A 71,710-nucleotide genomic window follows, 5' to 3' on the forward strand; every position below is an offset into this window, starting at 1 on the left:
AAAAAAAAAAAAAAAAGCGTTGTGGCTTTTGTATTTGTGTTGTTGCTTTTTTATTCGTGTTGTGGCTTTTGTATTTGTGTTGTGGCTTTTGTATTTGTGTTGTGGCTTTTGCATTTGTGTTGTGGCTTTTGTATTTGTGTTGTGGCTTTTGTATTTGTGTTGTGGCTTTTGTATTTGTGTTGTGGCTTTTGTATTTGTGTTGTGGCTTTTGTATTCATGTTGTGGCTTTTTTATTCGTGTTGTGGCTTTTGTATTGGTGTTGTGGCTTTTGTATTTGTGTTGTGGCTTTTGTATTCGTGTTGTGGCTTCTGTATTTGTCCTGACACCTCTGGGCCACCGTACGACACTGATGACGGTGTGCGCCAGTGGAGCTGTGACGGTGTGATGCACTGAGACCTGCGGTCACTTCACCACTGATTCCCGGGGAGGATGTTTGTCTTAACGTCACTATCGGTTCATGAAGTAACTGTTAAAGGTACAATGTGTAGTATTTATGGGTTTATATAACCCAAAATCCACTTTTTTATACAGTCATTCCGAGATACTTTTTGTTTTCGAGAAGAAAGTCAGCTCACTGTCAAAGTGCATCAGGGCAAATGGATCATTTCCTGAATTTCAAAAATTCATGAAAATTATTCCTTAAGAGATTTGTTAAAAACCAGCCTTAACCTCTTCTTCCCTGACCCTCTTTTTTGAGTCGCTGCTCTAAAATGACTAGTAAGTAAATCTCTGCAGTCACAAACTCTATGTGGATTATCTTGGTGTCAAAATACAGATTACACTTGTGAGATTCCACCAGAGGTGCAGAGGTGGAAAAAGTACTAAAAATATTGTACTCAAGTAAAAGTACCAATACTTTGATGAAATATTACTCAAGTAGAATTAAAAGTGGTCATCTGAAAATGTACTCAAGTAGTCACTTTTGGCGTGCACTCTATGTTCACGCTCCAGTGCTGATGCTAATCACATCATCATTGGTCTGGTTCTGCTGTATATTTTCCCACCTGTAGGTCTTCATTGTGCTGAATTTTTATTTTTACTCAGTAACGGATATGATTTATAAAGTAACTAAGTACAATACTTGAGTCAATACGTACTCAAGTAAAATACAAAATCCTGATTAAATTGTACTTAGAAAAATACAAAATACACAAAAAAAGTATTCAGTACAGTAACTACTGTATTTTGTTACTTTCCACCGGAGGGCAGTTTTCAAAGTTCTTCTGATTTATGTTGTTCAGTTTTAACTATTTAGCACATTTTAATGAATTTTCTTCTATTTATTTATTTTTACTCGGTTTCAACAATTTGGCAGCTTTAAATCAAATTTTCCTCTCTTTATTTCAAGTATTTTTTTTTTTAAATCAGTTTAAACAATTCAGCAACTTTTTATCAATCATTCCACTACCTGTAATGTCACTTTTGGCCACCGGAGGGGCAGTTTTTTGCAGTTTCAACAATTTAGCAACTTTTCATCAAATTTTTCCTCTCTTTATTTCAAGTATTTATTTATTTAAAATCAGTTTAAACAATTTAGCAACTTTTAACCACATTTCCTCTCTTTATTTCAAGTATTTATTTATTTATTTAAAATCAGTTTAAACAATTTAGCAACTTTTTTTTATCAATCTTTCCTCTACCTGTAATGTCACTTTTGGCCACTGGAGGGCAGTTTTTTGCAGTTTCAACAATTTAGCAGCTTTTAATCACATTTTTCCTCTCTTTATTTCAAGTATTTATTTATTTAAAATCAGTTTAAACAATTTAGCAACTTTTAACCACATTTTCCTCTCTTTATTTCAAGTATTTATTTATTTAAAATCAGTTTAAACAATTTAGCAACTTTTTTATCAATCTTTCCTCCACCTGTAATGTCACTTTTGGCCACTGGAGGGCAGTTTTTTGGAGTTTCAACAATTTAGCAACTTTTAACCACATTTTCCTCTTTATTTCAAGTATTTATTTATTTAAAATCAGTTTAAACAGTTTAGCAACTTTTTTTTATCAATCTTTCCTCTACCTGTAATGTCACTTTTGGCCACTGGAGGGCAGTTTTTTGCAGTTTCAACAATTTAGCAGCTTTTAATCACATTTTTCTCTCTTTATTTCAAGTATTTATTTATTTAAAATCAGTTTAAACAATTTAGCAACGTTTTATAAATTTTTCCTCTACCTGTAATGTCACTTTTGTCCGCTGGAGGGCAGTTTTTTGCAGTTTCAAATATTTAGCAGCTTTTAAGCAGTCTTTCCTCTACTTGTAATGTGACTTTTGTCAATAAAAGCTGAGCACATGTTTATGACTAATAAACATACATACAATATGGCTAATTGAGTTACTTTTCTATCATTTGCGAACCTGACTGTTCTCCTCGGACCTTTGCCTTGATGTGCAATCACAAATTTTCCCTTTCTCTTACAAAACAGCCTCAAAGATCTATAAACATCAGCAAACATTTAATGAAACGGCCGACACTGGATTGAACTGAACATCTCTTGATAAAATGAAGTGCACTAAACAGCAGATGGTGGTGAAAAGGTGAGGTTGTATCCTAGAACGGAATAGATCATCCGTGCATAGCTAACACTACTATGCGTACAAACTCCAGTAGACGATGTTGAAGAGCAGGTAAGCCAGGGGAAACATGACTCTGGAGTAAGAGTCGATCATGTAACTGTTGCTCATGATGAAACTGAGGTTGTGTCTTAAAGGATGTCTGCGACGTAGCCTGGTGCCCTCTGAGTTTTGCGACTGGGCGTTCCTCTCGGTGTTGGCGCTGCTGGAGACCTCTGGGAAAGGAGCCAGGTCAATGTCGTTGTCGTGGAAACAGCCGTCGAAGGCCATGGCCTGGGTGTTATTAAAGGAGGCTGGAATCTGCAGAGGGAGAAGAGGTGGTGACAGACAGACAGTCAGGCTCTCGGCTCAGTGGTGGATATCAAGTCATTTTTTCCATCACGTCAATGACCTTTGCCCCTCGGAGCCTTTTCATCTCCTCCACCGTGGTGAAGTAGTTGACCGCGGCGTACTCGATGACCGACAGGAAGACAAACAGGAAGCTCGCCCATAAGTAGATGTCCACAGCTTTGACGTAGGACACCTGAGGCATGGAGGCGGAGACGCCGGTGATGATGGTGGTCATCGTCAGAACCGTGGTGATACCTGAAACATCACAGGGAAAAGAAAAGCTCACTCCAAATGTAAAATCCACAATCTAATCTTTATACTTTTATACTTCTGTGTGTTTGGACGGGTGAACCTTTCCCTCTGTGATTTACTGAGCCTTCATGGTGCTGTAAGCAGGTTTCTTTTATGTTTCTGATGTGCTGTTGTATTTAGTTAACTGAAATGAGAGTAGTAATCATCTTCAAGACTTCACGACTGTTTGGCGGCTGCTGCATAAACGCACTTCTACCATGGAGAAAGCGGAGACGTCAATTTTCGAGGGGTTTAAGGGTTCCTCGCGACATTGTTTTGAAATTACTTCTCACAAACATGGAGGACTTTGACAGCGGAGAGATTTGTGAAGGCAGTGATTTTGAGGAGTTTTGATGACGTCATCGCTGATAACTTCTGAGTTATATCTGCTACAGAGGCTGACAAATCCCTCATTCAGTCGCCATCGAAGCTCAGGTTTTAGAGGCGTTTTTTTCCAGGCGCTTCAGGCCTCGGTGTGGGTTAATGTAATCGTGGTGTCAGTACCCAGAGAGACACGGGCAGGTACAGCTCTCCTGTCGATCCAGAAAGACACCCAGGACAGCATCACCATCAGCATGGTGGGGAAGTACGTCTGAAGCATGAAGAAGAAGATATGCCTCCTGAGAATGAAGTTTATGTAGAGACGATTGTACCAACCTGAGAAGAGAGATATCGGTATATTAGGTTGAAGAGTAAGTGGGGAGGATTTCAAACGTAGTAAATTAAGTACTTGATGGAAAGGTTGTTTTTTTTAACTGTAACAGTGAGTCTCCTGGAGCAGATGTAACTCCAAAAGATTACTTTAACATCTCAACATCTAGTTTATTATCTTTAGACTTTTCTCATTTCTTGCCAAGCAGTTTAGCATATGAATGTATATATATGTATGTATATATATGTGTGTATATATATGTGTGTATATATATATATGTATGTATATATATATGTATGTGTATATATATATATATATATATATGTTTGTATATATATGTATGTATATATGTGTATGTGTATATATATGTATGTATATATGTATGTATATATGTATATGTATGTATATATATGTATGTATATATATATGTATGTATATATATGTGTATATATATGTATGTATATATATGTGTATGTATATGTATGTGTATATATATGTATGTATATGTATGTATATATATATGTATGTATATATATGTGTATATATATGTATGTATATATATGTGTATATATATGTATGTATATATATGTGTATATATATGTATGTATGTATATATATATGTATGTATATATATATGTATATAAGTATGTGTGTATATATGTATGTGTATATATATGTATGTATACATATGTATATATGTATGTATACATATGTATATATGTATGTATACATATGTATATGTATATATGTATGTATATATATATATGTATGTATATATATGTATGTATGTGTATATATAGATGTGTATATATATATATAGATATATATATATATATATCTATATATATATATATTCATACAGGAATCTGTGTATTTGAATTAGGGATTATGTACCAGAATAGTCTACACATATGTTGCGCATATTAGCTCAATTAAGCTTAGCATAGTAGTAGCAAATGGATAAAAACTAGCACATTGATTAGTTAAGTTTAGAGGTTCTGGATTTTTTGTTACTTTCAATTTGAAGCAGTATGTACCTGTTTCCCTTTGCCTCTATTTTCATTGCTAAGCTAACTAGCTATTGACCGTAGCATCTTATCGAACAGAGAGCTATGAGCATGCTATTACTCTATTCTTTTAACACTCAACAAGAGTGTGTATTTTCTCCAAATTGTCAGAAGTAAGTACCTGTAAAGGTATCGGGAGTTTCAATGGAGCCATGTAAAAAGTGTGTTTACCCGCGCGTACTATCATTTACAGCAGATTTGAGGTTATTAAAAAATACTTAATGTCACTCGATAAGAGCAGGAGCGCTGTGGTTGTCCACAAAGTGAGGACATGTCAAAGAGCTCCACATCTCCACGCTCACGTACCAGTGCTGCTGTAGAAGGAAAGCCCAAAGGAAGGCTGGAAGTCTTCAACGAAGAACTGCGAGAGCACGATCTCGTCGGTCCTCAACGAGTCGTTCCCGTTCCTCCAGTAGAGCATGAGGTCGTTCTCGTTGTAAGCATCTTCAAGACGGGGAGAGAAAGCATTGCGTTGTGACACACCGCGGGTTCTTCTCAGAGGACAGCAGGGGGTGCTGTTCCCCCCCCCCCCCGTTTGTTCAACAGTGCGATACGCAGAGAAAAACAAGGCCTCGATAGTAAAGCAATGCAGACTCGATCATGAGAAACTTGAAAGTAATCTGCATCAGAGAGCAAGACGCTGAAACTGCTTCAGGATTACGACTTATTTACTTTATTTAGGACTGGGAACATAGGACCCGGGGGAACATAAGACCCTTTCTCTAAAAAAGGGTTCTATGTTCCCCACTGTTCACCCAAAAGGACCAGGGAAACATAGGACCCTAACCCCTTACCCTAACCCTAACCCTAACTCTTTACCCTGGAGCTCCACACCCAGGCTTCCACAGAGTGGGATCGGGGAACATAGGACCCGGGGAACATAGGACCCTTTCTCTAAAAAAGGGTTCTATGTTCCCCGCTGTTCACCCAAAAGGACCAGGGAAACATAGGCCCCTAACCCCTTACCCTAACTCTTTACCCTGGAGCTCCACACCAAGGCTTCCACAAGGTGGGATCGGGGAACATAGGACCCGGGGAACATAGGACCCTTTCTCTAAAAAAAGGGTTCTATGTTCCCCGCTGTTCGTGCAACGTGGTCTTATTGTGTTCCTGTCTTCATTAAGGGACTGTTTTGAAGTGAAATCAAGCTTTAGCGATGACGCAAACAACTCTGAAAGACGCCGACTGCCTTTAGATGAATTGCCATATTAAAGGTGGTCTGTTATTGGGGCGTTGGACAGGATGGTTGATACTCACAGCTCTCCAGCTCCAGAGAGCAGTTCTGCGTGTCCAGAGGGAAACTACTGAAGTCCATTGAGCAAAGGGCCGTCACGGTCACCCTGAAGTACAAAACATCCACACGCCACGTTAGAACGTTTGCAAACATGCTGATATACTGTAGGGCGCAGCCAACATTAAGCCTAACCCAACTGCCCAGGTCATTTAGTGCCTTCTGTAGTGAAATTAACACAATATTTTTGCATAGAAGTCAAGGAGGAAGCAGCCTTTTCAGCCGACTGTTAAAGACATTGAAGTTGATATCTGCGGATACTGATATTGTGCTATCTATGTAAACGTTTGCCTTGGTTGAATACTCTTGTTGACGATTCCATTTTGTTGTTTTTTTTGGTTTACCTGACACTGTAGAGGATGTTGCCGTCGGGATAAACCCTCAGCATGATGTTCTCCGTCGTCGTGTCGTGGATAAAGGAGCGTTTGGAGTGGACGAAGAACACGTCGGGAACCCAGATCTTCTTCACGAGGCGCGAATCGAAGGTACGACTCTTGTTGTTGCTGGAGGCAAAGGCCAGGCGATCGTCCTGCCAGTAATGCCTCAGGTACAGAGTCATGGTGAAGTCCTGATAAAAAAAACAAAACTCAGTCACTCGGTTGGAAAACAGACACGGTATATAAGCTATAACTATAGAAATGCAAGAGGAACGTACCATGTTTACTTCGGATATGCTGTCGATGCTCTCCACCTGCACATCAATGCCAACAGGAATAGCTGAACCTGCAAAGGGTCAAAAAGTTGCAGTGGTTCAGGTCTGAGCAAAGATGGAATGACCCCCCCCCCCCTATATAGCCAATGAATGGATGAGACCATTCCCTCAGCTCAGTGCTACACAGTGCTACTGTTTGAAAACGCTGTCTAACTTGTGCTGCTATGTTTGTTCAAGAAATCAAAGGATTATAATAACGTAAAATGAATTAAAATTGTTAATACAAGGGTTGTTATGTCATCATATAGTGGTCTAATTCTGGCAATGTAGGCCTGTGCCATTATCTAATGAAGATGAGAACCATCAGGGTGGTGAAGTATGAGAGGGATGATGTGAAAAACACAAACGGGTATAAGTGAAAAACGATGGTTGCGACAATGAAAATAAGAGGATGATAAAAGCGTGAACTTGTAACTGTTAGTGTTTAAAAAGGTCAAATAGAAAGAGTTTGGACCCTGAGATTATTGCGTCTGTCCTACTGTCTGCAGTCATTGTCTCACATGGCAGACTATCTAGGTCACTAGGTTTTTTTTTTTTAGGACGCATAATACCAAAGACGGCAACGACTGTTTTTACACGGATGAATTAAGTTTGTCTTACCTCCAAAGCCCGGTCGCATTGCAAAGTCGTGGTCTTCAATCCTGAGCAGCTGCTCAGATTTAATAAGCAGAGACTTGGTGCTGTCCAGCTTTTTCATCTTGAGGTTGACCCGTCTGACGAGCAAAGACCACAAACGACAGCAGCTTGCGTTAAATCTCTAGCTTTCTCTTTCTAACGCGGACACACAACACAAGAGAAACGACATCTGTTCCAGTTTAATTGGACTTTTTGCACCAGGATTAAATCTAATGAACGCTGTGTTCTACCAGTGCATTGACACAGATCTCAGATCGGGACCGTATCTATGTTCCCCTGGTCCTATGTTCCCCCGCTTTGTATGTGACCGGGGAACATAGGACCCTTTCTCTAAAAAAGAGGGTTCTATGTTCCCCGCTGTTCGCCCAAAAGGACCCGGGGAACATAGGACCCTAACCCTAACCCTAACTCTTTACCCTGGAGCTCCACACCCAGGCTGCCACAAAGTGGGATCGGGGAACATAGGACCCGGGGAACATAGGACCCTTTCTCTAAAAAAGGGTTCTATGTTCCCCGCTGTTCACCCAAAAGGACCCAGGGAACATAGGACCCGGGGAACATAGGACCCTAACCCTTTACCCTCGAGCTCCACACCCAGGCTTCCACAAAGTGGGATCGGGGAACATAGGACCCGGGGAACATAGGACCCTTTCTCTAAAAAAGGGTTCTATGTTCCCCGCTGTTCACCCAAAAGGACCCGGGGAACATAGGACCCTAACCCTTTACCCTGGAGCGCCACACCCAGGCTTCCACAAAGTTGGATCGGGTAAACATAGGAACCGAGGAACATAGGACCCTTTCTCTAAAAAAGGGTTCTATGTTCCCCGCTGTTCACCCAAAAGGACCCGGGGAACATAGGACCCTTTCTCTAAAAATGGGTTCTATGTTCCCCACTGTTCGCCCAAAAAGGACCCAGGGAACATAGGACCCTAACCCGTTACCCTAACCCTAACTCTTTACCCTGGAGCTCCACACCCAGGCTTCCACAAAGTGGGATCGGGGAACATAGGACCCGGGGAACATAGGACCCAAGGAACATAGGACCCTTTCTCTAAAAAAGGGTTCTATGTTCCCCGCTGTTCGCCCAAAAGGACCCAGGGAACATAGGACCCTAACCCTAACCCTTTACCCTGGAGCTCCACACCCAGGCTTCCACAAAGTGGGATCGGGGAACCTAGGACCCGGGGAACATAGGTACGCCCCCTCTCAGATCACAGTCTTTTATCATATCATCAGCGGTGTATATTTTATTTTGCACTACGATGGCAACGTGGTCTTATTGTGTTCCTGTCTTCGTTAAGGGACTGTTTCGAAGTGAAATCAAGCTTTAGCGATGACGTAAACAACTCTGAAAGACGCCGTCTCTGACCTGCTCTTACTTTGATTCACTGTACACAACACGTGCAGTAGCTGTCAGACACCAAAGGTCAAATACCCTTCAAATGCCACTCACCCTCCGTGCTTTTGCCTGGTGTTCTCGCCCATGTACGTCTCCTTGTGTCTCCTCTTGTGGGGAAAGTGGCTGCCGTCGAGCTGCGTGGCCACGGGCCACAACCAGGCCAAAGACATCAGCCTGAAGGCCAACAGGGCCGCTCTCATGGTTAAACAAGAGGAAACCCAGACGTCCACCGTCCCCACCCCCCCGCCCGCCCCCACTGTGTCAGCGTCTCAGCCAGGGAATGCCAGGGCTCCGTCCCAGTACTTTACGTCCATGTCGCAGTGTTTCGCACTCGTTCCACACACACCGGCAGCCGCGTCCGCGTTGGCCTGCTCGCTCATCTCCTGTAACGGGATGAACGTCAAGTCCAGAAAACCCAGTGCACGAGTTTAGCTCGTCGCTGTGTCGTCCCTCTGCTTACGTCCGCTGACGCGACACTGTCCCCGCCCTCTGGTTTAGAACCAAATATCAATTTATTCCTACAACGACAAAGGAATGCCGTTAATTCCCTCTCTAATCTTCTTATCTGTGGCTGGTGGAAATCTTTCGCTAACCTACAAACTGGTGGCAGCAGAGGGCGGGAGAGAGAGGGCGGGGGTGGGGGGGGGGGATAATACAAGCAGCAGTTTCATCATCATTCTGAGCAGATAAAAATACATTGGAAACAAAGCCTGTAGCCTACTTTTACACATGACAGGATTTTCTGCAGGAGTTGCACCCTGCAGAGGCGGGGAGGATGCAAACCATCAACCCGACCATCAACCCAACCGACCGTCGACCGTGGTGAGGGAGCAGATGCAAACACTGCCCTCCTTATGGAATAATGCAAGGATGTCTCCACAGACACGCAAAAAAACAAAACACTGCTATCCTGAGACTCACACACATAGAAACACAAGTATTTAAGACGATAAGGATGAAGGGGAAACGCGTGTAGAATCAACAGAGAAGTCAAAACATGCACAGATGACTGAACTCCACGGAACTGTCCCTTTTTAATCTGGGATTTAAGCTGAATCAGGGCAGACATGAGCAATGTCTTCTAAAAAGAAATCCCTGCAAATGGAACCTGCGACTAAAGGCCACATTATACTTCTCCGACTGCGTAATGCGTTATCCGTCTGCGTCACCACGTAGACCACTCGAGCCTTTATACTTCTGCGTCGTGGTGACGGATAGGCGCTGCAATTTCCCGCCCGATCAGTAGGGGTCGCTGCGCGAGGTTGTTGTGCTTTTGGCTACAGTGAGCAATGGCGTCCGAGGGAGAAAGACTGTTGTTGTTGTTGAAACAGTGGCCGTTTGTCACTTTTCTGTGTCCCGGAACGCAGTTTTAAGATAATTTGAGGCGAGAAATTGGCCATTTAGAGTCTAAACATGTGCTGTGTGTGTTAAGATATGAAGTATTTTTCGTTCGGCAGCGACGAAGTCGGCGGTGTTCAGCTCCGCCCTCTGTGGACGCTCGGTGCTCACTGTGAGCCGACACAGAGCAGCTTATCTCGGCCTGTCCTGAGGACCAATCGCAGCTCTTGCCGTCTCCGTTGTCCCTTGACGGAGTGACGGACACTTATATTCTGTGCAGCCGGAGACGACGCAGAGGCTCTTCAACAGGTTCTGCGTCGACGCAGAGGACACTGCGTAACCTACGCAGAGCACTTTACGCAGGAGTATAAATTGGGCTTAACTCGTACATGCGATCGAACATAGACGGTGGTTCATTGGCAGAATGCGAGTAGAATAAATTCTCTCACGACGCGTGATGTCGTCGAACTAACGAATGGTATTTACCCTGCGCCGTGTGACGCCGCAGAGCCGCGTGCTGAAGCGCTGGTTAAATGTTTAGCTGCCTGTTAATCAGTCAGTGTTTCATGAGTGCGAGGGAGGATGTGAAGTGGAATCACTCGGACACGGTTGAGTGCACGGCGACGTGTTTTCACACACGTTTCCCCAAACACCATCACAGTGTTAACACCACTCACACCATCATGGCCAACACTCGTGGACTTGTGACTTCCGTGCTTCTGATCTTCTTGGAGAATTTGCTGTTGAGCGACTCGAAAGGTATCGTCTTCTCCGATCGCCGCTCCGTACTTTTTTGCACACGAGCAGTTTGTTTTTGACCAAAGATGATCGAGTTACTGCTCTTGCGTTTCGTTGTACTCTGATGTTGTCGTGAATTTTCCCGATGCTCTGGGTTAATATTTGCGTTTAATGGTTGTTCACCGATGACAGAACTATGTCATCATCACCGCTGACGATATCTATTTGGTTTGGAGATAAGTAACTGCTGTTTTTTCACCAGCACCCACCGACATATAAATTAAATAAAATGTTAATTTTAGTGTAAATTGAAGTTAGAAGTTGACTAATACGGTTTATCTTTAGAAATCAGTGCAAACGTGACGTTTGGTCGGTTTTCTTTTAATTTCCTCCACATGATCAAATATATGAGTTTAATAATAACAAACACTGAACTCAACAATTATTACACTCTGTCTCTCAAATCTGCGTTTTGTGTCTGCACTGTAGTCCACTATATATATATATTTATATATGTATGTATATATATATGTATGTATATATATGTATGTATGTATATATATATGTATGTATATATATGTATGTATGTATATATATGTATGTATGTATATATATATGTATGTATGTATGTATGTATATATATGTATGTATATATATATGTATGTATGTATATATATATATGTCTATATATATATGTATGTATGTATATATATATATATATGTCTATATATATATATGTATGTGTATATATATGTATATACATATATGTATATATATGTATAAATGTATATATATGTATATATATGTATAAATGTATATATGTATATATATACGTATAAATGTATATATATGTATATATATACGTATAAATGTATATATATGTATATATATACGTATATATACATATACATGTGTATATATATGTATATATACGTATATATGTATATATACGTATATATACATATACATGTGTATATATATATGTATATATATATGTATATATACGTGTATATATACATATATACGTGTATATATACATATATACGTGTATATATATATATTATGTCTATGTGTATATATACATATATATGTATATATACATATATATGTGTATATATACATATATATATATGTATGCGGCTCTGTTTGAAATGATAAACGTTGAAATTAAATATGTCAGAAAGGAAAGTGTTGTTGGTTGTGGTTGATGCTTCAGACCAAAACACCAGAGCAAACACTTTATTTTAGCTTTAAAATGTAAAGTACACAGTGATCTTGCCTGGTGATGCTCGTGCATATGATGCATATATATACATACATATATATGAACTCTCTCTCTCTCAGTTCTATTACTAGAGTCCAACGTCACCTGTATCATCCAGGACGACTGCATCCTGCCCTGCAGCTTCAGACCCACGGCCACCGTAGTGATCCACTGGTACAAGCAGCAGATCCCGGTGCACAGCTACTACTACAACAAGGACCAGTTTGGACTCCAGAACAAGCATTTCAGTGGAAGAACCTGCTTGTTCAACTCGCACATCCCTCACGGCAACGCCTCGCTGCTCCTCAGGAGGGTCAAAGTTCAAGACAAGGGCAGGTACAAATGCTACACCAGCACGCGGAAGGGCAACCAGGAGATGTTTATCAACCTGGAGGTCAAAGGTCAGTGTGTTACAGCAACTCCTCACATTGATGTTGTTCAGTTTTTAACACTCCCAAGTTTCCAGTTAATGCACAGATGTTTTATTCTGGTCAGAAGAGGCAGGTGTTTGTGCATGTGGTCCATGTGCAGAGATGTTTGTTTGACGCTCTGCAGCAGATTTTGACTTTGTGCTCGGCCCTTTTGATAAATGACAACAAGACGCCTGTCGTCCACTCCTTTTGTTTCTCCTTTAGCTCTCATCCAGTCGGTGATGCTGGAGGTGACCGATGACTTGGTCACCTGTTCCTCTCACAACATCTACCCCATCCCTCAGGTAACGTGGGCTACAGAACCCTCCTCTCCACAGGGAGCTCTGGAAAACCCAACCGTTAAAGCCACAGACCACAAAGGTCTATTCACGGTGGAGAGCACGCTGAGGATTCTGGGTAATCTCTCCTACCACACCTACTTCTGCTCTTTCACATCAGCAGACAAGAGCCAAGTGTGGACCGCCTCTTGGAAACACCAAGGTGCATTGTGGTTTTTGAAACAGATATAGATTTGACTGAGAGGATTATTTATGACTTATTAAAACATGTATTGGAACTTTGTTTCAGAGGATATAACCCAGGAAGAAGGTTCTCCACTGTCCATCCCATGTGTGGCTCCACACTCTCTGCAGAATTTCTCTCTCACCTGGACCTTCACCTCCATCACTGATCCCGCTGTTATCTTCAGATATGACAGCAGGACCAGACACACCTTGAACCAGTGGAAGGGCCGAGCTGAGCTGGACCAGAACCTGCTTCTGCTGGGAAACGGATCTCTTCTACTTCAAAAACCAGACAGCGAGGAACATTCTGGGATTTATAGCTGCACCTTCTCAGGACTGCAGAGCCGACACGTGGTTCTAACCAATGTAAACATCACTGTTCCATCGATAAGTGAGTATTGCATGGTTTTTCCGGCTCTGGGATGTGTTTTCTGTCTTCTTTCTTTGGCCACATTATTACACAGGACCTACGATAGTGGTGGGAGTGGCAATTGAGGAACCCAACATTGGACTGAGGGCCAATTTAGCAACCCAACATTGGACTGAGGGCCAATTTAGCAACCCAACATTGGACTGAGGGCCAATGTAGGAACCCAACATTGGAATGAGGGCCAATTTAGGAACCCAACATTGGACTGAGGGCTAATTTAGGAACCCAACATTGGACTGAGGGCCAATTTAGGAACCCAACATTGGACTGAGGGCCAATTTAGGAACCCAACATTGGACTGAGGGTCAATATGGAACCCAACATTGGACTGAGGGCCAATTTAGGAAACCAACATTGGACTGAGGGCTAATTTAGGAACCCAACATTGGACTGAGGGCCAATGTAGGAACCCAACATTGGAATGAGGGCCAATTTAGGAACCCAACATTGGACTGAGGGCCAATGTAGGAACCCAACATTAGACTGAGGGCCAATGTAGGAACCCAACATTGGACTTAGGGCCAATTTAGTAACCCAACATTGGACTGAGGGCCAATTTAGGAACCCAACATTGGACTGAAGGCCAATTTAGGAACCCAACATTGGACTTAGGGCCAATTTAGGAACCCAACATTGGACTGAGGGCCAATTTAGGAACCCAACATTGGACTGAGGGCCAATGTAGGAACCCAACATTGGACTGAGGCCAATTTAGGAACCCAACATTGGACTGAGGGCCAATTTAGGAACACAACATTGGACTGAGGGCCAATTTAGGAGCCCAACATTGGACTGAGGGCCAATTTAAGAACCCAACATTGGACTGAGGGCCAATAACCCTTTTGTTTGACTCTGCAGATGTGGATGGGCAGAGTTTGCAGAGATCACGGTGGAGCACTGTTTCACTTTCAGTGGCGTTTGTTTTCTTCACCATTGCTGTTGCTCTCCCACAGTGGCTCAGGCAAAGAGGTGAGTCTGTTAATATGATTAATATTTGAATATTGAGAACTAATAAGAATGAAGAAATGACAAAAACGACAGTTTCACAAGATGACTTGAACGTTTCTCTCCTGACTGGAGCAGCAATGGAGACCAGGACTGCGTCGCACAGATGCAACGGAGCAGAACTTCTCAAGGCTTCAAACGTAATCGTACAACGTGGAGCTGAGTGCAACAGCCTGCAGCTGCAGGTCCATCTGAAAGGTGATTTGTCAAAAACAACAGAGACCTTGACTGTGGCTGATACAGAGGATTCACCTGTGAGAGGAGATGCTGAGTCTGAGCTTCACAGCCCATGAACATCAGCATCAACTCAACATCACAGAAAACCAGCAGTCCAGAATATATATGAATCACCTGTAGATCACATGTGGTCAGGTGTATTATAATTGTGACGGTGAAAATGACATTTTAATTAAACAGTGCGTTTGTATGCATTTATTTCAACAATCTATTTTTATTCAAATCAGTTTCAACAATGGAGCAGCTTTGAATCAAATCTTCCTCTTCATGTAATGACACCTTTGTCCACCAGGGGGCAGTCTGAATCATTTCTCAGCCACAAGTCAGATTAGACCGTACATGTAATGTCAAACTTGTCCACTAGAGGGCAGTCTGAATGATTTCTCAGCCTAAAATCTGATTTGACCTCACATGTAATAACACCTTTGTCCACCAGAGGGCAGTCTGAAGAATCCAGCAGCCATAAATCAAATTTGACCTTACATGTAATAACACCTTTGTCCACCAGAGGGCAGTCTGAAGAATCCAGCAGCCATAAATCAAATTTGACCTTACATGTAATGACACATTTGTCCACTAGAGGGCAGTCTGAAGAATGTAGCAGCCATAAATCAAATTAGACCTCACATGTAATTACATGTTCATCCACCAGAGGGCAGTCTAAATAATTTAGCAGCCATGAATCAGATTTGACCTTACATGTAATATCAAACGTGTCCACTAGAGGGCAGTTTGAATAATTTAGTATTCATAAATAAAATTTTACCCTTACTTGTAATGACACGTTTATCCACCAGAGGGCAGTCTGAATAATTCAGCAGCCATAAATCAAATGTGAGCCTCCTTGTAAAAACACATTTGTTCACCAGGAAGCTAGTGAACCAACCCATTACCCATAATGCTTTGTGAAAACTTAAAAGTGAAGAAAAGGGTGTCTTTTGTGTAAAATAAATCACATTTTGACTGTGAAACATTTGACAAAAGATGGTAAAACAGTGTCAAAAAGTTTGTGACACATATTTCTGTAATAATTAATATTCTCCAGGGAATGTAGTTCATCACAGCACAATTTAACTACAGTAGCACTGGATGAAACTCACCATGTCATGCCGTGGTTTGCCCACAGGAGGGCAGTGTCAAAGATTAACTATATGTGGGTTTAATGAAATTCATATAGTCCCAGACTTCTTAATCAAAGAGGGAAAACTTCATCTTAAATTATCTGTAAATCACAGTTTATGTGTAATACTAGTTTTGTCCACCTGTGGGCGCTCTGAAGAAATGTCAACCATAAATCATCGGAGTGGTCAGTGAACACAGCATCAGTGTGGTCAGTGAATACTGTGTCAGTGTGGTCTGTAGGTGCCGTGTGACTGATGAAGTAGTTCATAGTCATTTCAGTTCACTATGTTGTTTATACATTGTATTTTGTAGTAGTTTAATAATTTACTTGCATTTAAAAAAAGATAAGTCATTGAAATTATCATTATTATTTAATTATTGTTTGCACAAACTCTGATTACCTTTGAACAAATGGCCCCGAGAACATATAAGGACTAAAGGATAGTGTTGTGTCGGTCAGGAGTGATTCGTTCGAAAAGTACGAATCATTTGAGTGAACGAACTGACTGGGATCACGTCGTGAACTGATTCGTTCCATTTTTTTAGTTCAGTTGAGCTCAGCGGCGAGCGCGGCGGCCGGGAGCGGAACTGCCGGGTCCTGTGAATCACTCGCGAAGTCGTTCGCCGTCGATGTCGCTCACTCGTGAATCTTCGGCAAAACTACGCCAACTGACGCTGAGAGACGAACTGACACACGGGGAGGAGGTGAACTGACGCAGAACCTGTCGCAGAGCCTCTGCGTCGCCTCTGGCTGCACGTAATAATTTTTTAAGTGTCCGTCACTCCGTCAAGGGACAACGGAGACGGCAAGAGCTGCGATTGGTCCTCAGGACAGGCCGAGCTAACGCTGCTCTGTGCCGGCTCACAGTGAGCACCGAGCGTCCACAGAGGGCGGAACTGATCACCGCCGACAACATCGCTGCCGAACTATAAATACGTCATATCTTAAAGGGACAATGTGTAGTATTTATGGGTTTATATGACCCAAAATCCACTTTTTTATACATATTATGTGCTCCTGCATTGTCTAGTCGCTGTATAATATTCTTTGTTTCATTTTCGTAGTGTTTCAAAAAGTCATGTAAAATAACATGGTCGCGGGCCGTGGTTGCATAGCCACTGTTAGCAGAGAGACGCCATGTTTCTACCGGAGCCTGTAAGGACAAACGCGAGAGAACAAATCAAGCGTCTCTTTACTTGTAGCAGGAAGTCCCGCCTCCTCTCTCTCCGCTTCGTCTGCTACGGCCGCTGTAGCTCCGCCCTCTCCCTCGCCTCACGAAACCTCATCTGCTGACACGGAGAAAGACGACGAGGACGACATTTGACCGGCTGAGGACACCGTAGCGCTCAGGGAAGGGAGGGGGTGAGCAGAGGAGCAGGTCTTTGTTGTAAATTTCAGCCTCTCCTCTAGATGGCACTATAAACTACTTATTTCCCCTTTAAAACTGCGTTCCGGGACACAGAAAAGTGACAAACGGCCACTGTTTCAACAACAACAACAGTCTTTCTCCCTCGGACGCCATTGCTCACTGTAGCCAAAAGCACAACAACCTTGCGCAGCGACCCCTACTGATCGGGCGGGAAATCGCAGCGGCCTATCCGTCACCACGACGCAGAAGTATAAAGGCTCGAGTGGTCTACGTGGTGACGCAGACGCATTACGTGGTAAAATGAGAATACATTTTAATTTTACTGTTGGATTGTTTATTCTTTTTTTCCACACAGTACAATACAGTAAATAATTAAATCATTTGGAATGAATGTAATTTGATTTGGGTTTTTTAATTTGGCTGATTTGATGTAAGTCTGGCAATCTGGAAATGAGGAGAGGAAACGTGATTAATCTCTCATGTTTGTGTCCATGGTGATTTGTGTAACGGCGTGACGTAACGATAATTAAACATTTCAGGCTTTATTTTGTCCCGTTGTCTGCTCTGTTGTTGTTGTTGTTGTTGTTGTTGTTGTTGTTGTTGTTGTTGTTGTTGTTGCACCTGACCAGACAGTGACTGAGAAGAGATCTCATCGATGCTGCCGCGTCTGCTTATAATCACATTTCCTGCCTTCTTGCCCGCTGCATCTGTCAGGTCATGAACCAGATATTGCCGTCGTATCGAAGGATCAACACGGTTGCAGGTCTTGAATAAGGCCTAAATGCAACCGTGTCACAAATCTTTTCTGACCTAATTTATATCATTTGTTAAATTTGCGTGTCCCAGTTGATATTATTTAGCTCTTCTTCATTTTAATTCGTTTACACAACGCCTCAGGTATGTGAATTTATGACCTGATTAAATTGTTATTGAACTGCTAATGTAGAAATTATCGGGACATTAGTTAAATTAAAGGCAACCCTGGTCCTCAGGGAATGTGGCCATGCCATGTTTTAGATGTTGCCCTGCTCCAAAAAAAAACAAAAACCACCTGATTCAGATTAAACATTCATTTAGATTTTTTTTTTTTTTTTTTTTTTTTTAAACAAAAGTTGAAACATTACATTTTTGAAAGAAAAAAAAAAAAAAAAAAGTATTTTTTTGCCTTTTTTTAAAGACAAAATTTGAAAAATATATTTTTTGGGAGAAATTTTTTTTGACAAAAGTTAACACATCATTTTTTGGATTTTTTTTTTTTGACAAAAGTTAAAATCTAACATTTAAAAAAAAAATTTTTTGGAGCATTGGTATGATCCACTCTGCCACGTTACTAGGGCCACTCATGTCATTGAGATTGCTGCTCACCATTGCCCTCTGTTGTCCCACAGCACGTATTACACTGTGGTTCAACTGACTGATGCTGTGGCTTCAGAGATTATAGACAATAAAAACAACAATATTGCAGATTTTCAATGAAACCTAAACACTTATAGAACTTAATTGAATGGTCATGGAGGGTATAAGTAAAACACATTAAACGCTCTGTAATACACACACGTGTACCATCTTAGCAGACGTGATTAAAATCTTCTTTTTTATTACTCTGGCCGTTTTTTCCCCACACAGACACGATTAAGGCATTCTTGTCATATCCATCAAGCCGTGTGTTGTAAAAATAGCCCAATACCACATGATTATCCTATAGTGTATGTGGAAAAGGATGTGTGTGTACGCAGGATGTGAGATACCGTCTGTCAAATAAAGACGGACGATGGCGGAAGGTGATTAGCAAAATAGGTAGAAGGAAAAACAGAGGAACAATCCGACCGCAACATACCCCGACTGTAGGAGTGAGTTGTACTATATTCTTTATTCTTTTATACATATAAGTATATTGTGCATGTTTTTCCTTAAGTGCTCTGCTCCCCAGAGTGCATGACCCTGTTCTCTTGGACATGTGCGACGAGGGCAAAGCTTCTCAGCAGTGGATAAGTTCAGATTCGTCTAATCGAGTGAATCAAACAGAAGTTTACTTGTACATACAGATTTTTTATCCTGCTTAAATTACATTCCAAACTGTGCAATATCTATATTTTTAATGGTGCCCTGCTAAAATCACTCTCATACTGTGTAAATATTTCTATTTCTATTTTTATATACTGCAAAATTACATTTCATTCTGTGATATTTATATTCTATACGCTGCTAAAAATCACCTCTCACACTGTGATATTTATATTTCTATATTTCTGTATACTGTAAAAAAAATTACATTTCATACTGTGGAAAACCCACCTCACGTTAACTAGGGTCACTTTTTTTTTAATGTCCTTTTTGACCCATACTCTGGTTGTTGTTGTTGTTGTTGTTGTTATTGTTCTTCGTTTTTAGAACACAGCTGCAGCCACAATACTTCAAAAGCAGGTCATTTGGTGGCGTTCGTCTTTGTCTCTCTCTCTCTTTCTCTCTCCCTCCCTCCCTCTCTCTCTCTCTATCATCACATCACCCTCCCCTCACTTGTGCACTTTGTCACCAGTCAGTAGATTGTGCTGCTCACGCTGTGGCTGAACTGAGAGGAAATCAGTCGTGTTAAAGCAAAACAAAGAACCACTGAAAAAAAGGTAAGAATTAAAGCTTTAAAAAGTCACTGAGATTATTTGTTGCTTTGCACGTTTACAGATCTTTTTACACGCTGTAAAGGAAATATTCTTAATCTTCAGGAAGTGTATTTTGCATTAAATAAGCATCATTATTTCTGCTACTTTTTCACCTAGTCTATTCTTCTAACGGCTAAAACCAGTTGTTTCTAGTACTGATTTCATGACTTATGCCACAGGGGGATTGTGATGTTTTGAAATTCAGTGGCAGGAGGATGCAACTCAAGGAGTTATTGCCCCATCACGTTTCAGCGCTAAACCAAATTGGAGTATAAGTCTGTGGATTTTTTAACGATAAAAGATGTTTTCTGTGTGCACTGTTGCTGCTGCTGCTGCTTTTCTTATTGGGATAATCGTCAGGGAGCTGGTTATGAGGATTCAAAGCAGTAAAAGAAAAAAACAAAACAATTTTGCAAATCAAAATTTTCACCACAAGGGAGAAGGGGAAAAAAAAGCCTGCGGTTGTGTAATATCCACTGTGTGCATGCACCCATACGGCCTGTAGCGGAAGTGACAGATATCATCCGCCAATTCAATAAATAAGGGGCTTTCTGGAAGGTCATATTTTTATTAATGTACACATTATGTTTGTTGTTGTACACAAGTTTTAGTTATTTTAATCACAGTGTTCCTCACGTTTAAGCCGCTCAGTTACCCGGTGTTACCACTCCGGTTAAATGATGCATTGTTTTCTTTGCATGAACCCCTCAAACGTGAGCTTTGTTGCATAGAGTGTCATCTATTAATTGCACATTAAAGGTGATGCACTCTGCAACAGATTGTGACCTTCACCCACCCATTAACTGCCCACGCGTGCAGTTCCGTCTAATTCCAATATGTGGGGCGATATTTTTTTCCCTCAAATGTATTATTTAGAGACTGAAAACACCCAATCTTTACAGTAAGAGTTCCCAATGCACTAATTCAAGTAATAAATGTAAGAAATCTTTACACCAGATGCACTTGCTGACACAACTCACCCATTTATTTGGACGCCCAGGGGTAATCCAAGCACCTTGACCTGGCAGGGACTTGGGGCCAATTCCAATTCCTATCTTAACCCTCAAGCTCAACCCTTAATCTTAACTGGCCCTCAAAACCAAATGTTGAGGGTTATTTTGTCACTTAGAAAATGGGACACCCCTTAAATGCAGATACGTCTTCAGGGTAAAGGTTAGGCCCTAAACCAGGGGTCTGCAACTAACCTTTAGGATGAAAAGAGCCATTTTTGTCGTCTCTCCACCCAAAAATTCATTTGGAGCCGCAAAAAAACCCACAAGATGAAGATAATAACACATATAAAGGTTTTTATACAGACAAACTATACACAATAGTAATAGTCTCTTTCATTTATGACATTTAAGAACTACAACATGTTCAGTTTATACCCAACCTCTAGACCCCGTAGACCTGGTTCTTCCATTGTTTCCTTGTTTGTGGCAAATTAAAGAAATTAAAATGAACCCACTTTGAAATAAATGAAGCAAATATTTGGATTGTACCGCGTTCGTGCTCAAGAAAAACGGTGTGTGGATCCAAAGATGGACAGGACGCATCCAAACATGTACTGAATGTTGCATTTTACGTCGACATTGGACGTTGCACAAGATATTAAAACACTTTTATTTGTCGCCTTGATCTCTAAAGCTACAAGTAGGTTGTAGGTTGCAGGTTGCAGGTTGCAGACCCCTGCCCTAACCCTAACCCTGACAAAAGATCGTAAAATAAAAATAAATGTTACGCAACAGTGACGTCAGTAATCCATAATATGGGCCTAAACTAAGATAATACAATGGTTTTCATCATTTTTATATCTCTATTAACAAAGAAAATACTTAATATGTCATTTTCGCTGCTTTCGGCGCCATCTTTGTTATGGCAATGCATTCTGGGTAGGCCTCGCTCACAAGGGTGGTCTCATAAAATCTCAATATTGAGGGCGATACAGCCCTTAAACTTGGCCCAACTCAACTTAATTTTTCTGAGAATCGGGACAGCACTTGCACTAGAGGGAGCGCGCATTTTTGAGATTGAGGGTTAAGCAAGGAATTGGAATTCAGCCCTTGAACCAACAACCTTCCAGACACAACCCACGTTCCCTTTTCCACGTGTCCGTGGGGCTGCGGCGTACAGTTCCTTAACGTTCGCGCAACGGCATCCGCGATAAAAGAGAGTTCAGCTTCAGTTTTGTGACACGTTTCAAACTGTGAGGCAATTCACGAGGAGAAAAACCTTCAAACAAAAAAAAAATTGACGTTTAAAGACAGCAATCGCAGGAGACACTGCGGTGGGATTGCTGCCTTCTGTGGCAATGGCGCAAATGACTTACAGGGGTAATGAACAGGAAGACAGAAACAGAACAGCCATGACAACTGTGGTAAATAACCACACACACACTCAGCCACTGTTGAACACTCTCTTGTGACTTGTGACGGCCGATCAATAATGTCCTCAATGAGCTGATTAATCGCTCTCAGTCACTGTTTCTGGGATTACCCGTGTGCAGTCTAATCTGCTGATCTGAATCAGCCGTGTGTGTCGCCGGCACCAGTTTATGGTCGCCATAGGGACGGCAGGTCCATGAAGTATACACAAAGAGCACCACTGACTCACCTTCATGCAGTGAGGTTTTAACCTGCTTACAGTAAAATAATTAAAGGTGCCATATGTAAGAATGTGGCCAAAAACGGTTACTACATTCAAATTCAAAATACAGAGGCCTTTTAAGTTTTCGTTTTCTGACGTAACTGGCAACACCGTGGTTGCTCGGCAGCCGAGACTCTACTGACCGCAACGATTGGTAGACGGCGGTAGGTGGCGCCACATGACGCGAAAACATGATTTCAAAACATAATCATGATTTGCAGTCATGCAGTGAGGTTTTAACCTGCTTACAGTAGAATAATTAAAGGCGCCATATGTAAGAATGTGGCCAAAAACAGTTACTACATTCAAACTCAAAACGCCGAGGTCTTTTAGGTTTCGTTTTCCGACGTAACTGGCAACACCGTGGTCGCTCGGCAGCTGAGACTCTACTGACTGCAACGATTGGTAGACGGCGGTAGGTGGCGGTAGGTGGCGCCACATGCCAAAACATGATTTCAAAACATAATCATGATTTGCAGTCATGCAGTGAGGTTTTAACCTGCTTACAGAAAAAATAATTAAAGGCGCCATATGTAAGAATGTGGCCAAAAACGGTTACTACATTCAAACTCAAAACACCGAGGTCTTTTAGGTTTGCGTTTACCGACGTAACTGGCAACCCGCGGTCGCTCGGCAGCTGAGACTCTACTGACCGCAACGATTTGTAGACGGCGGTAGGTGGCGCCACATGACGCCAAAACATGATTTCAAAACATAATCATGATTTGCAGTCATGCAGTGAGGTTTTAACCCGCTTACAGTAAAATAATTAAAGGCGCCATATGTAAGAATGTGGCCAAAAACGGTTACTACATTCAAACTCAAAACACCGAGGTTTTTTAGGTTTCGTTTTCCGACGTAACTGGCAACCCGCGGTCGCTCGGCAGCCGAGACTCTACTGACTGCAACGATTGGTAGACGGTGGTAGGTGGCGCCACATGACGCGAAAACATGATTTCAAAACATAATCATGATTTGCAGTCATGCAGTGAGGTTTTAACCTGCTTACAGTAAAATAATTAAAGGCGCCATATGTAAGAATGTGGCCAAAAACGGTTACTACATTCAAACTCAAAACGCCGAGGTCTTTTAGGTTTTCGTTTTCCGACGTAACTGGCAACCCGCGGTCGCTCGGCAGCTGAGACTCTACTGACCGCAACGATTTGTAGACGGCGGTAGGTGGCGCCACATGACGCCAAAACATGATTTCAAAACATAATCATGATTTGCAGTCATGCAGTGAGGTTTTAACCTGCTTACAGAAAAAATAATTAAAGGCGCCATATGTAAGAATGTGGCCAAAAACGGTTACTACATTCAAACTCAAAATACCATAAGGTCTTTTAGGTTTCGTTTTCTGACGTAACTGGCAACACCGTGGTTGCTCGGCAGCCGAGACTCTACTTACTGCAATGATTGGTAGACGGCGGTAGGTGGCGCCACATGACGCCAAAACATGATTTCAAAACATAAACATGATTTACAGTCATGCAGTGAGGTTTTAACCCGCTTACAGTAAAATTATTAAAGGCGCCATATGTAAGAATGTGGCCAAAAACAGTTACTACATTCAAACTCAAAACGCCGAGGTCTTTTAGGTTTCGTTTTCTGACGTAACTGGAGACTCTACTGACTGCAACGATTGGTAGACGGCGGTAGGTGGCGCCACATGCTAAAAACATGATTTCAAAACATAACTGGATTTGCAGTCTGCAAAAGATGTTTTGTTTATTATTATTTATTAATATTTTGTCTGTACTGTTGTTGTCGGTGAGTTCAGTTTGTTATATGAACATTATTCCTGAGTCTCTGTGACATATTAGGAGGATTTTATGATTTATTACATAATGCACCTTTAACTTCAAGTTGCTCCAAATTCAAAAGATGAAATAATTAAAGTGGTGGGGTTATCTAATCAATCAAAGGCAGAGGAGAACTGTTTAAGTGGGTCAAGATCACAAGAAATCTTGTGTGCAGCTAAAAGCAGCTTCACCGTGTGTGTTTCTGACAACAGGTACTTATAATAAACTTAAAATATAAGATCCCTATGATTTACATGCTGTATGAATTGTTTTGTGTAACATCAGGAGAGGATATATTTCGATTTGTCAATAACATTTGATATTTTGCTCCTCGAGGACACGCCACTTTACGGCGTGCTTTTGATTTACCCAGCCATTTTTGTGACTGTGCCTCCAATATAGTCATTAACTGATAGTGTGATGATCATCGTCTGTTTGCCTTGACCTCTAAACGACTTTCTGCTGTGACTCACACAACCGCTAATGTTTCCATTTAAGCCCCAGGTTCAATATTGACAAAGTGGAAAAAAAAAGTAATCACATTTTCTACTGAAACACATCATGCACATTTGTTTGTTATCAGCAGGAAGTGTCAAGTCTTTTCCATTCGATATGAAAACCTCAAAGTGAGGACTTGTTATCGATCAAATTATAGCTAAAAATAACATTTTGTAAACTAAACAACACGTTTTTCTCTTTACAGATTTTTTTTTTTACTTAGTCATGAATTGCTTTTGTCACTATTATTATTATTATTATTATTCAGCTTTGTATCTTTTCCCATCAAAAAGCATAAATTATATGTTTGTTGTGTAGTTATAAAGCAACTGTAGTGCTTAAAGGTATATTATGTTATAAATCTACTGGGCGTAAAATCCTCCTAATATGTCACATAGACTCAGGACAAAATATTTGCATTAAAAATTTAAAAAAGAAAAAAAAATATATTTTTTTTGCAGACTGCAAATCATGTTTATGTTTTGAAATCATGTTTTCACATGTGGCGCCACCTACCGTCGTCTACCAATCATTGCAGTCAGTAGAGTCTCAGCTGCCGAGCGACCACGGGTTGCCAGTTACTGAGTCTGAGCTACAATGGCGGAGATAAGGAAACCTTTGGAAAATTTTGAATTTGAGTGTAGAAACAGTTTTTTAAAGGCGCCACTCTTACATATGGCGCCTTTAAAAAACGGTTTCTACACTCAAATTCGTTAATTAATACAAACAAATGTCAGACTGATTGAAAACACAAAGAATCAGCCATTTTATTTTTCAATTTTTTTCTCATTACAATCTAGCATACAGCCCTCCTGGTATATATAAGATGGAGGAATGGGCGAGCACTTCATTGAGACCCACAGAAGCCAAACAGGACAACTCATTATTAATAGGTACGTAGTCATTTTGGTTAATGTATTACCTTATTTCAACGGATTATATATAATTTTTTTTCGCCAGAAATTGCACTTAAAGGGATAGTTCGGAATTTTGGACATAAGATGTATGTTCCAACTCAGCCGGTGTGATGGAGACGTCTGGAGACGTTTTCAAGAAATTTTATTCAGTTCTAGTTGCCGAGTTCGCTGGTGCCATGGCTAGCGCAAGTCAATGGTACAGGTTAGCATGGCATTAAAAACACTCGTACCGACTCCACAGTGACAGACTATCGATGTACATGTCTGTGTTGATAGAATGTTAGAACGTCGATAGTCTGCCGTTACAATCGATTTGCCTCGGGTGCACTGTGGAGTCGGTATGAGTGTTTCTAATGCCGTGCTAGCGTGTACCATTGACTCGCGCTAGCCATAGCACCAGCGAACTAGAAGAACTGAATGAAATTTCTTGAAAACGTCTCCATCACACCGGGCTGAGTTGTAAAAACAGGTCTCATGTCCAAAATTCCGAACTATCCCTTCAAGAGGTTGCCGTGTCAGTCCACTTGATTTGTGTTAACATGTGTGTTTCTCCTCGAAAGCAAATTCTTGTGAGAATCTGGAATGCTACATGGTCCTGATCAAAGCGGAGAAGACGGCCATCGGCTCCATCTGTTTCCTGGCCGGCCCGATCACGCTGCTCCAGAACGCCCTGGTGCTGTGCGTGATCGCGGCCACGGCCTCGCTGCGCCGGCGACCGTCCTACCTGTTCATCGGCAGCCTCGCTCTGGCCGACGTCTTCGCCAGCTGCTTCTTCACCACCAGCTTCCTGGACTTCCACCTTTTCCGGCACAGCGACGGCCCCACTGCCTACCTCTTCAAATTAGGCGGCGTCACCATGGCTTTCAGCAGTTCGGTGGGCAGCCTGCTGCTGACCGCGCTTGACCGCTACCTCTGCATCTACCAGGCCTCGAGCTACAAGGTGATGCTGACGCGACGGAGGGCCCTGCTGAGCATGCTGTTTCTCTGGAGCGCCACCATCTTCATCGCCTTCCTGCCGCTGATGGGCTGGAGGTGTCCCACGGGCCTGACTCCACCCTGCTCCCGGTTGTTCCCGTACGTCAACCGGGAATACCTGGCCTGCTGGTCCAGCTTCATCCTGGTGCTGCTGGCCCTGATTCTGGGAGCGTACGCTCTCATCCTGTGGAAGGCCCACCGTCACGAATCCTCCATGACCAACCTGCAGGGACCAGCGGCGACCGGCCACAACCGCATGAGGATGGATATCCGGCTCGCTCGCACCTTCGGCCTGATCTTGATCATTCTGGTGAGCTGCTGGCTCCCAGCGCTTTCCTTCATGATCGCCGACGTCTCTGGGATCCTGACTCACAAACAACAGAGAGCCTTTGCCTTCTGCAGCACCCTCTGCCTGGTAAACTCCGCAATCAACCCACTGCTGTACGCCCTGCGCTGCAGAGAGCTACGGGTCGCCCTGCTGCAGCTATTGCAAAGGGTGTGTAAGATCGGGTGGTGCAAAACGTCCGCGGAGGATTTAACCCCGGGACTGCCCTCTACGGAAGACGTCAACTTTACCGCAGTCTCTGAAGAGGAAATGCCAAGGCCCAGGACCACCCGACTTAACTCAGTCTCAGAAATAGTAAACAGTCAGCAGCTGGACGTCAGGAAATGAAGGAGTGGTAACTGGACAGATGAGAAATATTTATGGCAGTGACGGTGAAGACAGTTATTTAAAATCAAGTTTAGTGTCGAATCAAATCTGTAGCACGCAACAGCAGGATTTATTGTCATATACTGCACATTAGGGCTGGGATAACTTGGTTTTGACCAGGATTGTGATGGTAAAAATATGTTATATATCATGTTATAACTGTATGCGTGTGCAACCTTTTAATACATAGAATGCACGTTACATTCGAGCCGTTGTCAGCTGATTCGGCGACACACACGCCCTCTCTGTGTGATCTCGTGTCGCCCGGTGACATTCCAGAAAGTGACGCAACTCATGTAAAGACGGGCGGAGGCAACGGCAACATTGCGCAAGTAAAGCAACTGCAACTGACCATAAAGTCCTCCTAATATGTCACAGAGACTCAGGAATAATGTTACTGAACTCACCGACAACAACGGTACAGCCAAAATATTTGCATTAAAAAAAAAATGTTTTGTTCACGTTTATGTTTTGAAATCATGTTTTGGCATGTGGCGCCACCTACCGCCGTCTACCAATCATTGCAGTCCGTAGAGTCTCAGCTGCCGAGCAACCACGGGTTGCCAGTTACGTCAGAAAACGAAACCCAAAAGACCTCGTTGTTTTGAATTTGAATATAGTAACTAACTGTTTTTGGCCACATTCTTACATATGGCACCTTTAAGCTTTTATATGTGTAATGTTGCAATTTTTACCTTTAACATTTGACCTCTACGCCTTCATGTCGTTGCTTTAAAGCTCTCAATCCCTTTGAAACTGTGTTGTCTGTGAACCGAACTGCTGACTTCACTACAAGTCTACAGTTCGTTGTTTGAATGCTTCTTTATGTCTTTACGTTTGACCGTGCGTCGCAAAAATAGAGGACCCCGTGGATTCGCCCCCGCGTCCTACCTGCACATGAACGCCAGGACTCCACAAAAGAGCCGATGTATGGAAGGATTTCGACACAATGTGGTGAACACCGCGTGAATCCAAGCAGTGTGCTTAGGTAAATGAGGCACACACACAAAAGCAAAGAGCCAGCAGCTGCAGCAATGCACATACTGACATGGATTTAAACTCACTGCCAAATGTAAGATAATAAAGGTAGTATTATATACCAGGAAGTTTATGTTTTAATCCCATTATTAGTTCCTATTTTTAAAGCATCTGTTCTATAGTCTCCATTTTATATGAAATATGCAGCTACAAGATACAATTATTTAGCACTTATTTATTGAAATAGCTGCTAGTTTTGTGCTAAAAAGGTAAGTAACAAAACCACCAACGGTGGCGCAATGGCCACAATAGGCTATTTTTTGCAGAAATATAAGCAACAGTACCAATAATATTCAGGTTACTGCTGCAGTTGGCTCATCTTTTAGGATTGATTTTAAAGCTCTTTTACTCGTTTATAAAGTTTTAAATAACCTAGAACCATCTTATATAGGCGATTTGCCACTCACTCTCCCTTTAGATTCAAGAATAGCGGACTCATTAGCCATTTTTAAAAAGAAATTGAAAACATAATTTTTTTTATTTGGCTTTTAATAAGGGTTGATTTTATCTTTTATCACTGTTACTGCTTTTTTCTTTGTTTTGTTGATGAAGTGTTGTGTTTTTAACTGTTAGATTGTTTCTAATATTGCTTTGTTCAAGGACTTTGGGCTGCAGTCGTGCATGAAAGGTGCTCTGTAAATAAATTTTAAAGGTCACATAGAGTGGTCCTGTTGCACATATATGTTAGTTATGGAGGTCTACTTACATATATTAACTTGTTTTTATGGTCAAAAACCTCCTAGTTGCTGTAAACGAGCCGATAGAAATCCTCTTTTCTGACAGTGTTTTTCTGCTGCGAGATTTCAGAGTGAACTTTAACCCCCAGAAGACAGAGTCTTGTGATTGGCCAGTACTATCCAGCACATCCGTTCTCAGAAGCGCAGCGCCCCCCTCTGGAACGGCGGATGCACTGCTCCTCATTATCAAAACATTGTTTTAACAGTGTTTAAAAATAGCTTCTTCACGACTCCCCGCCGCAGTCCCTTTAATGACTTTAAACCGGAGTCAGACCCAGAGTCAGAAGACACTGTTGCTCGTGAAACACCTCCACAACGGACGTTATTCTTCTTCTGCGGTTCAATGTACGTAACCGGATGTGCCCGGACTAGTGCCCGGAGCAGGACGATCGGTTGTTCAGGAGAACCGCTGCTTACGTAACTATTACGGGATTTTCAGTGATCTCGTTGAGCCCCGAGATTACAATAAAACACAACGTTCTCAGCAGTGGCTGAACTGTTTGTTTCGAACCGTCAGGGCTTCATAAACAAGGTAATGACGCAGATACACACCAAAAAAAACATCGATAATAGCAACTTCCGGTCTAGTTCCGCTTTAATATTATTATTATTATAGTGCAAAATATTCTGGTACATACATAGGCTGCTTACAATTACAGCTGTAAGAGTAATTGCCAAAAAATAAATAAATAAAAATAATTTAATAATACATTCATTATTTATGGGTTAATGGGCTGCGGGCCGGTCCAAAGTGCTTGAAGGGCCTGATCTGGCCCCTGGGCCTTAAGTTGAATAGCCATCGGTTACAACAAATGGTGAGTAGCAGGGCTACTAAGAGTATTAGTGATGTATGGTGAATAAGTGTGATTACGTTTATTTAGCTTTACGGAGGAAAAATTGATTCACATTCTTTCATTTGCCTGATTTTACCTGTCCACCACCACCAGACGTCTCGTGAACCTTCATTTCGAGTTCAACGGAAAGCAGCCAACTACAACAACGGGGGGGTTGCGCGACAAGGCAACGCGACACGCACACACGACAAAGTTGACCGCAGAAGCACAAGCGATGTAATATTAATAACTAATCGTACTTAAAAGTAAGCCCCCCCCCAAAAAAAGCTACGATTCATTTCGATGAGATAGTGAAAAAGATATGTGTGAACCACCCCCCACCCCCCCCCCCCTTTCTGCTGTAATGGTACGCTCTGCCATTGTGACGTTTTAAAAATTCAGTAGGCAGGCTCGGCCGTTGGCTCAGCGCATACAGAAGAAAATCCGTTGTTGTGGGGAGGAAGAAAGACACAAGGCGTTTCGAGGGACGTTTAACATTCAAAGTGCGGCCGTTGAACCCCCAGTTTTGCGGCTCGTTGTTTTCTCCCCCACTCGTTTTGTTCGCTGTTGTTATTTCGCTAACATGGCGTGCGGAGCGACGTTGAAGCGGTCGATGGAGTTCGAGGCCCTCCTCAGTCCCCAGTCTCCCAAGCGGAGAAGGTGCAACCCGCTACCGGGGACTCCTGGCACTCCGTCCCCGCAACGATGCAACCTCCGCGGCCCGGTCGACAGCCCGACGCACTCGATGTCGCCTACGGCCGCAGGAGGCGAGCACAGGCTCACCCCAGGTATGAAATTAAACCCGGATTTTGACGTCTTTTTCTGCGTTTCATGGGTGGGTGTCATGGGGGGGAGGGGGGTTTGGGTGGAGTGGAATGGATAGCTAGCTCTTTGAGATAATCAGAATGGGGGTTGGAGGCTAATGCTAGTCCTGCTAAGCTAACGTCAGCAGGGGGAAAGTCGCAAAGCGACCGACTCGTGTAACGTTTCTAATTAAACTAAACTCATTTGACGCATTTAAGTAGAGATATGACTTTGTTGGAATTAAAGTAGAAATGACAGTTGGGATTTGTCGGCGACATCACGCCGCCTCGTAGCATCGGTTGCTGAGTTTAGCCTTTTTTTTTTTAGCTTAGTTAGGGTAATGTGTTGATTTGAGAATGGAAAGACGCGTTTTTCACATGTTGTCTGTGCTCATTTGAAATCAAGTACTATGTATATCGTTGGAACTATATTACTATTATCAGCTATATACATGTACAGGCTGCAGTTATAGAGTGGCTATGACGATGTATACAGATGGAGATTGTCTATTAAAGTTAAACGTGTTAATTGGACAGATTAACCAGTAGATCACGTTCATTGCTTTTAACGTTTGGTTGACAGTTTAGCCTGTTAGCTCATCCTGACAAGACAAATGGCATCACAGCCAGCAGGCTCATCGTAGCATGCTGCTAATTAGGAGCTGCCTGGATTGGTTCCTTTTGCTTTAATGCGACCATTGTCTTACATTGGGGGGGGTGGGTTTGCCATTATGCACCGTGCCCATTTCTTTTCCACCTCCAGTCATTAAAGGCATTGTTAATTTCTTTTACTGCCATGACTTGAAAATGCAGCTGTGCTGTGTGTGAGTGATGCACAGTGTGGGACGCATTAAGTAGATGGACAATGACCTATATCTCCCCACTAGGCCATAAAGTAGCCTATTGTACAGTAAACATACCATTCGCTGGGATCACAAGTACAATTTGAACGCCATTTTAATTCTAATTTGATGATAATTGCTGGACATTCTTGAAATTAATTAAATCACTCCATTGCTGTGTAACGTGAGAGGATTACACGACTGGCATTTTCATTAAAATCGTTTAAGTTTTCCACTGACTGTAGAAGCATGGTTATCTTTGGTCCCAGTTAATTCCCCTGATCTTCGTCCACCTCGCCAACAAGTTATGTCAATTACATCGACGGTGACAAAGTCGCAGCCACATGGATTGAATCTTCGTAATAATCGGTTTATTTAATTCCGTGCTCGTTGACTTGGGTTTCAGCAGGCGTTCTCCATAGAGGATTCTCTTGTGGAGGGGGGTAGAATAACTCGTGTTACTGGGAAAAAAGAGAAAGTGAAATTAAAGCTGTTTGGGAAGATTATTTTTCTTTCAAGCAAACTAAAAAGAGCTCACACAGCCCTTCTTTGCACAATGTACCCACAGTGATATACAGTCTGACTTGCTGTCCTCTACAGAGAGATGTTTATGGTGTGACTCTCCAGGATTAGTTTATTTCAAGTTGCGTGGACTGCCATTACTCGTGTGAATAATCCATCGGGCCTCAAGTGTGTTAATTTTTTTTCAGTCTATGACTGTGTCGCTGAATTACAGCACATCAGACGAACGTTTGAAGTGAAGCAGATTTGTCTGCAGCAGACTTCCATTCGTTGCATTCAGACGTTCAGATACCGGCTATTATGCTCCTCATGGGACCAGTGCTGCAAGCTCGCCTCTCCTGAGGTGGTTTGCCAAGTGAAAGCAGTTTTGTATTTAGTGAAAGGTCAGCTGTCATCTCTCCCCACTCTACTATACCCACGCATGCTTTTCCAGCTCATCAGGTTTGCTTGTGGCGAGCGGGGACTGAGTGCAGGAGCAACGCGGGGATATGACAACAGCAATGTCTCTTTTTAGGCTAATTATTTCCTAGTGTAGATGGGTACGCCACACTCTCATCTTCTCTGGCTCATTCTTGTGTTGCTAGTCTGGGCTTGTGCTATGGTAAAACTCCCCCCAGATGACAGATGAGCCTGTTTTTGTTTCTAAGACGCAGCGTTGCCTTAAAACCGTGGGTTTGCCCGATTTCTGGATTGTCTGGTTTACAACACGGAACGTGGCTTAACTTGGCCTGCTGTTTGGTCAGATTCTGGAATCTCGTGGTGGATGTGATGTTTAAGAACAGATTAAGTAAATTAAGATAATGCACACGATTGAGATGTTTACTGTACAGTGCACTGCTAATTTAATTAGCTCCACCAATTTGATTAGACACGTCCTGGAAATTGAATTGTACTTTTGTGGCAAACGTCTTGCTTGTCTGCTGTTTTTGAACCAGAACACATCACTGCCCACTTTCTGGCAGTTTGGACACGTGAAATGCCTTCCCCACACACAATCACGTAGTATCTAAGGGTGAAATAAAATGAGCCGGGTTTGTTTTCTCCCCAGCACCATGTCCAATCTCTCTGGCCCATCTCCCATTTATTCACTGTCCTGTGCCTAAGCCTTTTAGCCAAGGCTTTCTCCACTGTCTTCCCCCGTCTCCCATAAGTCTTTCTGATTGATTATTTGCCCTGGTTGTGGCAGGGTCATTGTTGCCAAGCAACGCCCACAGTTGAAATACTAGTAGTTGGCAGAAACTGGAAGTGACGGGCAGCAGAATTGTCTCTCGGACGAACCCAGAAGTACAAAATGTACCTATAAATGTTTTTTTTATTATCCTAAATCAGTAGGATAACGGGCCGTAGGAATTGTCTTTATTCAAAGACTGAAGTTTGAAACGTACAACAACACTAAATACAGGGTTTACGATATCATGTTTTTTTTCCTCACTGGCCATGGAATTAAATCTAGTTTTTCATAATTAAGTTCACAAAACTTATGGTACAAAAACCCAAACAATTCTACAATATAATACCATATTGCCATCATAAGCAATAATAACAGTGTTATTAGTTCTATCACTTTATTGTTGTTATTATCCATTTCAACCCGAGTCAAACCTCTTCAGGCAGTTCACACATTTGAAACACAAATGTCTGTTACCCTTTCCAGATAGTTTGCGTTAAGTTACTAGCTGACAGCGTCACTAGAAGCCAGTTACAGGCCATTAGAGCGGCATTGCTTGTTCCGATTGCTGTTCGTGTTGTTTTAAAGCTCACATAGGGTGGTCCTGTTGCACATATATGTTAGTTATGGAGGTCTACTTACATATATTAACTTGTTTTTATGGTCAAAAACCTCCTTGTTTCTGTAACCTAGCCGATAGAAATCCTCTTTTCTGACAGTGTATTTCTGCTGCGAGATTTCAGAGTGAACTTTCACCCCCAGAAGACGGAGTCTTGTGATTGGCCAGTACTATCCAGCACATCCGTTCTCAGAAGCGCAGCGCCCCCCTCTGGAACGGCGGATGCACTGCTCCTCATTATCAAAACATTGTTTTAACAGTGTTTAAAAATAGCTTCGTCACGACTCCCCGCCGCAGTCCCTTTGACGACTTTAAACCAGAGTCAGACCAAGAGTCAGAAGACACTGTTGCTCGTGAAACACCTCCACAACGGACGTTATTCTTCTTCTGCGGTTCAATGTACGTAACCGGATGTGCCCAGACTAGTGCCCGGAGCAGGACGATCGGTTGTTCAGGAGAACCGCTGCTTACGTAACTATTACGGGATTTTCAGAGATCTCGTTGAGCCCCGAGATTACAATAAAACACAACGTTCTCAGCAGTGGCTGAACTGTTTGTTTCGAACCGTCAGGGCTTCTTAAACAAGGTAATGACGCAGATACACACCAACAAAACAGCGATAATAGGAACTTCCGGTCTAGTTCCGCTTTAATAAACCATAACACTGCTACTTGGAAACACCGTGATGTATTTAGTCTCTGCTTCAGATAAATAAGCACCAGCTAAAAACACACTCAACCAGTCATCGCCCTTAAAAGGTTACATTAACTAGTGTTGGTGGTAGTGCAGTCACTGAGCATTTCTTTCTATTCAAATGGCTGAAATTGTATTTCATTGTAAAGCTGTGCATTGATTCCCTCTCCTGACTTCTCGGTCTCTCACACATGTATGCACACTGACAAAGGACTTGTCTGTCATTGTTGGGACCGATTTTTAAAACAAGTTCGACCTTTGCAAACATGCCATACACGTTTGTTTTACATGATGCACATTTTAAGGCAAGGTCTGGCAGTAAAGCCCAGTCGTAGCTCAACAAAAAAAACAACCTATTGGCTCATGGCCCCTGTATTGTTGCCCCTGGAGGGTTATTATAATCCACAAGCACATAATAGTAGCACTGGTGTTCTCTATTTAAAAAAAATATGTTCAATGCTACATGTTTAGATTTGTTTTATTTCTTAATTATATCACTGATAAATGCTTTGAACAGTGTACTGAATTATCAATGTGCTGAGTTGTTAAAATGCGAGTAAATAGTCATCGTCTGGAGCCCTGACGTGGGTTCTCGAACCAAATTGATGCCGGGAATTTTAATTTGCACAACACATTGAAAGTGAAGAGCACAAAGTGCTTTCCCATGCAGAGAAATTGCTTTAAATGGCCTCGTGGAGAACATCCTGCTTTTTTTTTTCCCATTATCCAAACAAGCTCACAGCGGTGAGCAAGTTGAAGTGGCAACACGACTTCTTTTCCCCACCCAAGATAAATGGGGCACAGTTCCGACACAGAGGTGCAGTTTCACCCCTGTGCTGCTCGTGAAAGATGAAGTCCCTCTACTACATTTGCTTATCAGGTCTGCTTAAAACCACAGTGTTTTTCTTTACATTTTCCCAGGAACTCTTTGAACTTTAAACCCATATAATCAGATAGAATATATGTGATACAGGCTGCAACTGTGATATGAGCAGTTTTGACATTGGACAACAGAACGACATATGCTTCATTCTAATGACGAGATTTGAGGTTAAGTTGAAGAAGAGGTTTTTCTAATATTACTGTAAATTAATATTACCTTCCATTCAGTATTAATGGATACTATACACTTTAGTAGCCCTTTACTTCCTGTTCATTAATGTTTTGTTTTGGAACCCATTGCAGATGACCAATATGACACAGGCAGTGAGCAGAGCTGTAGTTTATCTTGCAGCCATAGCAGATTGGATGATTATTCTCTGTAACACCCACCTACCATTCTAGACTTAGAGTGTGAGTGTGTTATGGACACTTAAAAGACTTGATTATTGTAATTTCCGGGGTCTTTCCATCCTGTTATTAGTCTGTCAAACTTCTTAAAATGTCTGGGACAAAGACAAAGATATTAACAGCTATAAGAAAGAAGTCCAGCACTGCTTCTAATAATCAGTTTGAAAATATTTCATACATGCATACATACATAACGATAAGTTGGGGTTTACTGCATTTTTGCTTGCAAGTAAGTACATGTCACATTACTGAAATAAGTGAGAGAGCCTGGAATTCATTTTCTGTGGGAGCCCAGTGGGAATTTCTGACTGGTTGTGAACGTTTTGGCCACTTTGTTTCCCTCAACTCGTTCTCTGCTCTCTGCTCCCTACAGAGCAGATATTCCAGAACCTTCGACAGGAGTACAGTCGGATCCAGAGGCGGCGGCAGCTGGAAGGGGCCTTCAACCAGACCGAGGCCTGTAGCTCCAGTGACGCTCCCAGCCCCAGCTCATCCCTCCATGCTCCCAGCTCCCCACCAGGTAAATTCATGCACGGTTCAGAATTATGTCTCGTATCAACAATGAAATAAAAGACTGACTAAAGATGACTAAACATTTTTAAATATCAGATACATTCATATTGCAAAAGAAAACTCAAACTTCAGTTTTGTTCAGTCAGACAGCAAAAATAAGGTGTTTTTTTTTTTTTTTTACCCCGACGTGTTTCGACCACTTCCTGTGGTTTTCCTCAGAAGTGTCATGTGATGTTATGTGACTGCGCCCCCTGCTGCCTGACGTCCTGTTGAGGACGGCATACCAGGTGTGTGATAGGGTGCAAGATCCCTCAACAACAGGGATGGTTCTGGGGGCCTGTTTTCCCTAATCCACCTTATTTTTGCTTTCTGAAGACAGGACGAACCTTTTTGGACTAGTAACTTATTCACTTATAGCGACTTGTTTTTGCTTTTGCAATTTTTGTGTGTGAAGAACGTAGGGCCTTCAGGACTTCGGCTCTTCTCTTCACTTCGAAAACTCAAAATAAGTGACACCATGCTTTCAAAAACATCATAATGATAGTGGGCCTAAATGTTGTGGAAACAAAAACACGTGTTTTGACTGTGCTCAGTATTTGCACAAACCCCTCAGCTCTTATGGGTTTAAAGAAAACCCCGAATGTGTCAACTCTGCTCTGACAAAAACAAATCCACAAAAATCCATCTTTGTAAGCCAGGCCTCGGGGTGATTACTCCAACAACAGTTACAGATAATGAAGTTCCCTATTTTTAAATCCCTCACCAAGTCATTGACAGTCTCATGCGAGTTCAGTCTCAATCTTTCCAGATTCCTCCAAGGTGAACTTCACAATCGTTTATCGTGCATGGATATATCATGAATGGCTGTAGTAAAATATAGAACATCAAACTTAAAGTGTCAACGTGACCTAGCTTAGTTTGCTTTCTTACTGTGAAATTATCTCTAATGAAAAACACTCAAACGACAGTTACTCATTGACTAATTAACACATTTTTGTCAAGGATTTCATGGCTAATTTTTGGTAGAAAAACACCATAATCGACTATAGCGGTTTGATGCATTAAGTACAATTTGGCGGTCGAGGTGTGAGGGGTCCGTCGAGCCCCGGGCCTTCAAGTTCCCGTGCTCCTCCTCCTGCAGAACACTCTCGTAGATCACACTCTGCACTGTTACTACCTTGGCCTCTATCCTTCAACCCTACTCTGCTCTCCTTGCCTGTGATTTACAAACTTTTATTGTAACCAGCTCATAGCGGACCATAACACATTAAGGCCTGAAGCGCCTGGAAAAAAATGTGTATTTGAGAGCGTACACCTGTGGCTTTCCTGTGAAATTTAGTTTATTTAGATACAACAATGTAAAATTAAAGTGAATAACTATTTTCAATTAAAAAACGGTAAGAAAATAAAGTAATATCAACTTGTGTCAGTGCCTTGATTTAGTCCTGATGAAGTGTGAAGAACAAGAACATCATGTAATGACTGTAACAGTCTGCTTCACATGTGATGATGCGTACAGTGCTGCGGCATCTGCAGGTAAATCCACCGTCGATTACGATGGTATTTATTGTCATTATCGCCGACCTCGTCGTCTTCGAACACAATTGCGTCTTAACCATAAATCCCGGTCGATTTGTTCGGCGCGTTTCGAAACGATCAGCGACGGCGTCATCGAAGACGAAACTCCTCAAAATCACCGAAGTAATTTCAAAACAACGTCGCGTGGAACCCTTATACCCCGCCCGAAAATGGACGTATCCGCTTTGGCGTCTATGGTAGAATAAAACGCGCAGCAGCTCTCCCGGCGTCAATGGGTTAAAGGCCTCTGGGTAATGAAACACCACGCCATAGCTGTCTCCAGTTGTACTGTGATCTCCATCACATAGGGTCATCGGCTGTAAATTTGCACCTGGACGAGAGCTTTTTTTCCTGGAGGAGGAGGATTTGGTCTCGGTTCAGCCTTTTTTTTTTAATAGTTGGTCTAATTTTGTTTCCCACAGGTGCCTCGAGGAAGGACCAGCCCTCGTTCACATTGAGGCAGGTGAGCTACCTGTGCGAGCGCCTGCTCAAAGACCACGAAGAGAAGATCCGGGAGGAATACGAACAGATCCTTAACACAAAACTTGCAGGTAAAAAAAAAAACCACAGCGCAATTGCCAGCGTGATGAGAATTATCCTCCCTGCCCGATTGTGTATCATTTCAGATTATAACTCAAATCCGCACGCATGTTTTACTCCAACGTCGTTTATATGATCTTCTAAATGCCATGTAAATGAGCAGGACATTAATTAGAACAGCCAGAGTGCCACTTCTATGTTTTAAATAACGTATTAGGGCTGGGCGGTATACCTGTTTGCACCGAATACTAGGGATGGGACTTTTTTGTCGACAAATCAATCGACTCGCGCCAAAAAAAATGAAAAGTAAAAAAAGTGTCACAAACGCGTAAAGTTCACAATCACGGAGGTTAAAGAAGTTGTGCACAAAAAGGTGATCCCGCTCTCTCAGATGATGGTGCGCGCGTCACCGGGTCGTTCTCTCGAGTGGCCGTGCGCGTGTGTGTGTGTGCGTGCAGTGCGAACGAGGTTGCGCTTAAAGGGACAATGTGTAGTATTTATGGGTTTAAATTACCCAAAATCCACTTTTTTATACATATTATGTGCTCCTGCATTGTCTAGTCGCTGTATAATAGTTTTTGTTTCATTTTCGTAGTGTTTCAAAAAGTCATGTTAAATAACATGACCGCGGACCGCGGTTGCATAGCCACTGTTAGCAGAGAGACGCCATGTTTCTACCGGAGCCTGTAAGGACAAACGCGAGAGAACAAATCAAGCGTCTCTTTACTTGTAGCAGGAAGTCCCGCCTCCACTCTCTCCGCTTCGTCTGCTACGGCCGCGGTAGCTCCGCCCTCTCCCTCGCCTCACGAACCTCATCTGCTGACACGGAGAAAGACGACGAGGACGACATTTGACCGGCTGAGGACACCGTAGCGCTCAGGGAAGGGAGGGGGTGAGCAGAGGAGCAGTTCGTTGTTGTAAATTTCAGCCTCTCCTCTAGATGGCACTATAAACTACTTACTTCACCTTTAAGTTTAGGACGGGGGTGGGGGACATGACACGAGCGCTACACAAATGAAGACGGCATCTCGCCCAGTCAGGATCACTGTACCTCACTCTGGTGGACACCTAACGAGCGCAAGTTCAAAAACCTGAGCCGTCGGGCGAGTGGCGACGCGGAAAGTCTGCTTTTTTTTCTGCCCCTCATTTTTATTATCGCTGTTCTGATGGTCAATAATGGACGTTACAGCCATGTTTTTGAGCCTAAAATGAAGTAGTACACTGTAGAATAGTAAAAAAAAAAGTCAACAAAAAATTTGACACGTGGACCTCGACAATTGACTCTAAAAATGTGTGAAATTCCCATCCCTACCGAATACCGTTTTTTTTACCGCCATTACACAGCATCCGCGGCACTGCTGTCTGCTTTTGCGAGTTACGTCTCGTCGTATTAGTTTGTCCCGTTATTGACATTGTCATGCTGTCATCACCTGACAGTCTGGCTGATTAAAAGCCCCCAGACACGCTACGCAAATACTATGCGAATATATTCAAATATCGTTTTTTGAGCAATTTTGACAGCCCCCTAGTAAGCACGTCATGGAATATCATAAATGCACAAAGTTATGGTTGTCACCCTCCACATAAGTAGGTAACGCGGGGGAATTTTTTATAAAAGATTTGCACAGTAAAAGTTGTGTATTTTGACTGCCATTGTCTTTGCATTCCGGTTCCTCGCGTCATTAGAATCGCGAGTAGCTCTTCTTTGTAAACGGCATCATATTCTGGGGCCATGTGGAGTTATTCTACAGTATTTATGTCAGTAAAATAGACCACCCTGAGTTAATCTACTGCAGTAATTCCAGTAGAAAATGCTGTGAACACCTGATTGCGCATGAAAAAAGAAAAAATACCACCAGATACCGTGAAACCCAGCTCTATAACGTATGTAAAACTGTCATCACTTTAAATTGTGTCGACGTTACACCTGATTTTTTTCTTCGCTGTGACACTTTAGAATGTGTCCAGTGGAAAAAAAAATGGACAGAAAAGAAAGCTCAAGATTTTTGCTGTCATTTCACACAACTGCAGAATTGTCTTGCGTTGCTGACACTGATATATTTAATGGCACAAAACAAGGAAAGCCACATCAACAGCTGCTATACTACGCCGTATCTTTAGTTATCTGAAAACACGGTAGGTAATGACAGAGTAGGAGCCTTTTCTGGGCTTTGTGTTGTTTACAGAGATAAAAACGGCTCAGGAGATCTGTACTAAAGGATCAGGTAATACTGATGTGGGTCAAAGTTCATTTGGTGCAGATGTTCCTGTGATCCATCCGGTGTTTGAATCGGCCTGACTCTGATCGTCTTCTCTTCCCAGAACAATATGAATCTTTTGTGAAATTCACGCAAGACCAGATCATGCGAAGATACGGAGCCCGGCCTGCTAGTTGTAAGTACATTTTTCTCCAGAAAGGGCGAAAGATATTTTTTTAATCTGCGATTGTTTAAGGCCAATACACTGACTCAACATGTTCTTCTTTCTTTTCAGACGTCTCCTGAACTCACTTGGATTTAAATCCCAGCTTCCTCACACAAGATAGCTGCTCTTCCACTGCCCCCTTCCGCTCGATTTTCATTTTATTTCCCCCTTTTTTTTTTTCTTCACCCCTCAAACTGTTTGGGTGCCATGGTTTATCTACTTTTTAATCCAAAAAAGTTTGTTTTTTTAACTTCAAAACTATCGCTGCTGGCCAAAAGTCAGACTCCTGAAAGATAAACTATGTATGAAGCCTATCCCTCTTTGCCCCCTTTTTTTCTTGTTTATATTCTCCTTCTTGAAAAACCCTATAAAAGCAGGTCTGTGTCAAATCTCTTGCCAGCGCTGTAGAGAAAGCTTATTGGCTCATATGATCACTCTGTAACCTTCCAGCAGCTGTATTTAATGTCTCTCTAGCTTCCCCACGTTGACCCGCATTTCTTGCCCACCGCCCTCATCCTCATCCTCCTCACAACTCTTTACTCAAATATGGATTTTTCCCTCCCTTTTGAACAAAAATAAAAGTTCTGTGATTAAAAGGATTTGTCTCGTATGTTGATTTAAATCAGGGCCGGTGTTTATTTTGAAATTAAAACCATATTTCACGGGCAACAATTTTGGCTGTTTCACATTCTTCATCTCACTACAGGGAAATATGCAGCGTTACAGCAGCAGGGAAAGTGTATGAATGCTCTAAATAGTAGTTCAAATAATACAAAAATAAAACAATCTATACAATTTTTAACAGTGTGACGCCAGAATATGTCCAACATGGTAAATCTAAATGTCACTGTAGATTTAGTTTGAGCTTTAATGTGTTCAGTTGTTGTTGACTTTTATTTATTGTTCTTCAGGTATTTTTCTTTTTCCTAATGTATACCACAAATGTTTGATAAGTTTATTTAAGATTAATTTACTTAATTACACCAAATTGAGTGTTCAGAATGTCTGAAGTCACCAAATTTGGGGTTGGAAGGTAAAGAAATGGAGCTATATACTGTATATATATATATGGATGTACTACATAGATTTGTGTTGTAGCAGCAGCACAGTGTTGGGCTATTAACCGACTAATAAAGAAATTGAAAAATATTTAAATTATATATTTACGTACATGTAAAAAAATAAAAAAAATAAATTGCAATTCACATCCTCACATGTTCAGAAACTTATAAAAAAACAAAAATCATTAAAGAAATCAAATAGCATTTATAATATGTCACATAGATATTACTATTTTTCAACTACCTCTGAAATTTTCAATTACATTATTGTCCACATTAGAAACGCCGAGCAAACAATAAAGCGTTGGCCAGTACGGGGATCGAACCCGCGACCTTGGCGTTATTAGCACCACGCTCTAACCAACTGAGCTAACCGGCCATAAAGAGTACAGGGGACCCTTAACACTGGCTCATTAACCATCACTGTGAAAACGTGTGCTTTAGTGCCTCCTGGCGGTAAATGTACAGTAATACAGGGTTACAATGATTTCTGAGTGTCAGCTGAATTTAATCTTTCTGAGTTTGAGACGGTGTTTACTGCCTTTTTCCCTATGTGTGTGTGTGTGTGCGTGCAGAGGTGCAGTTTGTGAACAGGCAGGGCAGGCAACTGCTTGGGGCCCCCGAGCTGATAGGGGGCCCCCGACACTCGGAGCCTGAGGGCCTGTTTTTACTGAAATGTAAAAACAATGAAATGTGTTTTCTCAGTAATTAATTTTCGGTTTGATTTTTTGAATAAGTTTTAGTAATTATTTTTCTGTTTTTCGTGCAAAAATAATTTCCCCCTGTTTTTTGGAGTAATTTTATTTTTCTGTTTTACGGAGTAATTTTTTTCTGTTTTTCTTGCAAATTTTTTTCCCCCTGTTTTTCGGAGTAATTATTTTTCTGTTTTTCGTGCAAAAAAAATTTCCCCGTTTTTTGGAGTAATTTTTTTTTTCTGTTTTACGGAGTAATTTTTTTTCTGTTTTTCGTGCTTTTTTTTTTCCCCCTGTTTTTCGGAGTAATTTTTTTTCTGTTTTTCGGAGTCATTTTTTTTATAACAACCTGGACGGCTTGTTTAGTTTAATCAAGTTTTACTTTGATCTGGGTTTAAGACACTGGGAGATAGTCCTGTCTTTAGATGGTATTATCATTAGTTTTTCGACTTTGCGGTTGTTCAGAAGGAAAAGCCCGTTCAGATCTGCTAGACATAGCAATCTTTCTCCAGGATCAGTTGGACAGATATGCTCCATGGATACAAGATGATGCATTTGAAATGCATTCAGACTGGGCTACGTGGTGACTCAAGAGACGATCAGGAGACTGCTGAAAATATTGGATGCACACGGTGTGCAGCTGAGGCGCCGGAATCGCATTCGGCGGCGTGTGTACCATAGCAAGAGTGCTCGATAATTCTGAAAAAAATTACTCTGAAAAACAGGGGAATAAAAATTTGCACGAAAAACAGAAGAAAAAAAATTACTCAGAAAAACAGGGAAAAAAAATATTTGCACGAAAAACTGAAAAGAAATTTGTCTGAAAAACAGAAAAAAAAAAATTGTCAGAAAAACAGCAAAAAAAATTATTCAAAAAATCAAACCGAAAATTAATTACTAAATAATTATTAATTTTTCCAGTGAATGCAATACTACGGAAGCGTATTGCATTCACTTGAAAAAAAAAAAAACTCCTGTTTTTGTCAGTAATTAATTTTCGGTTTGATTTTTTGAATAATTTTTTTTCTGTTTTTCTGACTAATATTTTTTCCCTGTTCTTCTGTCTAATTTTTTATATAAATAAAATAAAATAAAAATTTGCAAAAAATTACTCCGAAAAACAGGGGGAAAAAGTAATTATTTTTCTGTTTTTCAAAGTAATTATTTTTCTGTTTTTCGTGCACATTTCCCCCCCCCCCCTGTTTTTCGGAGTAATTTTTTATATAAATAAAATAAAATAAAAATTTGCAAAAAATTACTCCGAAAAACAGGGGGAAAAAATTTGCACGAAAAACAGAAAAAAAATTACTCAGAAAAACAGAAAAAAAATATTAGTCAGAAAAACAGATATTTTTTTTTTCAAAAAATCAAAACGAAAATTAATTACTGAGAAAAACTAGTTTTTTTGGGTTTTTTTTTCAAGTGAATGCAATACGCTTCCGTATTATTTCATTCATTTGAAAAAAAAACAAAAAACATTTTTGCTTAGGGCCCCTACAGACTCTAGAAACGCCTCTGCGTGTGTGTGTGGATGCAGAGAGAGAGAGAGAGAAGAAAATAAATGTGAGGGGCGGGATAAAAGTGTGCATGTCGGTGACGTCACGCGGCTCAGGTGTGGCACTCGCTGAGGAGGAAACAGGTAGACGTTGTTTCGTTGGTGTCGCGGTTGTGTTCGGGGCTGCAGCCGGACTTCACGATTCCACAGGCGGCAGAGGGGGGAAGCTGCAGCTGAGGTTTGTTTGTGCGGAGGAAGGAAGTTTCCTGCAGGAAAAAGCAATGGATAATAAGAGGCTATAATTACACACACACACACGGACGCGCGCGTGAGTGTGTTTTCCGATCTCACACAGGGACGATCGGGGCTGAAAGAAGGAGGCTGTGAAAACATGGAGGAGCGGTGTTGAAAAGAAAAGTTTTTTTTAAACACAGATACAGTGTGTGGACACGTGCACTCCTCAAATCCACAGTGTTTTTTTTATATTTATATATATATATATATATATATATATATATATATATATATGCGTTTGGGATCCACACTCTTCTGCACGCTTCCTGGTTCAGGTGAGTGAGACCAAAGTAATGTTTGTGTTTGTGCTCGAGTTCAAATGTTTGGAGTTACATTGTGTAGTAAAGTGTCGTGAAGAATCTCTGTTTGTTTGATAGATACCACCAACGCCCTGTAAACAGGAAATGTATACTACGCTACTATTTTCAGAGGCGGTTCTAGAGTCTGTGAGGGTCCCCCTAAGCAAAAATTCCCAGGGGGGGCCCTTCCTTCCAACCAAGTGTTCATCACCATTATCAGGGTTCCGCGGGGTCTTAAAAAGTCTTAAATCCAATCATTTTAATTCAAATTAAGGCCTTATAATGACTTAAAGGTGCCATATGTAAGAATGTGGCCAAAAACGGTTACTACATTCAAATTCAAAACACCGAGGTCTTTTAGATTTTTTCGTTTTCTGACGTAACTGGCAACCGTGTGGTTGCTCTGCAGCTGAGACTCTACTGACTGCAATGATTGGTAGACGGCGGTAGGTGGCGCCACATGCCAAAACACAGGATTTCAAAACATAAGCGTGATTTGCAGTCTGCAAAATATTTTTTTTTATGCAAATATTTTGTCTATATGAACATTATTCCTGAGTCTCTGTGACATAAGAGAATTTTATGGACAGTTGCTTTAGATTTATTACATAATGCACCTTTAAATTCTCCCAAAATTTCATAAATGCAATTTTGAAAGGTCTTAAAAGTCTATTAACGTTACTTTTTAAAAAAAAAAACGTGCATAAACTTCAGTCTCGCTTTGATACGTTTCTATTTTTGAGGATGCGATAACGACAATAACTGCAACACGGAACTAAAGTAGGCCAACCAGATGCTGCCCGGTGACAATTTATCGAACACTGCTAGCTAGCGTGCTATGTGTGCGCGCCGTCGGTGTGTTATAGCTTAGCTTAGCATAGCAGCGGAGAAAACTTAACGAAAGCCCACAGCTTAAGCCGAATTGCAAGTTCAACCATTTGTGGCTCCAATTTTCCTTCAAGTCTTTTATACTTTTTTTTTGCCTGTATGGATTTGAAATGGGTCTTAAATTGTATTCATTATGGTCTCAAAAAAAGTCTTAAAAAGTCTTAAATTTGACTTGTTGAAACCCTGAATATGTTACAAATAATCTGACACCAACGAAAAATGTATGAAAGAGCAATAAAATACTGTAAATAGCTTTTAAAAAACTATAAAAATGTTTATCGAACACTATTAGCTAGCGTGCTAGTGCGCGCGCCGTTGGCGTGCACAGCACACTAGGTAGTGGTGCTCTTAGTAAAAAAAAAATACATTACACTGTAAAGAACCCACATTATAAAACAATATAAATATATAGAACAATAAAATACTGTAAATAACTGAAAAAAACATATATAAACTGAGTAAAAAAAGATATGCATTACACTGTAAATAATCTGCTTCATTTTCCAACTTGCAGAACGATAACTTTGGCTGTAAATACCCTCAAATTAAAGCTGAAAGTGTGCAGTTAAAGCACATCTTCAAATCCACTGTAGTGGTGTATAGAGCCAGAATAAAGAGAATTGTGTCCGTGTCCCAATATTTACGGCCCTAACTGTGTATATGTGTGTATCATCATGTGCTTTGTGGCTGATTCAGACTCCGTCACACTCTGTTGTGTAGGACGACGTCTTCGGCGGCGATGGACGACATAAACAACGTGGAGCAGCAGGAGCCACTTCCTGTGGACAGAGACGGGCGACAGTGGGGCACTGAAGCGGATCAGCCTGACGGCGACGACGGCGGCGGCGGCGGCGGCGGCAGGAAACCGGGATGCTGCGAGAGGTTCCAGCAGACCGTCTCCAAGTGGATGCTTCCAGAGGACCTGCGCAGCAAGTACCTGGGCCGCACCAACTGCTGCCCCCCGCCCATCTTCATCATCCTCGTCAGCATCGGAGAGGTAGGTCTGCCGTGACTACGCAACGACACGCTTGGCCACAATGTGGCTTATATGCTGTTAATTATGGTGTAGATTAGCTTGTGGTTGTATTTAGCCGAGCAGATGTTTAGGCGAGTTTGTGGAAGAATGGGTGGAATGTGTTAAAATTGGAACACTTTCAGGAAACAATTAGTTATTTGACTAGTTTGTAGCTGCGGTCTTTTAAAAAATCTGTGTTGCCCAAGCGCTAGCGCTCTAAAACCTTACAACATGGTCCAAGATTTTTTTTTAAAACAAGTTCTTTTTAGACCTGTAGTGACGTATAAATAAAATTAAATGGGTTTTGTAATAATTTGGTGCCTAAGAAATCTCAAAAGGCACAGGTGGTGCCAAAATGTCTAGACATCTCTTTACTAAAACCTCTGTAATTTCACTCTGCTTCACTTCAACAGCATCAGACTCTGCACAGCTCGTGTCCGCATGTTGTTACATGACCTCCATGTGTTTTTAAGCTCCTACTGCATATTTTAAAGGTGATATTTGCTTTAAAATGCAATATTTTTTTAGGCGAAAGAAAAAAAATCCTTCATTTGTGCGGTGTTCCATGTACATTTACTCTGACACAGTGGCATCTAATTTAACTAATTTACTTTATTATTTACTCTATTTAGTTTGGGCATGTCATTTTCGAACATGGACTCCAAAGAGAGGGTCAGGGAAGAAGTGGTTAAAGGTGCATTATGTAATAAATTTAAAGCAACTGGCCATAAAATCCTCCTAATATGTCACATAGACTCAGGAATAATGTTCATATAACAAACTGAACTCACCAACAACAACAGAACAGCCAAAATATTTGCTTTAAAAAAAATTGTTTATGTTTTGGAATCATGTTTTGAAATGTGGCGCCACCTACCGCTGTCTACCAATCATTGCAGTCGGTAGAGTCTCAGCTGCCGCGAGCAAACCACGGGTTGCCAGTTACGTCGGAAAACCAGACCTCAAAGACCTCGGTGTTTTGAATTTGAATGTAGTAACTGTTTTTGGCTACATTCTTACATATGGCGCCTTTTTAATGTCTCTCTCTGCGTCTTCTAGCACTAGCGCCACCTCCGCTGAATGTCCCAATTCACTGGGTGTGCGGTGAAGCCGCGGCGGTCGGCACGGTGTCAGCGACAACATGAGTTTTCATGAGTAATGGCTTTTTGGTAAAGCAGCACTGGTGGGATTTTAGAAATATTCTCCTTCGGCGTGTTAACAGGAAGCCACAGGGAAGTAAACACACCTCACGGAATATGCAGCTTCAGTGGAAGATGTGTTTTAAAATGGAGAATGGAGACCCCCCCCCCCCCTGAATGTTATGTATAATGACTTAAAGTCAATCCCACCTGGATTATGTTAACGGTTTTCCTGCGTGTTAAACAATCAGTGCGACGTTTGCTTTTATTTTTGGAAGCCAGACTTTGGTTCAAAAATAACTCTGTGGTCACTTTACTGACTGCGTTTATTTATAAATGCACTTTTTGCAGCCGACATATTGCGTTTCCTTTGTGTTGCATATTACTTACAACGGTGAATCTCAAAGTGTGGGGGCCGTGATGATGGCACTGCTTTCAGTAATGCCCGTTATCTTTTCCAGTATACTTACACTTAGATCATGTATAAATATACTTCAAATAAATGCATTTAAATGAAGTAGTAAATAAAAAAATAAATGTGTGTTTTTAAATTACATTAAATTCCATAATGGGGCAGTGGCTTTAATAATCCCATCAGAGTAATCCAACACTGATATACACACTGTGTTTAAAAGTCAGTGAGGTCGTGGGCCATGTTTTCATTATAACATGATATTAAGGTGGGGGCGGCATGTACTTGATTGGGGGGGCCGCATGTGGCCCCCGGGCCGCCAGTTTGACACCCCTGCTCTACACACTGGTGTATAAACAGACGATGAATGTCAACATAATAACACAGTAAATTATATGACATGTTATGACAAATTATAAGCAGATTAGAACTGCGACGTAGTGTGTTATAAATACCATATATTAATGTTTAGTTTAGTCTGACGTGTTTTTAGTGTTTTTCTTATTATTTGATGCTGTTTTGACTGCTTTTATGATGTATTGTAAAGTGTCTTTGAGTACTTAGAAAAGCGCTTCAAATAAAATGTATTATTATTATTATTATAACACCCTATAACACAGAGCGTATCGCAGATGACACGTTTGCATCGGAAAAATTCCAACTGTTTCTGAAAGTTTCTGAGCGGTTGCACATTTTTTCTTCGTTTAACCCTTTAAGGTACGACTCAACCATTTGGTCGACCACACTTTAAGTCACTATATCTCATTGAAAAATGCGTCAAACTGAACTTACTAACACTTAAAGGTGCCATATGTAAGAATGTGGCCAAAAACGGTTACTACATTCAAATTCAAAAAACCGAGGTCTTTTAGTGCTTCGTTTTCTGACGTAACTGGCAACCCGCGGTTGCTCGGCAGCTGAGACTCTACTGACTGCAATGATTGGTTGACGGCGGTAGGTGGCGCCACATGCCAAAACATGATTTCAAAACATAAACAATTTTTTTATGCATATATTTTGTCTGCACTGTTGTTGTTGGTGAGTTCAGTTTGTTATATGAACATTATTCATGAGTCTATGTAACATATTAGGAGGATTTTATGGCCAGTTGCTTTAAATTTATTACATAATGCACCTTTAACCACTTCTTCCCTGACCCTCTTTTTGGAGTCCCTGTTCGACAATGACACGCCCAAACTAAATAGAGTAAATAATAAAGTAAATAAGTGTCACTGTAGATGCCACTGTGTCAGAGTAAATGTACATGGAACACAGCACAAATGAAGGATTTTTTTTCTTTCGCCTAAAAAAATATTGCATTTTAAAGCAAATATCACCTTTAAAATATGCAGTAGGAGCTTAAAAACACATGGAGGTCATGTAACAACATGTGGACAAGAGCTGTGCAAAGTCTGATGCTGTTGAAGTGAAGCAGAGTGAAATGACAGAGGTTTTATTAAAGAGATGTCTAGGCGTTCTCTCTTTCGGGCACATTTTGGCACCACCTGTGCCTTTTGAGATTTCTTAGGCACCAAATTATTAAAAACCCATTTAATTTTATTTATATGTCACTACAGGTCTAAAAAGAACTTGTTTAAAAAAAAAAAAAAAACATGAACAAAAACATGATTTGCAGTCTGCAAAATATTTCTTTTAATGCAAATATTTTGTCTGTACTGTTGTTGTTGGTGAGTTCAGTTTGTTATATGAACATTATTCCTGAGTCTCTGTGACATATTAGGAGGATTTTATGATGTATTACATAATGCACCTTTAAAATTGTTTGCAATATTTTTAAGCCAAAAGCCACTGTGTCCCGTGTTGATGTCAGACTCTTAGTCATTTAGTTTTTTCTTCTTCACATGAACCGTTCATAGTTGAACAGTCGCCTCTTTGTATTCCACACAAGTCCAGTGTCGGTGCGTTTGAACGCCTGTGCAGGTCGTTTGCAAGCGTATTTATTTACGCAGAGAAACTCCCTGTTCCTTTTTAGTTTAAAATCCGTACAAAACCAAACACTCGGATGTCTGAACTGCTCTGTGCCATCACTTTTCACTCGGCGGGATCCGTGTTTTGATAAAACGTGCCCTCGACATCTGCAGAACGAATTCACTCCCGTCGCTGTTTCTGCAGCTGTTTGGAATTTAGCCTCCCTCCTCTTTCCTTATGACACTTTAAACAGCGTTTTCAGGTCATTTTCTGGCTCCCATAATAATTCGAGTGTGTGTGTCTTCTCTCTGTTCGTCATCATCAGCTGGCGGTGTTTATCTACTACGCTGTGTGGAAGCCTCAGAAACAGTGGGTGACCCTGGATGAAGGCATCTGGAAAAGCCCCTTAACCTACAAACCCGAGTGCAGACAGGAAGCGTGGCGCTTCTTCTCCTACATGTTTGTCCACGCCGGGTAAGACTGGGGCGGGGCTTGTTTTCGGGTGACGACGAGTGAGTGCAACAGGTGGTCAAATCTCCACGGACGCTGATAATGAAGGGTCACGTCTGTGCGGTGAACAGCAGCAGCCGGCTGAAGCTCATGATCTTAACGGGGGTTTGTTTTGATGCCTTTTGTCTGAGGTGGTGATTCATCTCTGCGGCTCATTCTTTGGTTTTTATTGAGGGTTACCAGGCTGATGTGACTCAGATCAGACTTTATTTATCACCTGTAAGTGTGTCCTGACCACTGAGTGTTGACTTTACAGACCTGCACATGGGAGAGCAGGGAAATCATTAGTGTTGACTGTAAGTCATAAGTTATGACTGTGTGAATTCAGGGTATCCGCGGGGTCTTAAAAAGTCTTAAAAAGTCTTAAATCCAATAATTTGGAAGAATTTAAGACACGTTAAGGCCTTAAATTCTCCTAAAATCTCATAAAAGGTATTCAATACAAATGTTTTCTAATTTTGAGGATGCGATAACGACAATAACTACAACACGGAACTAAAGTAGGCCACCTGTGCTGCCCGGTGAGAATATATCGAGCACCGCTAGCTAGTGTGCTGTGTGCGCCGTGGTGTGTTACCAATCATTGCAGTCAGTAGAGTCTCAGCTGCCGAGCAACCACGGGTTGCCAGTTACGTCAGAAAACGAAGCTTAAAAGACCTCGGTTTTTTGAATTTGAATGTAGTAACCGTTTTTGGCCACATTCTTACATATGGCACCTTTAAGTGTTAGTAAGTTCAGTTTGACGCATTTTTCAATGAGATATAGTGACTTAAAGTGTGGTCGACCAAATGGTTGAGTTGTACCTTAAAGGGTTAAACGAAGAAAAAGTCTTAAATAGTCTTAAATTTGACTTGTTGAAACCTGCAGAGACCCTGGAATTATCAAATCTGATATGTAAGTGCTAAGTAAGTGTACGTTTTTTACTGAAGCACCTAAAGCTTCTGCACGTGAGCCCCCCAGCGCTTTTATCTTTATTATACAGTGCATATGTGATGCAATGTATGCACACACATACATACATCAAAGAAAGAGACTGTGGCTAAAAAGGTACAAATGCTTTGTCGCTCCAGTTGAACCCAATTAAAGGTACAAAAATGTACCTTTATGTCCTGGTACAAAATGTACTGATTGGTGTACACCAGGGGTCTCCAACTCAAATGACCTGGGGGCCAATGTGCATCTATTGTGGTCAAGAGGGGGCCGGCCGACAAAAAGTAATATTATTTATGATGCAAAAAAATGAATGCGTTAATATCAAAAAACAGACATTTATTTTAAATAACATTTAATAATAGTGTCGACAACTGTCATTTAAATTCGTACCAGGAGCCGTTTCGGCCACTGCCATTCGTGGCTCGGGCCCTAACAAGTGTATTTGTAATTGAATGTTGTATATGATACATTTAATAATGGGATAATTTATGACCAAATGTCTTATTATTACTTTTACATACTAAAAGTTGGTGGTCGTGGGCCATGTTTTCATTATAACATGATATTAAGTGGGGGGGCGCGCATGTAATCGATTGGGGGGGCCGCCAGTTTGAGACCCCTGGTGTACACTGAGAAAGGTACAGCGGCAAAGCATTTGCAGCATTTTAGGTAGTCTCATACTTTTTCAGTGTGTTTTTTTTAGTACTTTCTTAGTGTGTAGAAGTAGAAGTAGTGAGGTCAGATAATTATAACATTTGGAAGAGGGTGGAAAAAAAAAGAAGTTACGGCACAACTGAAATATCTCAAGCCACAGAAACACAGGAAAACCAAAAAATCATGACTCCACGCAAGCACACAGGAAATCTGGATTAACACAGTCGCCGCTCGCCAACACCAACGAAAACAAACCAAACAGGATGTTTATTTTTCATGATAAGTCTGTTGATGTTTTAGTTTGATCCCATGAAAAGAAGAGGTAGAAAATGTAAGCGTGTCAGCAGCTGTTCCAGTGGCATGATCCTAAAATACTCTGTATATATATATACTCCAGAGACTCCAGTGTGTTTTCCCTGGTACAAACCAAAACAAAGGAATAGTTCCAGGTTTTATTTGAAGTGTGGCCGAATGAAGAATGAATTAGAAATACATTAACCTAATAATAATATTCGCCTGCTCAAGTCTATATCTTTAGAACAGTGTTTCCCAACTCTGGTCCTCAGGGAACACTTGCCCTGCCATGTTTTAGATGTTGTCCTGCTCCAACACACCTGACTCGGATGGAACATTACATTTTTGAAAAATAAAAATGGGCAAAAGTTGAAACATTCCATTTTTTAAAAAACAAACAATTTTTGAACAAAAGTTGAAATATTAATTTTTTTGAAAAAAACTAACAATTTTTGAACAAAAGTTGAAATATTACTTTTTTTGAAAAAAAATTGACAAAATTTGAAATGTAACATTTTTAAAAAATTATAGAAGTTGAAATATAACATTAAATAAATAAAAAATGTTTCGCAAAAATTGAAACGTTAAATTTAAAAAAAGTTTTTTTTAACAAAAGTTGAAACATTACATTTTTGAAAAAAACCAACAATTTTTGAACAAAAGTTGAAATATTAATTTTTTTGAAAAAAAATTGACAATTTGAAATGTAACATTTTTAAAAAATGACAAAAGTTTAAATATAACATCAAATAAAAAAAAATTTGTTTGGCAAAAATTGAAACATTACATTTTTGATTTTTTTTTTTAACAAAAGTTGAAACATTGAATCAAAAAAAAAAAAATGAACAAAAGTTGAAACATTCCATTTAAAAAAAATAAATAATTTTTGAACAAAGGTTGAAATATTAATTTTTTTTGAATTTTTTTTACAAAATTTGAAATGTAACATTTACATTTTTTTTACAAAAGTTGAAATATAACATTAAATAAATAAAAAAAAAAATCGCAAAAATTGAAAAGTTAAATTTAAAAAAAAGTTTTTTTAACAGAAGTTGAAACATTACATTTTTGATTTTTTTTTTTTCAACAAAAGTTGAAACATTGAATTATTTGAAGTTGGTTATCAGGCTTCTGCAGAGCTCAATGATGAGCTGACCATTTATTTGAATCAGGTGTTTTTTTGAGCAGGGCAACATGTAAAACATGGCAGGGCACAGTTCCCTGAGCTCCAAACGTGATGTTTAAAAAACCTCGACAAACTTCCTCCCAACAATTCGATGAGGTAACGTGTACATGAAGACGTCCTGTCCGTCTGTGAATCCACATACTTTTGTCTCACAGACAGTTTGTCTCGAGCATGAACTACACAAAATACAAATATTGCTTTATTTATTTCAAATTCCACAAACAATGGAAGAACTATATAGGTCAACATAACTCTGTTGTGTTATTTTTTATTTTAAAGTCAAAGGTCATTTTTATAGTCCTTAGGTCTTTATAAAGATGAAGGTTTTTTACGTCTCGGCTTCCACAAAAGCACCAGAGGCAGAGGAAAGGATGTTTTGTTTGTATTCCTTGCAGAGCGACTACATGTTCCATGTTATGTATGACTTTATGACATTCATCAGTCCACACCTCTGTTCCTGCACAGTGTGGAGCACATTGTCGGTAACCTGCTGATGCAGCTGATGCTGGGAATCCCTCTGGAACTGGTCCATAAAGGGTTTGAAGTGGGAATGGTTTACCTTGCCGGCGTCCTGGCTGGTAAGACCCTGTCTCACCAAATAAACATTTAACTCATTTTGCAAATCCAACTTTAATTTCTGTGGATCTTTGTCCTCAGGCTCTTTGGCCAGCTCCATCTTTGATCCTCGCAGTGCGTTGGTGGGAGCGTCTGGAGGCGTTTACGCCCTCATAGGAGGCTATTTTATGAATGCAGTGGTGGTAAGTTTACGTGCACCGTGTGATTTCTGCATTAAAATATCAGAAACATGTTTTGTGTGCACTTGATCCTCCTCATGAGGGTCACAGGGGGCCAATCCCAGCTGATTCCAACACTCTTTAAATCCATAGAAATCCTTATGTCTATGGAGACCATGTCATTGGTCATTTTACATAATGTTTGAAAATTCGTTTTACTTTAACCTCTTCTTCCCTGACCCTCTTTTTGGAGTCCCTGCTCGAAAAAAAGACATACCCAGACTAAATGGAGTAACAGTATAAGCTCTATGTGGATTATCCTGGTATCAAATGAAAGATAACACTTGTGAGATTCCACCAGAGGTGTACGTTTCACTGTAGATGCCCCTGTGTCAGAGTAATTGCACATGGAACACAGCATAAATTAAGGATTTTTTTTTTCTCTCGCCTAAAAAAAATATCGCATTTTATAGCAAATATCACCTTTAAAATATGCAGCAGGAGCTTAAAAACACATGGAGGTCACGTAACAACATGTGGATAAAGTCTGATGCTGTTGAAGTGAAGCAGAGTAAAGTTACAGAGGTTTTAGTAAAGAGATGTCGGGACCGTATATCTATGTTCCCCCGGGTCCTATGTTCCCCGCTTTGTATGTGACCGGGGAACATAGGACCCTTTCTCCAACCCTAACCCTAACCCTACCCCAAAAATTAAAACGTTAAATTAAAAAAAAGTTTTTTTAACAAAAGTTGAAACATTCCATTTTTGAAAAAAACAATTTTTGAACAAAAGTTGAAACATTCCATTTTTGAAAAAAACAATTTTTGAACAAAAGTTGAAATATTAATTTTTTTGAATTTTTTTTTACAAAATTTGAAATGTAACATTTAAAAAAATGACAAAAGTTGAAATATAACATTAAATAAAAAAAATTGTTTTCGCAAAAATTGAAACGTTAAATTTAAAAAAAGTTTTTTTAACAAAAGGTGAAACATTCAATTAAAAAAAAAAAAAAAAAACAATTTTTGAACAAAAGTTGAAATATTAATTTTTTTGAAAAAAATGGACAAAATTTGAAATTTAACATTTTTCAAAAAAAGGGATCCCATGTTTCCCTGTCACATACAAAGTGGGGAACATAGAACCTTTTTTGGGAAAACGGGGGACATAGGACCCGGGGGAACATAGGTACGACCCCCAGCCCCGGGTTCCGCTTTTCAATGCGTGCGCTGTAGCGTTTTTTTCCCCCCTCCTGCTGGTTTGATCCGTCTGTGTTTTAACTGTTTGGTGAACATAAGAATGGTTTATATGAGCTTTTAGCTGAGTTTCTGACCTTTCTGTGGGTATGCAGCATGTCTGTGTTTGTTTAATGTAGACATGGTTTTATGACGCTTTTGTTGCTGCTGTGTTAGCAAAATAGTTCATATTGATTCACGCGTTTCCTCAACTATGGAGCACACATTATATACGTTATTCTCCTGTGATTATTGTCCTTAAGTTGATTTCCTGCTTTATGTGCTTTAATTTGAAAGTCAGACTTTTAATTGTTACCCGTTTCACAATTCACAGAATTTCCGAGAGATGATTCCTCTCCTGGGAATCTTTCGTATCCTCGTCATAGTCATAATTGGTACGTTCCTCCTTTTGTGGTTTTCTGAAACATTTTCTAACTTTTAAAATGACATAACGTTCGACACACTTTCTTTCCCCCCTCAGTGGGCACGGATTTCGGATTCGCCTTCTACAGAAGATTTGCGGCCAGTGAAGATGGTTTACAGGTAGGTTTAGTTATTTCAGCTCACCTCCCCCACCACCGTGACACTGTTTGGTGATGCCTTTGTTTGCTTGTGGCTACAGATGACATCAGCAGCTCTTGCTGGGACTTGATTATATTATGCAGAAACACACCTGTGTGCAGGGGCTCGACTAATGCATGCTGGACCGTAGCACGCGTTTCACACAACCTGATGTTTTTAACTCACTTGAGCACATTTAGAAACGCAGTTTCATGTTCCTTGCTGACTCTAAAAACTCCCGTTCATTTGTTTTGGGCTGTTGAACCAGTCCTGCAACTTTTTTTTGGGTGTTCCCCACAGTTCTGGGAGGTCAGATGACAGAAGTTTGGGGGGGTCTTTGTTGTTTAAATCAGGGCCTTCAGGCTGAATCTAAGCCCTGACTTCATCTCCCCCTCCTCTCAGGTGTCCTTTGTGGCTCACTTTGGTGGGATTGTGGCGGGGATGACCATCGGCTACGTCTTTTTCAGTGCGTACAACCAGAAGCTGCTCAAGGACCCGCGTTTCTGGCTGTGCATAGTGGTCTACGTGATCTTTGTTATCTTCGCCGTGCTCTTCAATATCTTCCTGTCACCGGCGCCGTAAAAAAGCCAAGATTCCACAGCTCTCTCTTTTAAATCTTTAAATAGAGCTAAAAAGTAAAAAAACTAAAAAAAAAACTTTTTTTTACCATCAGGAAATTATATTTTACTCGTGTTTTAAAGCAAAGTACTGTTTTTTAGAGATTTTGAGTGTTGTTTTTTCTTTTATTTAAGGGAAAGGGCACCCCCTGCTGTTCATGTGCAGCATCACATCCTATGTGCACATTTTCATTTCATTTCAGGCAGCGTTAATAATGTGTCTTTCGTTACTGATTTTTATGTGTGTGTTTTTTTTTTTGTTGTTGTTTGTCAGATTTTACCATTTTGTTGTGCATCTTATTTGAACTCGCATGGTCCTAGTTCATGTCATTTCTCTTTAGTATGAAGAAATGACTTCTTGAGTTTACTCAGAAGTCTCAGGGATGAATAGCCAAAAACGATGCCCTTTTTCTGCTGTAACTGTAAGAACTGATCTCCCATCAGGCCTTGGACTCGTGCATGTGTTATTGTTTAGTCACATCCTGTTGACAAGTTACACCACGAGTCGTTCTTAAAAACTTTGTGAAATATACACTTTTAAACGCTTTGAACAATAAACGTTGAAAACTGGGAAATTTAAATCATATCGCCGATGTGTTTATATCACTCGACAACAACACCCGTTACGGTAATATTTACCGTAAACCTTGTTATAACTGACTCCATCAATTTCGTTAGCTACTTCTGAATGTTGTACTTTATGAATTATGCAAACCAGGTTTATTATGAACAGACATCTCAACCGTTTGGTAGAGGCCTGTATCTGAAATACTATGGGTCTAATTAAAAAAAAAAAAAAATATATATATATATATTGATTGTCGCTATTTTTATCATATGTAAATAAAATAAAATAATAAAAAATGCCAAGAAATAATTTTTCCTTTCTTCTTTCTTGGTCCGTACCTTAAAGGGTTAAAAGAGCCTTAAGTTTCAAAGACGGCAAACGACCACCAGTCGTCAACAACTTTCTGCTGCTGTTGAAGTGAAGCGGAGTAAAATTACAGAGGTTTTAGTAAAGAGATGTCGGGACCGTAAATATCTATGTTCCCTGGGTCCTATGTTACCCGCTTTGTATGTGACCGGGGAACATAGAACCCTTTCTCTAACCCTTTTTATATATTGGGGGGTAATTTTCATCTTGGTTCAAATGACTGAAGTTGCACATTGAGATGTGAGATTATTGCACATGTGAATGAATATAAATAAAATGGTAAAAGCTCAATAACATCAAATCTAGTGAAATAAAACTTACATATTGCGAATAATAATCAGTGTCGCTTTGTGTAAAAATGTAATTTATGGACTAATGCATTTCTAAAATAATAAATAATGATAAAAAGAACGAGCGCTCGAAATTCGCCAAAGTTCCGATGGCTGCCGTTTGCGCGCCCTTTCAAATCTGGGGAATATTCTCCAAAGGTTTGATCGTGGAAGGGTCTAGTACAGTTTGACGCGTTTTTCATCTTCCTAGGATAAACAGCCTCAGAGCGGCAAGCTCAGATACGAAACTTGCGAAAAGCCCAGGAAAACGCCAAATCCAAGATGGCGGACTTCCTGTTGAGTTGAGGTCATGGTGTCGAGAGGAATTTTTGTTCGTCTTGGGCCGGGCAATATATCCACCGATTTTCAAGTACTTTGGCGCAACTAAACTTTGTTCCAGCTCCATAGGGCCCTGACCTGTGGAGGCGCTACTGAGCCATTTTGCATCGGTTTGTCACAAGTCAATTATTTTAGGAAATTTTTCCCAGTTCTGATGTGCGTGCAAATTTTCGTTCGTTTTGAAGCACGTTTAGGGGGTCAAATTCCAGTTTCCCATGAGAGAAAAATAATAATAATAATAATAATAATAATCTTTACAATTTCAATTTAAATCTATGCTCTTCATCACTGGGCTCCTCGTCACTGTTGTGTACTCGGTCTTGTGTACGCGTCTTTACAATTACAATAGGTTCCTCGTAACTGTAGTGTACGAGGAACCTAATGAAGGAGAGACAAAGTAAGGGAAATAAAAGAATAGTAAAAGTCAGTATAATGACATATATTCATATTAATGAACAAAGAAAGAGTGAAAAATAATCTGTTTTTTCAGATTAGAAAATAACTTTGCACCATAAATGAATGCGACTGTATGTTCTGAGGCGATGATCTGTGCTGATGCTGCTCGTGTTAGACACTGAGGCTGAAGTACGAGTGAAAACAGATCTCTGTAACCGGAAGAGAGAGAAAAAACTCTGGGATTTTCCCGTCACTCCCCCTGAGCTCTGAGTGACCCTCTGCTCTCTTATGTACTGGACTCGCTTTGGATCAATCCTGCTGTGCAGGGATCTCCCTGTAGACTTTTCCCAGCCTTGCAGAGAGTTTGTCACGATCTGTTTGCACTGAGAGTATTCTTTATTAAAATGCATTTATTAGCCTAACGCAGCCAGCGAGGACGCCGTAATCCATCGATTCTGCGTAAAAATGTGTTCAAATAACGCGTCAAACGGAACGTGGACGTAATTACGCCCAGAGAGTAGGGTCAGCGGAGTATGAAATCGGACATGATGACTCATTGATTGCTTCACTACAGTAGAAAAACTATTGATCACGCGATGGGCCTGATGCAAATAACCGAACGGGATTGATAATGTTGGGATTCTAATTTACAGCGTCACTGTTTCCTTCTCTTGTGGAGAAAACAATGGAGCCAAAGCATATTCTATATACTGTCGGTGTGGCCTAATCTAATCTAATTAATGCACATAAATTAGATTAGACAAAAATCCAGCCACTATCTGAGCTGTTGATATTATCACTATTTATGTTGAAGAGAAAAATAATAGTGTTTACGTTGCTAAGACTGAGGTCATTGTTGTGTTAAAAGCAGTCGCACGGCGCCACCACTGTGGGGCAGCGATCTCAAATTCAATACCAACAGATTCTGATTGTTGACCCCTCCCTGCACCACACTGTTGATCGGTCACCACTTTGTTTCTGGCAACAGTGAAGGAGAGGCGGGTCACTGAAGTTTTAGGCGATGTGCATGCAGTGCCTCGTGTGGACGGAGCTAACGATTTTTTTTTTTATTTTTTTTTTTTAAAAACACTTTTTGGGGGTGACCGCTGCAGGTTCTGCATGACCCGAGGAGATTTAAGTCACCACCGGCAGTCTGTCCATGCTGCTGCAAGGTAAAGGGGAAACTGCAGCAACACATAATATCTCTGGATACACACGGACCTCTGTGTGTTTTCATGCAAATGCATATGTGTTTTTGTTGTTATACTGGTTTTAAAAACATTTAATTTGATACCATACTTTTCTGTGCTTTACTACAAATCTGTAGGAGGTTTGATATTCGTTTTCGAAAGACATTTTCTCAATCAACAAATAGACATTTTCTCATTCTGATTGCCGTAGTAGTTGCCAATGGTAGGCGGCTACTCAGTACAGGTGACGTTTTGTTGATATCTGCCATTGTTGTGAAACGGTATGAAATTAAATATTTAAAAAAATTCACAAAAAATCAACAAAATTACATTTCCATCGTCTGTTTGCCGTAGCAGGGTGGGAATAATTCTGGAAAAACACACCAAAGGCATCGTCAACAATCTTAGAAGAATAGTATTTGTAATGACAATAATAACAACATACTGTTTCACAATAATGGCACATATCAGCAAAACTTCACTTTACCTGTAGCAAGTAGCTGTCTACCATTGGCAACTACTACAGCAATTAGAATGAGAATATATCTTTTTGTTGATTTTTGGTGAATTTTTTAAATATTTAATTTCATACTGTTTCACAATAATGGCACATATCAACAAAACTTTACCTGTAGTAAGTAGCCGTCCACCATTGGCAACCGCTACGGCATTGGTTCTCAAAGTGCGGCCCGGGGGGCCAATGGCGGCCCGCGGAAACATTTCTGGCGGCCCCGCAGTGAATTACAGTTGATAGTTTTAATCCATCCAGGACGTACTAAGCTTGTTAAATGTTTATTGGACATTACTGGATACAGACCAATAAGTGTAAACTGTAGAACTGCAATCTGGTCATTAAATCTTTTTTTTTTTTTCCTTTGGCGACCCTCAGTCCAACGTTGGGTTCCTAAATTGGCCCTCAGGTATCACAACTTTGAGAACCCCTGCACTACAGCAATCAGAATGGGAACATGTCTATTTGTTCATTGAGAAAATGTCTTTCGAAAAACGAATATCCAGCGAATATCAAACCTTACGCACGCTCCCAAACTTAAATATTAACCTTTTTTTTGCAATCTTTTGAACCATTTGATAAGATCGACTTCATCTCTTTTTCGTTGACCGTCTTTCTCCGACAGTCATAATGGCAGAGTGAAGATGGGGGACTGGAACTTTCTCGGAGGGATTTTGGAGGAGGTGCACATCCACTCCACGATGGTGGGCAAGATCTGGCTGACCATCTTGTTCATCTTCCGCATGCTGGTCCTCGGCGTGGCGGCCGAGGACGTGTGGAACGACGAGCAGGCCGAGTTCGTGTGCAACACCGAGCAGCCGGGCTGCAAGAACGTGTGCTACGACCTGGCTTTCCCCATCTCCCTCATCCGCTACTGGGTGCTGCAGGTCATCTTCGTGTCCTCCCCCTCGCTGGTTTACATGGGCCACGCTCTCTACAGGCTCAGGGCGCTGGAGAAGGCGCGGCACAAGAAGAAGGCCCTGCTGAGGAAGGAGCTGGAGTCGGTGGACGTGGAGCTGGCGGACGAGAGGAGGAGGATCGAGCGCGAGATGAAGCAGCTCGACCAGAGGAAGCTCAACAAAGCTCCTCTGAGCGGCTCGCTGCTGCACACGTACGTGGCCCACATCGTCACTCGCTCCGTCGTGGAGGTGGCCTTCATGACGGGCCAGTATCTCCTGTACGGCTTTCACCTCTACCCGCTCTTCAAGTGCGAGCGGGACCCCTGTCCGAACGTCGTCGACTGCTACGTCTCCAGGCCGACGGAGAAAAGCGTCTTCATGGTGTTCATGCAGTGCGTCGCCGCCATCTCCCTCTTCCTGAACGTCTCGGAGATCGCGCACCTGGGCTACAGGAACGTCAAGAAGGCCATCTTGGACTTCTACGCCGACTTGAGAGACGGGGGCGACGAAACGGACGAGTCGTTTTCGAGGAAGCGCAAAAAGGAGTCCGTCGTGCAAATGTGCGCCGGCGGAGCCAGAAAGGCCACGATTGCCTCCGCGCCCGGCGACTACAACCTCTTGATGGAGAGAGTGCAGAACACAATTATGTACCCAAACCTTATCAAAGCATCAACGTTTCTACCTCTTCAGGGCGAGCACGCCGCCCAGCAGGATTCTGATGATTGCAGATGTTCCACTCAAAGCCCCCCGGAGCACAACTGCACCTCGACTGCTGATGAGCCCTGTCCGATGTGCTGCGACTCGCTAATAAACCCAAAGCAGGGGGGCAAGGACTTTTTACATCTCCCCCCGCACAGTGAGGAAAGCAGCAGTGACACTGGGAGCCCAGAGAAAGCAGCAGATCAGAACACTTCCTCCCTCCCCACACTGCCAGCGAGCACATCAAGGAAACCGTGGACGGCTCGCGGCTCTCTCAAATGCTTCACGGTGCTCGAGGGCAAAAGCACCGATACGGATTCGCGCGGGTGCGTCGAAGTCGGCGGCAGACCTCCCTCCGCTCGCACACCGTCGGATGACAAACATCAAAGCCGGCCCTCCACGCCAGAGTCACGCGACGACTCCGTCTCAGGATCCGGGCACAACAACGACACCACACCGTCTTCCTCCGACTGCAAAACATCGATGGCGAGTAACGCGAGCAGCAGGAGAGCTCCAGACCTGCAAATCTGAACTTTGAAGAGTTTTCCTCATTTGCATCAATGTCACATATGCGCCTCACAGGAGAGGCGTTTGCTGATAGCTGCAAATAATCAAATAAACATTGCTTGGTTTAAAGTTCGACTACTGCGATAATTACTTTAAACGAGGTATAAACGAAACAAAATTAACCCGTTTTCATTTGACCCGACATATGTAGTCTTGCGTATTATCTGCATCTTATTCTCTGCTTCTGTTTTATGTTTAGCAGTGTAGATGACAAGTGAATCTGTCTCAGCCTCAACATTTTCTCCTCAGTATCACATGCTGCCATCAGATATCTGAGCATATCAGCACAGAAACATGAATGTTGTCGGTTTTACGTCCTGGGCTGATAGTTTTGTCTCTGTCCCAGAGGGACTCGCCGAAATGATCTGATCTGATGATTACTTTATTGTTTCTGACGGGGATTTTATTTCCATTTTGCATCTCTGCATCTTTCACCAAGTTAAATTTAAGACTTTTTAATACCACACAAAACATAAGTGATTTGATAAAGGCGATTTTTACAGGCGTCCTATCTTCTTAGTCTTTTCTTTTCTTAACATTTAGCAATTCATAAATTTTCAAGAAAACAGTCACATCTCAAATAACAATAGCCTCTAATAATGATAATAATAATAATAATAATTAAGATATACATACATTTATACGTCGCCACAGTAAATAAATTAAATATTTATGTCCTGATATTCCAACAAAAGGCCTGTTTTAAAGGTGCATTATGTCATAAATCTAAAGCAACTGGCCATAAAATCCTGCTTTAAAAAAATATATTTTGCAGACTGCAAATCACGTTTATGTTTTGAAATCATGTTTTGGCATGTGGCGCCACCTACCGCCATCAACCAATCATTGCAGTCAGTAGAGTCTCAGCTGCAGAGCAACCACGGGGGTTGCCAGTTACGTCAGAAAACCAAACCTAAAAGAACCTTATGGCACCTTTAAATGATTGATGATGATGATTAACCCCAACCCTCATGCTTTATTTTACAATTATATTACATCTTCTTTTGGCTGTTTTCATCTGTATCACAAAACAAACAAAATAAAATGATGTGCAGGCACTTTCCCATTCAGGCTTACAAAACCAAAACTACCAAACATGCTGTACAGTGGAGAACAATTTACATTATACCAACAAAAAAAGAAACCAAGGAAAATCAGCAAAATCTATATTTTCACTTTACATTGTTCTCTTACGTAGAAATTCAAAGTGCCAGTGATGTTAACAAAAAACAAATACACGAATCAAACCAAAGCTCTGCTGTCTGTGGTCTATTCAGTTGTGGCGCCACCTTCTGACTCCAACTCGTAGTGCTGCAGCTGCAGAGACAGAGAGACAAACGTCGCCACGTTAGTTGCATTTAACAGCACGACGACTGACAAGTTTTGTGTCAAGTGTCCAGTTTATTACCCTTGTTTTGAGGTCTCTGTTTTCCTCTGTTAGACGTGCACACCTCTGCCTCAGGTCGGTCACCTCCTGCTGCAGGTGCTCGGTTTCAGTTAAAGTCAGGCCTGCAGCGTCGAGGTGCTGCTTCACATATCTGGGAGGAGCTGGTTAAAGTGGTGACCTCGAGTTCTGTCTGTTGTGGCTAATGCTAGCGGTGGTAACAAGACAGTCGTCTGATTTAATGCTGCAGGGAACAGGAAAAAGAAGTTGACCACCTCACTGCAGCTCTTCACCACCGAGCCACAATTACTGTGCTTTAGCTCAATAACCACCTTCAGAGCCTTTTTTTTCTGAGAATTCTGCCCAACTGTCAGACTTGGATAGTCACTTTACCGCCACACTTTATTGCATCATTATCTGTGGACGTCAAGCGGAATTGGTTGCGCATCAAAGGATACTCCAGTGCGTTGTTGGGCCTTTCAGGTTGTTCGTACAAAGCCACAAGTACTAAAAACAAAACAAGAACAAAACAGGTATAAAATATAATCCCAGATAAATTGAGGACACTAATATAACTGTGTATTAATCCTCAACACTTTTGATGTGCTTAATAATATGAATATATCTGTAACAATTCAATAATACAACACTTTGATGTTTTCTCTTTTGGTCGTTGGTCATTTACCTTTGTTACTTGTGCTATAAAAGTGTCCCTAGACCCCGATTGAAGCTATTTCTGCACACACTACCTCTGGTAAGACTGTCAACGACTCCCGCTTTCTCCAAGTATCTTCGAAACTGCTCCCTCCTCGTGTCTGAAGCCTGCAAGAAGAAGAAGAAGAAGAAACGGCAGCATTTTAACATCCATTTGATTTGAGGATAGATCCAAGTTGCTGATATTGAAATAACTGGTGTCTCAATCTGCAGAGGAGTTGGTCATTTTCAAATAGGTGAGTAATTCCTTTGTGTTTTGCCATATAGTGTAATAAATAGGTGTGTTACTGGATTTGAAATCTGGGTTGAACCAATTTGGAGTGAATTTACAGGGACCCAGTGAACATTTAGTGATTTTGCTGACCTTCTACCACCAGGCTGTTAATGTAGTGGATATAACTGTATTTTTATAAAGAGATTAGGTTTGTAAGTATTTGATTGGGATGTGTTTATACTGCATTCCTTACAAAGTTATCCAAGAGCTATTATTTTGTGTTTGCTGGCTATGTACTCTAATTGGTTTTGCTAGAAAATGTGCTCCCTTAAGTTTTTCCCTCTTTTTTAAATGTTTATGAGATTTTTATTCCAGTATAATTTATTTTCTACGATTTATTATGAGGAAATATACGGAAAACACAGATTTAAAACAAGTCATATCTCTAATTAACATAATTGTATTTTGCAGAAGAAACAAATAAACTCAGACATTAACTAGATAGATAGATAGATTCACAACTTGAGGTTCATTCCCCAAACATTTATATTGCCTCAAACAAAACAATAGCTGTAACAATTACGCAGGTCTAATCAATTATCGACCAGCTTTGCTAATGCTAGCTTAGTAGCAAAGCCGCAGTTACAGCTACAACTAACACAACACGGTGTGTAGCGTGAGATGAAGTGACAGCGAACACACTTACTCTATGGTGGGCCATGGTGATGAGGACTGTGCGGGCGAATTTCCTCTAAATAAAGTCGATATAGTTTCGTGCGTGAAGTTTAGAAGTGGAGCACCAACGCCGGACGGGACAACTTCAGTTTCGTTTATCGCCTTCCTTCAAGTAAGAGCTGATGCTTTCAGGGATTCCTCGTCAAAATACAAAAATGAATTTCTTTTAATCCAAAACCCATTTGGTTATATGTATGTTACATTCATTCATGCAAATAACAAACGACATTCTATCTTATTTGGTTGGGAAACACTTATATACGCGATATTTCAATCCTCAGCATTTCCCATTACTCTTGAATACTACCTTCATAAAAATTCCGACATTTTTTAAAGACATTGAACGCCTCTCTTTGAGTGTTTCGGGCGTCTGTCGCCCTCTACTGTTCACATTGCGTAAGAGCCCAAGCGTCCACTTTCTATGTGTTTCCTTTTCAACAACATTCACGGTATTTTGCGTTTCTGAAACCCTTCCGTATCGAACGCGTGGATCGTATCGTGTCCTCGGACACTCACGCGGCTTTCAAACAGCCGCGGAACGGCTGCGTATTTGCGCCTTATTCGGGTGATAGGTCACAAAACAAGTCTGAGTACTTAGTCAGGTGACAGCGACCGACGTCATTTAGAGTGACAGCCGTTTGGACCAATCACCTTTCAGAACGTAAGCGAGCGAGCCAATCAGAACGAGAGGCCGGACAGAGCGGGGGGGGGGGGGGTGGGATTTAATTTCAAGGTAGAGGAAATCCTAAGGAAATGTGTGTGGGATCACGCTCTGTGTGTGTTTCCCCACTAGCTAAAAACATTATTGACCAACTGTTTTTCCACCGTGAGGCTTGAGTTTTGCGGGCTGTGGTGGTGAATAATAGTTCAGGGGTTGGGGAAAAGCGGGGGGAAAGCGACAGTCGTTGGGTCAAAAAAATGTCGATTCAGTACGATGTGGAGCCACTGGCTGACAGCTACGGGGTTGCGGACTCGTTCCCCAAAGATTTCGGCTACGGTGAAGAGGAGGAGGAGGAGGCCGACATCGAGGACAGCCCGGCGCCGTCCGACAGCAAACCCAGGATACTGCTCATGGGCTTGCGGCGAAGCGGAAAGTCGTCTATACAGAAGGTAAGGGGAGAGGCGCCCGAGTGTCGTTATTAGCTTTCCCCGACCGAGGTGAGCGACTCCTCCTTCTGCTGCTGCTGCTGCTTCCCCCGCAGCAAGTCAGTGGGATGTTAGCCAGAAGAACTAGCCACTTAGTTTAGCATTATGTGATGATACTGGGGGGGAAAACACGGCTTAGCTTACTAGCAAGTGGAGGGAGAGGAAGTTACCCCGGCAGCTAATGAGTAGTTAGCTTCGTGTAGCTGGTGCAAGTGGGTTTTAGGAACATCTGCAGAGATCTACTGATCTGTGGCTACAAGAGCACGTGACTGTGAGATTAACAAGCTTGCTCAACATGTCAGATTATTTGTGCGACACTCGGCTGTGAGTGCAGAGAGCAGGTCTGATGATGTGTGTGTGTGTGTGGCTCTCACATGACAGCACGGCGACCACACCTTCCTCTCTGCACGACACTGTGTTTTTATATCGGTGCAACACCTGCACCCTGTCATTACCTACTCACTCAGGGGCGTTTCAAGGGATTTTGGGGGGTCTCAAGGCCTTAAAATGTCTTAAATTTTCCTCAAAATCTCATAAAAGGTCTTAAAGGTGCCATATGTGAGAATGTGGCCAAAGACAGTTACTACATTCAAATTAAAAAATACAGAGGTACTTTTAGGTTTTCGTTTTTCTGACGTAACTGGCAACCCGCGGTTGCTCGGCAGCCGTGACTCTACTGACTGCAACGATTGGTAGACGGCGGTAGGTGGCGCCACATGCCAAAACACATGATTTCAAAACATAAACATGATTTGCAGTCTGCAAAATATATTTTTTTAATGCACTTTGTACAACACCCTGTCATAACCTACTCACTCAGGGGCGTTTCAAGGGATTTTTTTTTGGGGGGGGGGGGCACAGACCAGGGTATCTGCGGGGTCTTAGAGTCTAAAATCCAAACATTTGAATTTAAGGCCTTAAAATGTCTTAAATTCTCCTAAAATCTCATAAAAGGTCTTAAAGGTGCCATATGTTAGAATGTGGCCAAAGACAGTTACTACATTCAAATCCAAAATACAGAGGTACTTTTAGGTTTTCGTTTTCTGACGTAACTGGCAACCCGTGGTTGCTCGGCAGCCGTGACTCTACTGACCGCAATGATTGGTAGACGGCGGTAGGTGGCGCCACATGCCCAAAACATGATTTCAAAACATAAACATGATTTGCAGTCTGCAAAATATATTTTTTTAATGCACTTTGTACAACACCCTGTCATTACCTACTCACTCAGGGGCGTTTCAAGGGATTTTTTTTGGGGGGGGGGCCACAGACCAGGGTATCTGCGGGGTCTTAGAGTCTAAAAAACCAAACATTTGAATTTAAGGCCCTTAAAATGTCTTAAATTTTCCTAAAATCTCATAAAAGGTCTTAAAGGTGCCATATGTGAGAATGTGGCCAAAGACAGTTACTACATTCAAATTAAAAAATACCGAGGTACTTTTAGGTTTTCGTTTTCTGACGTAACTGGCAACCCGCGGTTGCTCGGCAGCCGTGACTCTACTGACTGCAACGATTGGTAGACGGCGGTAGGTGGCGGAGGATTTTATGGCCAGTTGCTTTCAGTTGAGTCTCGGCTGCCGAGCAACCACGGGTTGCCAGTTAGGCCAGAAAACCAAACCTAAAAGACCTCGGTATTTTGAATTTGAATGTTGTTACTGTTTTTGGCCACATTTTTTACACATGACACCTTTAATTGTGAAGTACCAGGAAGCTTTTTTTTTTTTAGAGGAAATAAAAAGGTTCCTGTAGACCTGTTGTCTGTCACTGTGGTGACAAGACCAATGCAAATTAGTCTAATAAGCGTTCAACTCGATATATTCTGTAAAAAGTATACATTTTTGGGCATTTATTTAAACAGTTTAATTCCACAGCTATTAGGGGTGGGTGGCAGCGTCAAACACACACACACACACACGCATTATTCTATCAGGGATGCATGATACATTATGTTATTGCACAATGCAATAGCAAGCACCCACAATAAGTTGATTGTGGCCTATTTTTTATTATCAGAATAGTTGTTAATGGAGAAATGGCTGCCTAACTCGCCAGCATGCAGTCGCAATATTCATTTTAAAGTGCTGCAGCAGGGAGTTCTTTTAATGCAAATATTTTGTCTGTACTGTTGTTGTTGGTGAGTTCAGTTTGTTATATGAACATTATTCCTGAGTCTCTGTGACATATTAGGAGGATTTTATGGCCAGTTGCTTTAGATTTATCACATAATGCACCTTTAAAGGTGGCAATCCGAGAACCTAATTAAGTATAAATGTTGTTGCAGCCCTTATACTTTGTGTGCCAATTGTCTCAACTCCAGACTGACTTTATTAACCCAGTAAAAGTATTCACCTGAAGTGGTAAACCATGCACTTTGCCTACAATATAAGGCTTTTGCTGCAGGAAACGGCATCTATGTTTTCCAAAGAGCTCCAAAATGCAATAGTTTTTTTTAACGACAATGTTCGTGTAGGTGGTTGTTTCAGGGTAGGTGGTTCACCTCTGCTGTAATACCGGCGATTTAAAAAGTTGACTCGTTTGTTCAAGGTTAAATCAAACGCTGTTATGTTACGATTTATACCAAATGTGATTAGAGTATAAACAAACGTATTATACCAGCCTCGATTTGAACACATTTCCTTATCTAACAATACAGCAAGGTTAGATGTCTCCAAACTATTCTTCACGTCTGCCACATTCAGACTGGCATTGTGTTTGAATAATGGATAAGACGCGGCGGTTCCGTCTATAATATTTTATTATTCATGTCCGAATTCAAGAGGACAAGTAGAATGTGACCGGATATGGCGTTGACATGCCAAGAGCGAGTACTACATGCATTTGCCTGTAGGACATAAAAGTTAAGAAATGCACTTTCCTGTTACTGAAGTGCTCCCTTACACACTTGCTCTGTTTTTCCTGTAATCCTCTCGCCCTGAAGACCCGGATATTTACCCAGAACACCTCCCACATGGACTGAAAAACATGTGATTTGGCTTTGTTGCTGCTTCAGTGGACTGTGACCTCAGTCAGAGGGACAAGTTTCCAAAGCTCGTCCTCCACGTCCTCCACCGTTTCCTCCTACCTGTTACTGCATCCTGCAGGAGTCGACCGAGTCCCCGATCCACCGCGAAACTACGCTTAACTTTTACAACTGCTGCCTCGCTGTGTCCCGTTTGACACCACGCAGCTGAAAAAGTGCTGAATGTCGAGAGACGCGTTGCGTCAAACCACCGAGTCTGCAATCTTTTGTCCTTTCACCTCATGTCCTGCATGTGACGTCTGCACGAGGAGTCGCAATGACATGATAATATACTCTTAAGATGATCATTTCAATCGGATGAGGAAAACCCTAAACACGTAGTCTGTGTACAAATTAATTACCTTTTTAGTGCAAATGTTAAACACATATTTACCACACATATTTTAAAATGTATACAGAAACGGAACAAGGGCCAATTCCTATCTTAACCCTCAATCTTAACCCTTAATCTTAACTGGTCCTTAAAACCAAGTGTTGAGGGACGTCTTCAGACTGTAGGGGGCAGAATAACGCGAAAGCTGCGTCCAGTCTGTCAACTCCAAAAAAAGAAGAAGAAGAAGAACACATTTACGTCAGGATTATTTATTACGATCCGTTTGTCAGTCAAGTTATTAGGTTGTCAGTTAGTTATAAGATGATACTCATACAAATATTCAGCTGACAGTTACCACACACCACGACTTATTGAAAAGTAAACCATAGCAAACCATCGCTTGTCCGCAACTGGCCGACTATTGACAGAAGATCGTAAAATAAAAACAAATGTTACGCAACAATGACGTCAGTAATCCATAATATGGGCCTAAACTAAGATAATACGATGGTTTTCATCATTTTTATATCTCTATTAACAAAGAAAACACTTCATTTGTAGCGTACTCGTTTTGCTACCATCTTTGTTATATCAAAACACGCAATGCATTCTGGGTAGCCCTTGCTCCCAAGGGTGGTCTCGGAAAAAAATCTCAATATTGAGGGCGATACAGCCCTTAAACTTGACCCTCAACTTAGTTTTTCTGAGAATCGGGGACAGCACTTGCACTAGAGGGAGCGCACATTTTTGAGATTGAGGGTTAAGATTGAGGGTTAAGCAAGGAATTGGAATTCACCCCAACTCTTGAATGTCGCATTTTCTCTGTACCTCTGATGTCTCTCTGTGTATCTCATACACCCACTGCAAGACCTAACAAGACAGCCGTTGCACTTCAGAGTAATAGAGCAGTACATCATGTTCAGCATCACATCTCTGCAAAGTTGTCCAAACAAATGTGAGTGCAGTGTCCTCGACTTCAATGTGTAATGAAGTATAGTCACAGCAGCTTCCATGTCTTTAGTGCCTTTCAGTGCATAGATAGAATTTCAGAATTTTGTCTGAATATTTCCTCACCTGTTGTGCTGCTCGATTAGTAATAATTTATTTAAAGGTGCATTATTTAATAAATCTAAAACAACTGGTCATAAAATCCTCCT

The 71,710-nt window shown here is 41.3% G+C and overlaps 7 protein-coding genes across 7 annotated transcripts in view; 5 read left to right on the plus strand and 2 right to left on the minus strand.

The window, feature by feature from the left end:
• Positions 1–2,587: 2,587 nt before the first annotated feature.
• gabrr3a (gamma-aminobutyric acid type A receptor subunit rho3a) lies at positions 2,588–9,150 on the minus strand (the record flags this gene model as incomplete). The annotated part of the gene is made up of 9 exons (XM_083910381.1): positions 2,588–2,872; positions 2,964–3,157; positions 3,698–3,850; positions 5,219–5,356; positions 6,170–6,252; positions 6,548–6,771; positions 6,859–6,926; positions 7,516–7,628; positions 9,005–9,150. The coding sequence occupies 9 exons, from the start codon at positions 9,148–9,150 to the stop codon at positions 2,588–2,590; spliced, it is 1,404 nt and encodes a 467-aa protein (XP_083766507.1).
• Positions 9,151–19,159: 10,009 nt separating this feature from the next.
• Positions 19,160–27,556, plus strand: cnr2 (cannabinoid receptor 2; the record flags this gene model as incomplete). The annotated part of the gene is made up of 2 exons (XM_083910385.1): positions 19,160–19,169; positions 26,469–27,556. 2 exons carry the CDS (start codon positions 19,160–19,162, stop codon positions 27,554–27,556), a joined length of 1,098 nt encoding a protein of 365 aa, XP_083766511.1.
• A 3,050-nt stretch (positions 27,557–30,606) lies between these two features.
• On the plus strand, positions 30,607–41,785 carry akirin1 (akirin 1). Its single transcript, XM_083903681.1, has 5 exons — positions 30,607–30,991; positions 36,514–36,660; positions 38,654–38,782; positions 41,094–41,165; positions 41,265–41,785. Exons 1-5 carry the CDS (start codon positions 30,787–30,789, stop codon positions 41,273–41,275), a joined length of 564 nt encoding a protein of 187 aa, XP_083759807.1. The 5' UTR covers positions 30,607–30,786; the 3' UTR covers positions 41,276–41,785.
• A 4,878-nt stretch (positions 41,786–46,663) lies between these two features.
• rhbdl2 (rhomboid, veinlet-like 2) lies at positions 46,664–57,184 on the plus strand (the record flags this gene model as incomplete). Its single annotated transcript, XM_083910801.1, has 7 exons — positions 46,664–46,921; positions 50,745–50,893; positions 54,462–54,574; positions 54,654–54,754; positions 56,300–56,360; positions 56,447–56,508; positions 56,929–57,184. 7 exons carry the CDS (start codon positions 46,664–46,666, stop codon positions 57,106–57,108), a joined length of 924 nt encoding a protein of 307 aa, XP_083766927.1. The 3' UTR covers positions 57,109–57,184.
• A 3,076-nt stretch (positions 57,185–60,260) lies between these two features.
• Positions 60,261–62,971, plus strand: gja9a (gap junction protein alpha 9a; the record flags this gene model as incomplete). The annotated part of the gene is made up of 2 exons (XM_083902816.1): positions 60,261–60,313; positions 61,468–62,971. 2 exons carry the CDS (start codon positions 60,261–60,263, stop codon positions 62,969–62,971), a joined length of 1,557 nt encoding a protein of 518 aa, XP_083758942.1.
• Positions 62,972–64,067: 1,096 nt separating this feature from the next.
• Positions 64,068–66,149, minus strand: LOC310944888 (c-Myc-binding protein-like). The gene is made up of 5 exons (XM_083910733.1): positions 66,026–66,149; positions 65,141–65,213; positions 64,850–64,898; positions 64,416–64,545; positions 64,068–64,324 (listed from the first exon to the last, which is right to left on the minus strand). The coding sequence occupies exons 1-5, from the start codon at positions 66,038–66,040 to the stop codon at positions 64,277–64,279; spliced, it is 315 nt and encodes a 104-aa protein (XP_083766859.1). The 5' UTR covers positions 66,041–66,149; the 3' UTR covers positions 64,068–64,276.
• Positions 66,150–66,938: 789 nt separating this feature from the next.
• The window catches only part of rragca (Ras-related GTP binding Ca), a 15,158-nt gene continuing 10,386 nt past the window's right edge, over positions 66,939–71,710 (plus strand). Inside the window, exon 1 of the mRNA XM_083910409.1 lies at positions 66,939–67,164. Within this exon, the coding sequence (XP_083766535.1) occupies positions 66,973–67,164 (192 nt within the window). The 5' untranslated portion in view covers positions 66,939–66,972. The remainder of the gene's footprint in view (positions 67,165–71,710) is intronic.

The sequence above is a fragment of the Microchirus variegatus genome, assembly GCF_963457635.1.
Source record: "Microchirus variegatus genome assembly, chromosome: 2".
Classification (NCBI taxonomy): Eukaryota; Metazoa; Chordata; class Actinopteri; order Pleuronectiformes; family Soleidae; genus Microchirus; species Microchirus variegatus.

Coding starts and splice junctions, on each gene's coding strand:
- akirin1 (XM_083903681.1), top strand. CDS start 30,787: ATGGCGTGCGGAGCGACGTTGAAGCGGTCGATGGAGTTCGAGGCCCTC. Junction 30,992..36,513: donor CGAGCACAGGCTCACCCCAG/GTATGAAATTAA, acceptor TGCTCCCTACAG/AGCAGATATTCCAGAACCTT. Junction 36,661..38,653: donor TGCTCCCAGCTCCCCACCAG/GTAAATTCATGC, acceptor TGTTTCCCACAG/GTGCCTCGAGGAAGGACCAG.
- LOC310944888 (XM_083910733.1), bottom strand. Junction 64,899..65,140: donor CGTTGACAGTCTTACCAGAG/GTAGTGTGTGCA, acceptor TTTTGTTTTTAG/TACTTGTGGCTTTGTACGAA. Junction 64,325..64,415: donor ACAGAGACCTCAAAACAAGG/GTAATAAACTGG, acceptor CTGTCTCTGCAG/CTGCAGCACTACGAGTTGGA.